The 71,102-nt window shown below is 41.4% G+C and overlaps 9 protein-coding genes across 11 annotated transcripts in view; all 9 read left to right on the top strand.

Annotated features, from left to right (window-relative positions):
- The first annotated feature begins 3,253 nt into the window (after positions 1-3,253).
- Positions 3,254-11,846, top strand: LOC130385751 (hepatitis A virus cellular receptor 1 homolog). 2 transcript variants are annotated; one of them, XM_056594429.1, is made up of 7 exons: positions 3,254-3,304; positions 4,292-4,478; positions 5,781-5,932; positions 6,486-6,590; positions 7,224-7,318; positions 10,403-10,505; positions 11,067-11,846. In XM_056594429.1, the coding sequence occupies exons 1-7, from the start codon at positions 3,265-3,267 to the stop codon at positions 11,138-11,140; spliced, it is 756 nt and encodes a 251-aa protein (XP_056450404.1). In that variant the 5' UTR covers positions 3,254-3,264; the 3' UTR covers positions 11,141-11,846. The 2 variants fall into 2 exon arrangements, with proteins under 2 accessions (XP_056450404.1, XP_056450403.1); XM_056594428.1 differs by lacking the exons at positions 10,403-10,505; positions 11,067-11,846 and adding exons at positions 7,604-7,706; positions 8,078-8,530.
- An 8,324-nt stretch (positions 11,847-20,170) lies between these two features.
- On the top strand, positions 20,171-24,779 carry LOC130385753 (hepatitis A virus cellular receptor 1 homolog). The gene is made up of 6 exons (XM_056594432.1): positions 20,171-20,326; positions 21,362-21,706; positions 22,607-22,681; positions 23,511-23,596; positions 24,066-24,168; positions 24,446-24,779. The coding sequence occupies exons 1-6, from the start codon at positions 20,275-20,277 to the stop codon at positions 24,517-24,519; spliced, it is 735 nt and encodes a 244-aa protein (XP_056450407.1). The 5' UTR covers positions 20,171-20,274; the 3' UTR covers positions 24,520-24,779.
- Positions 24,780-30,458: 5,679 nt separating this feature from the next.
- On the top strand, positions 30,459-35,381 carry LOC130385752 (hepatitis A virus cellular receptor 1 homolog). 2 transcript variants are annotated; one of them, XM_056594431.1, is made up of 8 exons: positions 30,459-30,574; positions 30,949-31,046; positions 32,175-32,519; positions 32,764-32,838; positions 32,992-33,050; positions 33,217-33,301; positions 33,617-33,653; positions 34,818-35,381. In XM_056594431.1, the coding sequence occupies exons 2-8, from the start codon at positions 30,995-30,997 to the stop codon at positions 34,903-34,905; spliced, it is 741 nt and encodes a 246-aa protein (XP_056450406.1). In that variant the 5' UTR covers positions 30,459-30,574; positions 30,949-30,994; the 3' UTR covers positions 34,906-35,381. The 2 variants fall into 2 exon arrangements, with proteins under 2 accessions (XP_056450406.1, XP_056450405.1); XM_056594430.1 differs by having other exon boundaries at positions 30,462-30,574; positions 32,989-33,050; positions 34,818-35,377.
- A 1,061-nt stretch (positions 35,382-36,442) lies between these two features.
- On the top strand, positions 36,443-38,609 carry LOC130385750 (odorant receptor 131-2-like). The gene has a single exon (XM_056594426.1). It carries the CDS (start codon positions 37,072-37,074, stop codon positions 38,083-38,085), a length of 1,014 nt encoding a protein of 337 aa, XP_056450401.1. The 5' UTR covers positions 36,443-37,071; the 3' UTR covers positions 38,086-38,609.
- Positions 38,610-44,941: 6,332 nt separating this feature from the next.
- On the top strand, positions 44,942-45,934 carry LOC130386098 (odorant receptor 131-2-like). Its single transcript, XM_056594876.1, has one exon. The coding sequence runs from the start codon at positions 44,942-44,944 to the stop codon at positions 45,932-45,934; it is 993 nt and encodes a 330-aa protein (XP_056450851.1).
- Positions 45,935-52,751: 6,817 nt separating this feature from the next.
- On the top strand, positions 52,752-54,691 carry LOC130386099 (odorant receptor 131-2-like). The gene is made up of 2 exons (XM_056594877.1): positions 52,752-52,854; positions 53,514-54,691. The coding sequence occupies exons 1-2, from the start codon at positions 52,752-52,754 to the stop codon at positions 54,521-54,523; spliced, it is 1,113 nt and encodes a 370-aa protein (XP_056450852.1). The 3' UTR covers positions 54,524-54,691.
- A 7,690-nt stretch (positions 54,692-62,381) lies between these two features.
- Positions 62,382-63,266, top strand: LOC130386100 (odorant receptor 131-2-like). Its single transcript, XM_056594878.1, has one exon. The coding sequence runs from the start codon at positions 62,382-62,384 to the stop codon at positions 63,264-63,266; it is 885 nt and encodes a 294-aa protein (XP_056450853.1).
- Positions 63,267-67,358: 4,092 nt separating this feature from the next.
- LOC130386101 (odorant receptor 131-2-like) lies at positions 67,359-68,309 on the top strand. The gene has a single exon (XM_056594880.1). It carries the CDS (start codon positions 67,359-67,361, stop codon positions 68,307-68,309), a length of 951 nt encoding a protein of 316 aa, XP_056450855.1.
- Positions 68,310-70,243: 1,934 nt separating this feature from the next.
- LOC130386102 (odorant receptor 131-2-like) overlaps positions 70,244-71,102 on the top strand; it is a 969-nt gene continuing 110 nt past the window's right edge. Inside the window, exon 1 of the mRNA XM_056594881.1 lies at positions 70,244-71,102. This exon is cut by the window's right edge and continues 110 nt beyond it. Within this exon, the coding sequence (XP_056450856.1) occupies positions 70,244-71,102 (859 nt within the window).

The raw sequence follows: 71,102 nt of genomic DNA on the forward strand, positions 1-71,102 counted from the left end.
TTGTTCTGCTTGCACAAGCAATTGTTAAGCATGTATAAGCTTTCCATTTACTACTTTATGGAACAGTGGACAGATATGCCTTGATGCAGGTTATGAAATAGATACAAGGGATATGAAACCAAAAAGGACCATTATCTCAAAGTATTATTATTTAAAGTTCCAGAGAGTGAAAGTAAAAACAAACAAATAAAAAGCAGTGCACTGAGGGACATCGAGTAGCAATAAAGAATGATTCACTGCGACCAGATATAATTCAAACCTCATGGAGCGCAAAACAAGCCGTACAGCCACTAATGAGGACAACCGGCGAATCCAAACCTATACCATATATAGTATATCTATACACACCCCAGCGTGCATGAACCTCAACCGCAGAAATACAGGGTTCAAACTGAGCTCAGAAGCGCCATCAAGAATTATTATCATGAACATGTGAGACAGAGAGAGAGAGACAGAGAGAGAGAGACACATAGAGAGAGAGACAGAGAGAGACACAGAGAGAGAGACACAGAGATAGACAGAGAGAGGAAGCAAAAAAATTAGATCGAACTGAAGCAGGATAGTGTGTTTTTTGTGTTTTGTGTGTGCGTGGGTCGGAGAAAGAGGCAGAGAGAGATAGAGAGGGGGCGAGGGAGCGCGCGGGTGCGAGAGATGTAATCAATATAGATAAATAGCCTTGACCATTTTCGCATAACATTCAGTTGCCCTGTAGCTTTCTCCTATTCCTCTCTTCATCAAGTATGCCCATTTTACTGGCACTTATTCATACATCCTTCCTCCTCTATGACCCCTGGAACCGATGTCGACACATAGCTCACTAATATGTGTAGACATAGCCTAGCTCTGGGTAACATAGCCTAGCTCTGAGTTAATGCGCCAGAACAAACATACTGTTCGTTTTTTTTACCAATGAATGTGCCTTACAGACTCTTCCTAAATAGAAGGTAAACATAGGCAATATGGCGGCATATGACTATCCCAGTTCAGCAGGAAGCATAGGCCACTTCCTAACCAGGTACCCAGATTAAGCAAACTACCCAAGGTAAACTAGGTACCCACCACACGGGAAGCTATAACCACCGAGGTTATAAGCAGGCCTCCTCGCGTCTGCGACGGAGCCAGATTACCTTGACACTAGTTCCGAGGTCGTCGACCGAGCGAATCGTGAGTCACACGCCATCGGTTTAACGATGACAGAGCAGAAGCCTATCGCCGTGGAGATGCTGTCAGCGTTTTTTCCCCCCCGACCTCTAAGGGACAGGGAAGTGAAACACCTTTATTTGTGGACCTCCAAAAAAAAGAGCGAGTGCGGGAGTTTATGGGGAGAGGGGGAGGACGGGGGAGGGAGTGGGGGAGGAAGGGAGAGGAAAAGGTACGAAAGTTGCATTGATGTTGCGCTTTACCATCCACCGATCGACCTAAACCAAGTATGACATTGCGTTGACAAGAAGTAGTGCAGTAAAGTGGATAGCTGTCAAAAGCACCGATTCCCTTTGATCAATGCTTTGCAGGCTCAGATAACTGCCTACACACACACACACACACACACACACACACACACACACACACACACACACACACACACACACACACACACACACACACACACACACACACACACACACACACACACACACACACAAACACAAACACAAACACACGCACACTGTATAATGTCTGTCGGATAGATATTCTTGCTCAGGGGCAAAATAAACGAAAACAAGGAGGTTTCATTATGGCAACCATCATAGTCATCATCATTCTGCATGGTCAGAGTCACGGGGCTGTAGATGGGGTCCGTTCAACACTTGGCAAGTAATGGCCAGTGGTTTCGTCCATCCATCCTCTATTTATTCCCCCATCCCTCATTCATTCACCCATCCATTCCTCCATCCATTCATTCGATCATTCAGTGACAAACGTCAGACAAAATACTTACAGTCAGTAGAAAACAATCAGTCCCTATCTAAATTAGCGAGAAGGAACGGGTTCGGAGAGAGAGAGAGAGAGAGAGAGAGAGAGAGAGAGAGAGAGAGAGAGAGAGAGAGAGAGAGAGAGAGAGAGAGAGAGAGAGAGAGAGAGAGAGAGAGAGAGAGACAGAGAGAGAGAGAGAGTGAGAGATGCTCAATCTTGCGGTTGCTTTAGGAATTGGGGTTGTGTTTCCCTCTAGTGTACGAGGACTCACATTGACGAGTCTGTGCCACGAAATAAAGCCTGAGCTAGTAAGACAACAATTCGACATAAAAAATGTGTTAATCAAACATTTGATTTCAAGAAAATCCTTTAAAATGAATGCCCCTAATTCTGGAAACATCCTCATCTATTCATCATATATCAACGACTGGATGCAAGGGTGAAAAACTTTAGCGACAAAAAGATGTGTCCGAATTGTAAACAGCTCTTCATAATTTTTTGCATGAGCTGCTGGTCTGTGTAACGTTACGTTTTCTAACAATGCAGATATTTTATAGTCCAATCCGCACCGACTAGAGGAACATGGGCACTGAAATTGTAATGACCAGTCTTTATAAATATTAAATGAATAGCTTCTGGGTTTTTCCCCCAAACCACTGCAAATGTTGCGACACCGATGGCTTTGGGTTTACCAATCATACAGGTTAGCCATGTTTTCTTCTGACTAATGTACTTATTGTCAGTCACTTTGGAAAGAAGCGTCTGCTGAATGCCCCGAATGTAAATGTGAAATGTAGAATTTTTGTAGCTTGGATGCAAAGATCCAGGATGATATTTTTATTTTATGAGTGTGATGAAGTGAAAAACAAAAAAAAAATACCATATGCAGGATTTATTCTGCTTGGATGCATGAAATAACAGAGTACCAGGGAAAATGTTATATTATTAGTGTGATGAAGAAAATAACAAAAAGATCTGCCATATGCAGAATTGATTATACTTGGATGAATACAAATAAATGATGGGGTCAATTAAGAGAAACTCGTAAGTAAACTCAAAGTATTCCGATATAAAAGAGTTCTGATCAGTTTAAAATAATGCAGGACGACCAGAACAATATAACCTTTAGAATTTAGAAGAATGCCGCCTGTCTTAAAGGATTTAAAATAACTACACCATGAAAACAAGGAGGATGTATCCAACACTTGAGGTGATCTTGCGTGTCAGCAGAAATTCGTCACTTTTCTATAAATATCACAAAAAAAGTCAGTTTCGCAAGCTGACCACCCGTTGTGTCTGACTCAGACGGTCTGTCTGTCTGTCCTTAGTCTCTCTAAATCAGAACTAACCATGCATTCAGCCGTGAGCCCCATCCTCTGTATCCTGACCGGTGAGTGTGCAGTTTAGTTAAGATTCATCCTAACACTAATGCTTAAACAAAAACCTTTCAGAGTGGAAACTTTTTTGTTTTTAAACAGAGGTGGAGTGAGACAGTATTGGAAGCAAGGATAACTTTGTTGAACATGTAATGAGCCCAGAGCCTGAAATGTGAATGGTAATTTCTGAGCATTGAAGGAAGCTGGCCCTGACAGAATGTGTTCTGGAACGGTGGATGGATAAAACCGTTGTTTCTTTGTCTCATACCCAATGAAATATGACATTCTTATTGAGGCACTGTGTCAGAGAAACGTAATATACTTTTACTATTTGGATCAATCAATGTCTTGCTTTTCAGTCGGCCAGGGAGGACTATTAATTAATTGATGATTTAAAACCTGTTACCAGGCACAGGCTGCGGTATAGGTGGTAGGGTCGAATACTAGGTGTGCCAAAGTATTATTCATTAATATAGTTAGGAATAAATAAAATTCAATCTCTGATCTATTTGATTTTAAAAAATGTTGACAAATACTATTAATATGTTATCATTTTGAAATATTCCAAAAAAGCCCACAACATTACACACAACGTAGCCTACTAAATATACCCTCTTTTCAGGGTGGTCAAATCACCCCAAAGAAATATGCAAAAATAAAGAAAATGTCAACGACATCAATCTATGCAGTTTCCGTGTGAAAGTATGAATTGTGTATGGGGGTGGGACTGGCTGTGACATTGACGTATAGGAGCCTGTTGGCATTTGTTTTCTTTTACATAAATAAACATGTCCACCATACATTTATGAGATTTTATTTTTAAAGTTTCAAATTGGTGCATGCAAATTCACCAGAATGCAGGAAATCAGGTGTTTGACACTCAAACTTCCTGAGCGAGGACCCCCAGAATAGCTTTACGTGTCTGTCCGGGGCTCTGTAACATCGGTCCCAAGATCTTCAGCTGTAATATTAAAATTGCACTTTTTTCTTTTTCGCCCCAGCCTCTTTCGCCGTTGCCACGGAGACGGTGGTGGGCGTGGCAGGCCGACGGGTGACCCTGCCCTGCTCGGCTGAGGCGGAGAGCAAGGGCGGGGTGTGCTGGGGCCGAGGGAAGCCCTCGCTGTTCGCCTGTCACAACGCCCTGCTCATCACCAACGGAGTCCAGGTCACACACAGAGCCTCCTACAGGTAGAGGGGGAGGAGGGGGAGGAGGGAGAGGGGGAGGAGGGAGAGGGGTGGAGGGAGAGGGGGAGGAGGGAGAGGAGGGAGAGGGGTGGAGGGAGAGGGGGAGAGGGGTGGAGGGAGAGGGGGAGAGGGGTGGAGGGAGAGGGGTGGAGGGAGAGGGGTGGAGGGAGAGGGGGAGGAGGGAGAGGGGGATAAGGGAGAGGGGGAGGAGGAGGAGGGAGAGGGGGAGGAGGGAGAGGGGTGGAGGGGGAGGGGGAGGAGGGAGAGGGGGATGAGGGAGAGGGGGAGGAGGGAGAGGGGTGAAGGGGGAGGAGGGAGAGGGGGAGGAGGGAGAGGGGTGGGTGGGTGGGTGGAGGGATGATAGAGGGGGTAGATGGAGGGATGGGTGGTGGCGTAGATTGAGGGATGGGTGGAGGGGTTAGATGGACGGGTGGATGGATGGATAGAGGGAAAGGTGGAGGGATGATAAGGATCCATGGGTGGATGGGTGGACAAGGGCACGGATGGACGGATGAGCGTATAGATGGGTGGATGAATGGGAAGGTGGATGATGGGTTGATGGAAAGAACGATGGATGGGCGGACAGACGGATGGATGCATAGGTGGCGTGATGGGGGGATGAACTGATGACAGATGTGTGTGTAACGGGTGTGATTGGGTCTAAAGGACTGAAAGACAGGACAAACACATTGGTCTCTTTCAAAGGTATATTTGTGATTTGTACAGCAGGATCACATGTCACGTCAACTGGTTCTGCTATAAACACATCAAATATATACAAATAATACAATTATAACATTGCATTTACATTTCGGTGCAACGTACCTGAAAGACAGGACAAACACATTGGTTTCTTTACAAGGTTTATTTGTGATTTGTACAGCAGGATCTGCACGAGTAAAACAAAACACTTGTGTTGCTAGCGAACATCCAACATAGCTAACCAGTAACATGTGGTAAAACTAAAAATGTGAATAAACTCCCTACCAAGTGACAAACTATAAAAACAATAATAACATATCAATTACACAATATACAATCATCTAATATGTCGAGGTTCATAAAATAAACATACGTTCTCGATCTTAAAACTTATAAATCTTCGGGAGCTATTTACAATGCGAACTTACCACATTAAACGTCAACTGGTTCTGATTAGCAACGGCCGGCGCCCATACACCTAATGCAGATCTGCATTACCCAATCACACCAGCAGATGGCTCTAAAACACCAACAACTGCTCTATCATTTGCGAAACTCATGATAATAATATGGTGTTCTCCTGATCCGACTCCACTCCTTCAGGTACAGCCTGCCCTCGGAGGCCTCAGCGGGGGACGTCTCCATGGCCATCCTCCACAGCAGACAGGCAGACTCTGGTTTCTACCACTGCAGGGTGCAGGTTCCCGGCCTGTTTAACGACCACATATACAAAGTTCACCTCATCATTGTAGAAGGTAAAATACATGACGGCTTTGCAAGACGTAAAACCCTATTGTACAATCGAACAAAGAAGCCATGTAGTGTATTGTATGAATTCTATCAGATTATATCCTTACATATTAATGGACTGCATGTGTATTCCTATTATGTGCCATGATGTATTTTTTAATGTTGTATTATCTCACATATTATGGCAATGTTAAAACACAAAGATAAAACAATGTGTGTGTGCGTGTGTGTGAGAGAGCGAGGAAGAGAGAGAGAGAGAGAGAGAGAGAGAGAGAGAGAGAGAGAGAGAGAGAGAGAGAGAGAGAGAGAGAGAGAGAGAGAGAGAGAGAGAGAGAGGGAGAGAGGGAGAGAGGGAGAGAGGGAGAGATAATAATAATAATAAATTAAATTTATATAGCGCTTAGATAGAGAGCGTGAGCACTAGCGAGAAAGCGCATGTGTGTGTATCTGTGTGTGTGTGTTTGTGTTTGCGTCTGTGTGTGGGTGTGTGTTTAAGAAGATGGATATTGTTATGGTTAAATGTAATTCATGACTGGTGTGTTTACTGGTTTCCTGCAGCCCCTGAGCAAGCCGCTAGGCCGGCCCGACCAGCCCTCACTGAGAGCTTCACAGACACCACGAAGGCAGACCCGGCGGAGGCGGGACCAACAGAAGCACATCCTGGTCAGTCTTGTTTCCACCAGTCAACAGCAATGGATTATGAACCAGTCTTGTAGGATTCTGATATTTTGCTTAATGTTCTATAAAAAGGCTCTATAAATGTGTTCTTTACAACTTTTTACCACCAGCTGTGATACCGCAATGCTATAATTATTAAAAAATAATTATAGTTATCCTCGAGATACATCACATTTAGATCATTCTACCGGGCTGCAATTAAGTAAGGACAGTTAGTCCCACTCCCACTGGGGCTGTCCATGTATGGTACTTTTTGAGATGGCTAGCTAACCTAATTCACCCATGGTGGTAAACAAGTGAACCATTTAATCTGATGTAGCGACATTTTATTGAATGACGATGGAATTTTAAGCATTTGCTCGATACAAATATTGATGAGCTTGAAATATTAATAAATGCCCTCTTTCATACCCTTTAGTATTTCAATGACCACATTCAATATTGTTATAGGTCTCTTGTTCAATTGTACACGTTTTGTGTGTATGTGTAGTCCAACAAATAAGTTCAGTGATAAATAAATGCCTGAATCATCATCACCAAAAATAAACATTAAAAAAATGTATGGCACTTTATGCATTCGAAGAAATAGCTACTTTTTTGTGTGTTGCCACTTGCCAGGCGACACAATTACTGATGCAACGGAGGAGTCAGGAAGTGGTGAGGCTTGGGACAGCATGGTGGAGCCTGTGGTCGCTCTTGTCAAGAGATCTCAGGTACAGACGGCTTCAGGGTCACTGGGTGGAAAACAATGTCAATGCTAGGATTAAAGATCTGAATGCTTTTTATTCGCATTTTATTTACTCCTTCCCTCTCTTTTTAAGACACATGTGTCCAAAGTAGATCAATTAGTCATGGGGAATTGTTAGAACCAAATTCTGACCTAGAACTCCAAGATCCACACTGCATTACGCATTGGGTATTGCTTCTGTTATTGATCATCAATCAATGGGAAACGATTGTGTAGTAATTAGTTTAGTTTTGTTCTTTGTGTCCTGCAGCCGTCAGACCTCCAGCAGAGCAGCCTATGGGGCTTCATAGGAAACACACTCAGACTGTCCTTCATCATCTTCATACCTGCACTACTGCTTACTGTTGGCTACAGTCAGTACACACAACAAATACACCAACACACCCTCAGTCACCTGTACACGTGTGCGCACAGACACACACACTCACAAACACACAACTACCTATAAACACAGACGCACAAATACAGACACTCACATGCTGAAGCCCTTTCGAGCCCACCCACAAATACACACAGTTCACACAAATAGACATAGATACACGCACTGACACAAATACACAGTGCTCACCTGCACAAATAAACACACATTCACATACACACATGAAGAATAATTGTGACACATACTAACACACACAACACAGTCATAGTACAGACAAAAATTGCATGCACACACAAACTGTCTAAAGAACAATGACTGAAATGTCTGATGCTTTTTGTCCCTCAGGATTGATGAGGTCACAGCAGAGACCGTGGAGTGGACGACGGACACCATCTGACCTAGAAGACAACTCATTGTAGAGTGTGTGTGTGTGTGTGTGTGTGTGTGTGTGGTGTGTGTGTGTGTGTGTGTGTTTGTGTGTTACTAAGGGTGTATGAAAGTAAGTGTATGTTTTTCTGCATACATGTGAAATTTGAGTTCAAACTAATTGAAACACAAGAACAAACTAGACTCATTGAAAGGAACGTTTATAACGACAGAAAGGGAAGCGGGTAGTTTCAATTTAGTACAATTGTTGGGCAAACAGACAGCCGTCATTGCTTTTAAGTGTCTTCAGAACACCAGTCCTTCCCCCTTCAAAAAGACGACGTGACAAGGGTGACCAACCCCGCTTTCCACTGACTAAAACTTAGAGACACCAATTCACCCCCTCTCTCTCTCTCTGTCTCTCTCTGTCTGCCTCTGTCTCTCTCTGAATCTCTCTCCCTCTCTCTCTCTCTCTCTCTCTCTCTCTCTCTCTCTCTCTCTCTCTCTCTCTCTCTCTCTCTCTCTCTCTCTGTCTCTCTCTGTCTGCCTCTGTCTCTCAGTGTGGTTGACACAGTTCAGATAGGGGCCATCAATAAAGCGACTCGGTTTCAAATATCTGAGGATACCAACACAACAAGGGGCCGTATTGTTGTAATGAAAATTGGTGGATGATTCTGGATTGAGAAATGTTCAAATAAAAGACCTTTCCTCAATGTTACTTGGATTTCTCGATTATGTTGTTCTTGCATTCTTTCATCACATATGTAACATCTAATTAACTGACCTCATCATGAGATATAACAACGCATGTCTTCATTAGGGACATCATTGGCTTAATGAAGTGCAACTGGACAGTCTCTGGGTCAATCCTCAATGAGTTCCCCCTTGGCACTTCCCCTTGAGCATGGCACCTTCCTACTGATTGGTGCCTTGCATACGTGTTCAGACAAGCATCTCTTTTTGCATGTAAGCCAAAGGTTTTAGTATGTGGTTTAAGACAGGAAATTACCGGACATGTGGTTCTTGCTGCTAATGTATGGTTACTTGTTGTCTGTGTTTGTTTGCTTCCCCCTCAATGACTCAGCCTGTGACATTGTGAGGTATTTGAGTGCGACTGGGAGGTTGTTTTAGCATTAGAGCGTAACATAATGACGGCCGTGCCCTGGATCAGGATTCCTGCTCCTGCTGTGTCTGTTAACAGGTAATGACATCACACATGTCAAGTACTACATGTTATTAGACTTCCTATGAAGAGTCGTATGATTCTGGGACTTTTTGAAGATCCTTTTTTGTAATGTTATGCACCAATGAGGGCTGAGGTTACATGTAACCGTTTGTCACACTCCCACTGGGGATGTCCCTGTATGGTACTTTTTGAGACGACTAGCTAATCAAATTCATCTGTGGTGGTAAACGAGCAAACCATTTGATCTGATGGAGAGACATTTTATTGAATAAAGAGGGAATTGTAAGCATTTGCTAGATTTGCCTATCAAAATATTGATGAGCTTGAAATATTAATAAATGTATAATGTTGAACAAATATAGAATGGTTTCACCCTTCAATGACCACATTCAATAATGTTATAGGTCTCTTGTTAAAGTTTACACATTTTGTGTGCATGTGTTGTCTAACAAACAAGTTAACTTACAAATAAATGCCTGAATCATTATCCTCCAAAAAAAAAAGATATAACTTTATACCACTTTATACATTTAAAGAAATGTCTACTTTTTTTTTGTGTTGCCAGGCGACACTATTACAGAGGCAACCGAGGAGTCAGGAAGTGGTGAGGCGTGGGATAGCAAACAAGTTAACTCATAAATAAATACCTGAATCATCATAACCAAAAATCTAAATAAAAAATTTGTGGCACTTTATGCATTAAAATAAATGCCGACTTTGTTTTTGTGTTGATAGGCGAGACAATTACTGATGACACCGAGGAGTCAGGAAGTGGTGAGGCTTGGGACAGCATGGGGGAGCCTGTGGTCGCTCTCGTCAAGAGATCTCAGGTACAGACGGCTTCAGGGTCACTGGGTGGAAAACAATGTCAATGCTAGGATTAAAGATCTGAATGCTTTTTATTCGATTTTTATTTATTCCTTCCCTATCTTTGTAAGACGACACATGTGTCCAAGTTAGATCAATTAGTCATGGGGAATTGTTAAAACCAAATTCTGACCTAGAACTCCAAGATCCACACTGCATTACGCATTGGGTATGGCTTCTGTTATTGATCATCAATCAATGGGAAATGATTGTGTAGTAATTAGTTTAGTTTTGTTCTTTGTGTCCTGCAGCAGTCAGACCTTCAGCGGGGCAGCCTATGGGGCTTCATAGGAAGCACATTCAGACTGTCCTTCATCATCTTCATACCTGCACTACTGCTTACTGTTGGCTACAGTCAGTAAACACACACACACACACACACACACACACACACACACACACACACACACACACACACACACACACACACACACACACACACACACACACACACTCATACACAGACACACTAACAAACACACTAACACACCCTCAGTCACAAGTACACGTGTGCGCACAAACACACACACCCACAAACACACATTCATGCACTCACATGCACAACTAGCTATAAAATCAGACGCACAAATACAGACACTCACATGCTGAAGCACTTTCGAGCCCACCCACACATACACACAGTTCACACAAATACACATAGACACACGCACCGACACAAATACACAATGATTACTTGCACAAATACACAGACATACAACACGCACAACACAGTCATAGTACGGACAAAAATTGCACACACACACACACACACACACACACACACACACACACACACACACACACACACACACACACACACACACACACACACACACACACACACACACACACACACACACACACACACAAACTGTCTACAGAACAATGAAATGTCTGATGCTTTTTGTCCCTTAGGATTGATGAGGTCACAGCAGAGGCAGTGGAATGGACGACGGATACCATCTGACCTAGAAGACAACTCATTGTAGAGAGTGTGTGTGTGTTTGTGTGTGTGTGTGTGTTTGTGTGTGTGTGTGTACGTGTGTTTGTGTGGGTGGTGTGTGTGTGTTTAAACTGAGTGTTCAGGAAGGTGAGCTTGTGGACTAAGATCTGTCAGCAGACAGTTACTGTGATAGCATCAATTAGCAAAAATGGCTACTTCTATTGTAATAGATACCAAGTGCCCGCTTCAAAATAAAAAAATACTACAATGACAATGGGAGACAGTTTATTGATCACACGTCAAATCACATTTGGGCATTCAGTGTTGTTTGTTGTTAGTCCCGATAATATATATCTAACCCAATTTTTTATTGTGCATTGGCTAAGAGTCTAAGCCCACCCCAAAGAGGCAATTGGATGACGTCACCTCCACAGAACCGACCATATTGAAGTACACACAAGGTATGCCTCCAAAAAACCTTTACACATTATACCCAATATACAATATTCAAATATGATGCTCGAATAATGTACGGAAAAGACACCGAGATGCAGAATAGCGGGAATGCTCACCGACCAAAAAGATCACATTGAATGGAGAATAGAGATTTCTAGATATAAACATGACAATGAAAATTAGACACACACTTTGTTGATTGATTGATGAGTCATGTATGTAGGAAACATACATTTGCTTCCCCATACATGTCTATTTTGCCATTTTACAATAATATATACAATAATAGCCTTTACTGAGCAATCCCGTATCTGTTTTTGTGTTCAAACTAATTATACCCACAGCCTATAAGATGGTTATAATTAATATAAACTATATAAAAAAGAATAATAATCTCATTCTGTAAACTCAAACCCAGGGCTTTGCTCTTGCATGTATAGTTATCCCAGACCCTTTGGAATTATCCCTGCTATATTTTAAAGGTTTTTATCCAATACCTGGTTACACATCCATTCAATATTCTGCACATTTTGGAATCTTGCTCAAGATTATTTGGATTTTAATAAAAGATTTAGTGTTCTGAACTGCAGTTCCAAACCCTGATCCAAGATGTCGCCATTTCTCAATAAATTGAACTTCAAGAAGTAATTGCCCCATCTTGCTGTGTCTCTTGATGCATGGGTAAAAGGTTACTTTATTGTGTCTTTAATAGATTATACAGTTGCTGAAGCACGGAAGGAAACAGGAAGTGATGATGAGGCAGTGGACCACACTGAGGGCCCTGTGGTGAGTGTGAAGACGTGTCAGGTACAGAGACCATGAGGTTCACAGGTTTATGATGAAAAACAATTCAGTCCTCAGTGACATACGGTTCTTCAGGTCTTGACGAAGATCCGCATGTGATCGAAGCGTTGAGATCTTTTTTATTGGTGGAAATGAACGCTTTATGAGCAGTAAACAGTGTGCAGCCTCCACCCCCTCATAAGTATTGTAACCTCACTTGTCCGGCCCCTGCATACAAAGGGCTTTGTGTGCCGCTCCTTACCTCTCTATGATAGACATACGCATCCAAGTCAGATGGATTAGACACACACACACACACGCACGCACGCACGCACGCACGCACACACACACACACACACACACACACACACACACACACACACACACACACACACACACACACACACACACACACACACACACACACACACACACACACACACACACACACACACACACACACACCCTCAGTCACATCTACACAGATTATTTTGGACGAATGCACGAGCGCACACATGCACGCACACACAAACTTGCACGTGCGCACACACACACACTCACAAACACACATTCATGCACTCTCATGCACAACTACCTAGAACCAAAGACGCTTATGCTCACATGCACAAATACAGACATACTCTCACATGCTGAAACACTTTCGAGCCCACCCACCAACCCGGTATCACGCCAAGGCGTAAAATAGATACGTTTGTCCACATCGCAAGGCGTGTTCAGGGTCACGCTTTGCCTGACCAAAGCGTCACCCTGAACACGCGTCCTTCTCCATTCGAAATGAATGGGGGAATAGCACCAACAGGGGGCGATACGTTCTCCTAGCATTTGGTGAAATTGTTACGTAGCCATATTAATCGTTATTATCTGAATGGGAAATGCAATATTTTAGGACAGATACACCATTAAACGTGTTTCTAATGACATTTCTAGCGAGAAATGTACATTTTCCTCGCATAATCTTCTGTCGGTGAATGTGTATGATCTTTATTAATCTTTATTATCTGAATGGGAAATGCAATATTTTAGGATCGATTCACCGTTAAACGTGTTTCTAATAACATTTCTAGCGAGAAATATACTTTTTACTTGCATAATCTTCAGTCAGTGATTGTGTCTGATCTTTAATTGTATAGTTATTAGGAAGATTTAATCGGCTCGCTCGCATGTTTCAACGACGTCAGGTTGCTAGGGACGCTGCTTTCGCTAAACTAGCAGCTCACGTGTTTCCTGCGTTTGTGTTATTAAACCGTTACTTTATTTAACTTTTAATGATATTGTAATAACCACAGGTGACGGATTGAGCGAAGTAAGCTTGATAGCAGGTTTATTGGATTCCACAATCGGACAGGCAGGCACAGCTCCACCGGAAAACTACAACAACCAAAACTCCCGCCCGGAAGGAAACCCCCGGAACCTCCTCTCAGAAGGCCCGCCCCTTCCTCGCAAACCCTGTGACGTGAAACACGTTTATCTGAGAGCCAACCCAGTCGCCAAAAGCATACGTTGACAGTGTACGTTTTCGTGAACACTGTGTTACGTCGCATTTCAGATAAATTGCATGTTAGCACACATACACACACACACAATGCATTTCGCTGCTAAAACAACAACTTGGGCTGCTTCTAGGACATTTTGGGTGGATTTTGAACGGTATGTGGGCAGGACGTTTTTTGCAGGCAGGACCTGGCAACCCTGCGCTGTTGCCCGAGGTGCAGAAATGCTCCGGAACAGATCTGGATCCACCATGGCCAAAATAATTGTCATGAATAGCATGAATAGATTCATGCATTATCATTCAAGTTGAACATGTGTTTTTACAGTATAGAGTGGTGTAGGGATGACGTTGGCCAACCCGGAAGTGAGCGTCGACCTGGGTTACCCTTGACAAAAAGCCAACGGGTTTTTCCATTGGATTTTGGATTATTGCAGAAAAATTAGCATCTTTGAAGCACCTCCACAAAAAATGAAAATAAATATATAAATAAAAATAACTGTGCTCCAAAGAACGAAATGTAAACCAATGCATTCTGAATGGGAGTTTTTCTCCGATTTTTCCATGCTACACAGAACGAAATCTAAACCCATGCAAATAAAGACTTCATGGTCATAATCATTTAAATATCATTATGCTCCTCAGTGTGTAGGGTGGTATTCTATTATTTTCAACGGGGCTGCATCCAGTCACTTGACCGTCATGGTTGCTATGGTGGTTGCTATCGACCAGCCCCTCTAATCCTTACATGGCTCTAAAAACCACGCGGCAAAGGAGCTGCCGTACATTGTGTTGTTTTTGTCGTAAACTAGGGTCCGATGGTTAAAAAATAGATAGATATTCCAAGGTATCCTTAAAAGGCAGCATGGATGTTTTTATTTTCTGCAGTTTAGACTTCTTCTATAACCTATTTTTGAAAGCAAAACACCAAGCTCAATGATTTAACGAGGCAGGGTTATTTGAAAGAATTTATTCAATATATATTTGTGAGAGGTCATTCCTTCTCCTGAGTTTGCTTCCTATTTATGTCTAGTGTACAACCCTACTGTCCACAAGCATCACCCCCCCCCCCTCCCCATATGGATTTGGAGAATTTTTGCCACGTCCCAGTGGTGGAGGTATCATATATATGAAAGAGGGCATTCAATTATACTACAATGATCAATTAGGAGGCCGAAGCCCTAAAGGAAGTGATGCAATAGGTGACTGGGTCGACAACATTTAAGTAAACTGTACTTTGAGGTCTCTTATATATCAAAGGGGGTCTCAAAGGACGCATACGCTTCAACCTGTGGCTCTATATTATATAGATATAGATTGTTTAGATTCTCTGCCCGAGCCCGACGCGGGCCGGGTCGGGCCGATATTTCCCACCATCATACTCGGGCCGGGCCTTTGATCTAGCGTTTTTATTTTTATTTTACCATTGGTTTATTGGCCTAATCTGAGGAGAAATCTATGCCATAAACAGAAATATTATAGGCCTTTATTACACGGGTCTTCTCAATGCCGTGGAACGCTCCGTTCACTTGCATGGGTAGTAGTCCGGTGACTTGTCTACCCCAGCATCTACCGTTGCTAAGCGACGTCACCGTCTTTGCGGACAAATTATTTCTATGCTTATCAACACTACAAATGGCCAAAAGACTTGCATCCCCCCCCCCCACCCTTAAATAAATACTATGGCAGAATTATTATTATTCTCATTCAACTTGAACATGTGTTTTTACAGTAGAGTGGTGGAGGGATGACGTATGTTGGCCAACCCGGAAGTGAGCGTCGCCCTGGATTCCCTCGACAAAAAGCCAACGGGTTTTGCCATTGGATTTTGGATTATTATAAATTGAAACAATTTATTAAATAAATATTTGTGAGATGTCATTACTCATTTGTGAGATGAGTTTGCTTCCTATTTATGTCGAGTATACACCCCTACTGTCCACAAGCATCCCCCCATATGGATTTGGAGAATTGTTGCCACGTCCCAGTGGTGGAGGTATCATAAATATGAAAGAGGGCATTCAATTATACTATAATGATCAATTAGGAGGCCGAAGCCCTAAAGGGAGTGATGCAATAGGTGACTGAGGGTCAACATTTGAGAACCCCTTTTATCAAAGGGGGTCTCATACGCTTCAACAGCGGCTGCAGCAGAAGTGTTGAGACGAAAGATGAGACATTTATAGAATATTCCCATTCACATGATTCTTCGCACGACCTGCAGGTTGGAGAGACTGAAATAACACCCAAAATTAGTAATAATGTAAAAGCAGCCAAGTCCCACAAATTGCTTGAACTATTTATTTCATTCCATTGTTACGTTGATATGCATTATTGAAAAGTTTCAAGCATATGGATTTAATGCAATATCCACAAACAGTTCAAAATGGTACCATGAAATGTCTTGTTTATTGTATGAACCAGTTCATTTCTCTTTTGTGAAAGTCACCAAAAGTCGAAAAAAGTTAAACGCAAAGTCACAGGCCAACAGTGGAGCTGTGTTGGGAACCAGCAGCCGAGAGCTTCCATGGAAACTTTCTACCCATGTTAAATAGATTTAGTTGGCAGTTCCTTTTCTTCCCATTCTTTTTTTAAACTTGTGGAAGCACTTTGCAGTACTGGGAGACACCATTTCTAACGCCAATGGAGCTAGATTCTAAAAATATCAAAAGATGCCCAAAGCAAATACCTTTAACCCATATGTGTTTTATCAAATTAAACATTTTTAGAGTGTCATTGACCACAAATTGAGCAGAAATATTTTGCATACAAATCTTTAAATAGTTTAACCACATTAAGAAAAATACATTCGTTAATTTTTTTTATTAGTGAAGCCACAAGTTTTGCACATTATCCAAACAGAATACCTGAAATGTTGATATTTCAGCCCTTTCGGCTTAAAAGAGAAAAGGACAACCTAACAAGAGTGAAAAGTTTGGGTTAGGTGACCTATAGTTCAAAGATGTCCCAGGTCAGGTAGACCAAATAAAAGTGTATTCCCAATTGCTCCAGGACATTCGTGTAATTTACTTGTGAGCTCTCCCTCAAGCCTAGAGAGACATCAGTGTTGAACCACCAACTGAAAGAGGGTATTTGCCATTTGTATGAGTGACAACATTTCATGGCTATTAATTTAGTTCATTATATTTAGCCGATTTGAATAGACTTTTCTAGCAGGTGAGGCTGTCAAATAACCAAATATGGAGCAACTGCAGAAATTTAATTTGCCGCATGACCAAATTATACAAAAAGTATAGGAACTGTTCTAGCAGATACGTTTTAGAAGTCTCTTTTGATAGGCAGGGAACAATTGTCTTTGTCACCCTGTAGTCATGCCATCAAATCTGTTGGGCAAAGTACCGCTACTGATTAATCCAGTAGACTCACCAGTCAATCCCCCTAGTTAGAAAATGGAAGAAACCCAGTTAGTCATGTTAATTATTCTGTTGTTACAAATGAAGACTTATACTTTCCACATATTGCGATCCAAGTTACTGGCTGCAGTCTTGGATTTTATAGTTCTATATGAATAGATTCAATTTACTAAACTATTAATCATGCTTCAGAAGAATTAACCTTTCTTGGATGGCAGATCTACCACAAGCCTCCATTACCACAACCTCCAGATGGCTTACGACCTACGGCAACTCCTCGACTACTGCAAGCCAACAAATTGGCTCTTGCACACCAGACACGCATTTTGCTTTATTTTAGGTTTTCAAGCATCTTAAAATACCCAAATCATCGCTCCAATACACAAGTCAGCTAATGGCCTACAAGGAAATGCTGAAGCTAGTGTTAGTGATGGCGATAGAAATGGACAAGCTTGCGTGTACAAATATGCAACTAGAATTGCAAGGTTCACAGCCCAGTTGCACAAGTGGTCACAACCGTTGGATTGTAAGCAAAGGTAAAAAAAGAAAAAAATGTCCCACAAACTAGTCAACATGGTCAATTGAAAGCCTGTACTAAACGACCCTGGAATAGTCAAATGCAGCTTTACTGCGGATGAATTAAGCCAAATTGCATAAACATCCAATGGTAAACAGAATACAAATGCAATCAAGGTTGCACTCACACTAGGCCATCTGGCCGTCGCAACTGTGGCCTGGCCACGGTAGGCTCTTGTACATACGCCATCACGTCGCTAGCATCCAAACAATTCTACCAAACCTTAACCAACTAGTGAAAAATGGAACAAAACTTTAGCACACACCCACTGTGACTAATCACCTTGTCCAGGGGTGTTCCAACGTGGTTTACCAGAGGGCCTTGTGGACTTAAAGTAAGCCACACATTTGACAGAGACAGCACGGAATGACGTTAAACTAAGCTAATCTACAGGTTACTAGTGCTAGTGCAATTACATGAGCATTTTGCACAATATTTGTACTCCAATGCTACGTAAAGCAGGCTTCGTCAGAAACCTGTAGCCTGCTACATTGAAGGGCAACTGTAACAAATCCTGACCAAGACCGAAAGATGGCTCTGGAAGCCACTACGGCCCACGCAGCAGATTACTACGTGGACCGTGGTGGCTTCCAGATCAACCCTTCGGTGGACCATTCATACACATGTATTTCGAGGATGTTTTGAAGACACTGGAGTCCAATGGCACTAGATTTGAAGTCTAAGTTGGTATGGGGGGGCCCAAAGGGGGCCCCCCCATAGATCTTGTCAGTCATCTAACACCTGTTAAGAAAAACACACACACACATCACAAGATACAAATCAGCAAAGCTAGGTTAACAAACAGCGGCGACATGCATGTCAAGGTGCAAAGAGCAGGGATACTGATGGCTTGTGACTGAGGAGACAGCCCAAAAACGTCAACAATTAATAAAGGAAAATAACTTTTACTCACTGCGGTGGTCTGTTTCGAAGTGCCATGTTGGTAGCAATATTTGTCTGGGCTGTTCAGTCAAATGCCCACAAAAACAAACACGCATACTTTCAGTTTGTATAAAGTGACAATAGTGATCTGCAATCTAGATCGAAAACTTTCAACCCTCACTAAACTCAACCTCGATTGACACAGGCCGATGCGAAAAGTAAACCAAACCCATTGGGTTCACCTTAAATAAGGGGTGCGTGACAGGTGATCTCAATTAAGAGCTAATCAGAAAGTTGCAGCACAGTCTCACTCCCTACTCGTCAAATGTGTGATGCATGGCCAAGGATCCCTGGCGTCAATTTCAGGGTTGCCAGGTCCTGCCTGCAAAAAACGTCCTGCCCACATACCGTTCAAAATCCACTCAAAATGTCCTAGAAGCAGCCCAAGTTCTTGTTTTAGCAGCGAAATGCATTGTGTGTGTGTGTGTGTGTGTGTGTGTGTGTGTGTGTGTGTGTGTGTGTGTGTGTGTGTGTGTGTGTATGTGTGTGTGTGTGTGTGTGTGTGTGTGTGTGTGCGTGCGTAGACGTGGACACATTCACATACACACACAAAGAATAATTGTGACACCTTCTAACACAAATACACAGACATACAACACAGACAACATATACAGAGAAAAAAAATTCACGCACACACACACACACACACACACACACACACACACACACACACACACACACACACACACACACACACACACACACACACACACACACAAACACAAACACAAACACAAACATTATCAAAAGAACAATAACATGAAATGTCTGATTGGAATGATGATTGGAATGATGAGGTCACAGCAGAGACCATAGATGGGACGACGGATACCATCTGACCTAGAAGACAACTCATTGTAGAGTGTGTGTGTGTGTGTATGTGTGTGTGTGTGTGTGTGTGTGTGTGTGTGTGTGTGTGTGTGTGTGTGTGTGTGTGTGTGTGTGTGTGTGTGTGTGTGTGTGTGTGTGTGTGTGTGTCTGTGTGTGTGTGTGTGTGTGTATGGTGTGTGTGTGTTTAATTGTGTTGTTTGTGTGTTACTAAGGGTGTATGAAAGTAAGTGTGTGTTTTTCTGCATGCATGTGAAATTTGAATTCCAACTAATTGAAACACAGGAAAAAACTAGACTCATGGAAAGGACCCTAACCCTAACCCCAATGATAGAAAGGGAAGCGGGTAGTTTGAATTTAGTACAATTGTTGGGCAAACAGACAGTCGTCATTGCTTTTAAGTGTCTTAAGTGCACCAGGTCGAAAAGACGAAGTGACAAGGATGACCAACCTCACTTTCCGCTGACACAAACACAGAGACAACAATACATAATAATCCCCCTCTCCTCTCTCTCTCTCTCTCTCTCTCTCTCTCTCTCTCTCTCTCTCTCTCTCTCTCTCTCTCTCTCTCGCTCTCTCTCTTTCCCTGTCTACCTCTTTTTCTCTGTTCAAGTAGACACACATACACAAACACACAAACTGTCTTTCATCATCTTCATACCTGCAATACTGCTTACTATTGGCTACGGTCAGTACTAGAGCCCAACATAATGACGGCCGTGTCTGGATCAGGACTCCTGCTCTTGCTGTGTCTGTTATCAGGTAATGACTTCACACATTTCAAATACTACATGCGATAGACTTCCTATAAAGAGTCACTATGACTCAACTAAAATATATCCTTTAGTAGTATTAAACAGATATCCTATTGAGATTGAGTCTTTTTACCTGGGGAAAGGGTTGGGTTAGGTACAATATTAAATTGAACAGTATTGTTCAAATCTAGGCGTTGGTTTGTTTGAAGGTTATTGTTCCAATTCTTATTGAAAAGAGATGTAGGCCTAGTTTAAGCACAGCCGTCAAAATATGGGGTTCAAAACTGTGTGGTTCACAGACATTTCCAAACTTAAGTCTCTCAAGACAGATGAGGGTCCTGCACAATTGTAAAACTTTGAAAATAATAGCTCCAGCCACCACATCTGGACTTTAGGTAGTGTGTTTGAGTCGTCCGATCCAGAAATCCTGAACCGGATTCAAGGTATTTCGACCAATCATGACACAGTGTTTAGGAATGCGTTAAATGCATTACAATCACCTTCCTTTATGACTATGTTTACGGGGAGATATATTTTCATGAACACGGATGTGTCGTGATTGGTCAAAATACTGTGGATTCGGTTCTGCATATCTGGAACGGTTAACCTCTAAAGTCTGAACGTTAGCTTCCTTTTCTTATCATGCAAACAACTCATCAATGCTTCCTACGTGAGAGCATTTGCTAGTCGAGGTATTGCTAGTGAAGATTCATCTAGAAAAATAAACCTGGCTCCATTCCAAAAGTCCTTTCCTAATGCTCGATGGTAATGCTCGAGCTTGGAGCCTGAACAATAGCCCGAAACAATATGGAATTGGGCCCGATTATACATGTGACATTCACTTGGTTTGCATTTACAACACAACGTGCATCAAAAAATAAGTTTTCATCATAATGTGAAAACGCTCAGCAATAAAGCTATAACAGGACTATCCTCAAACCAATAGCAATAATGAGGGGTTATGCATTGGAAAGAGGGATAGAATAAAGGTCATATTTTGACTTAATTTAGTGCTATAACTTCCTCTATCACTCTATTACAGCTGCTGAATGTGACCTGGATGTGCTCGGCACTGTGGGTGATGATGTGACTCTGCCGTGTAAATATGATGCCAGAGCAAATGGTCTAAGTTGTATATGCTGGGGACGAGGTGTAGTGCCATCCTCAGGCTGTGGCAATCAGCTGCTCGCCACTGACGGTCTAAGAGTGAAAAAAGACTCACTGGTGTCCAGCAGGTACCAGCTCCTGGGTGACCTGAGAAAGGGGGATGTTTCACTGACGATATTAAACGTCAGTGAGATGGACTCCGGACGATACGGATGCAGAGTGGGAAGAGAGGGATGGTTCAACGACGATAAATATCACTTTTCACTGAGAGTTCAGAAAGGTGAGTTTATTTTATGTAGACTATGGCTACTGTTATATATACAAAATGCCAGTTTTTAAACATAAACATGATAATTAAAATAAGACACACACTTTATTGAATGAAGGATGACTCTAACCCTTGTTCATGTGTGTGGGAGACATACATTTTCTCCCAAAATGTAGCTTTTTTGCCATTTCAATTTAAAGGGGCCTATTTTACCGCCAGGTGTGATGTTTATAACCCATTAAAAGTAGAAAATAAAATATTCGATAATAATCTTTACTGATCAAACCCGTTTCTGTTCTTTGTATTCAAACTAATTATGCCCACAGCCTATAAAACGGTTATAATTACTATAAACTATATAAAAAGTAATAATCTCATTCTTTACACTCAATCCCAGGGCTTTGCTCTTGCATGTGTACTTATCCCAGACCCTGTGGAATTATTCCTGCAGTCTTTTACAGTTTTTTATCCAATACCTGGTCACACATCCATTCAATATTCTGCACATTTTGGAATCTTGGTCAAGATTATTTGTATAGATGTCGAAGGAGATTAATATTTTTTTTATTACAATTACATTGTTGGGTCTGTAATTATATTTTCAAAGTATTTTTTTGAAACAAGGCCAATAACGTAAATACCAGCCAATAACGTAAGTAATTTATTACATTCTTTTCAAAGAGTTATTACGTTGTTTGCTCAACAACTTTATTACAGCATTTGCAAGTTATAACGTCATTGGCTTTATTACATTTCAATGATTACGTTATTGGCAGATTTACGTTATTGGCTCTTATTACATTATTGCTTGTTACAGACAGTTTATTGATCACTTTTTTGGCATGCAGGTGTGTTTTATGTTAGTCCCGATAACATGTTTCTAACCAAATATTTTATTGTGCATTGGTTAAGATACTAAGCCCACCCCAAAGTGGACATTGGATGATGTTACCTCCACAGAACAGACCATATTGAAGTACACACAAGGTATGCCTCCAAAAAACCTCTACACATTATACCAAATATACAAAATTCAAATATGATGATCGAATAATGTACGGAAAAGACACCGAGATGCAGAATAGCGGGAATGTTCACCTACCAAAAAGATCACATTGAATAGAGAATTCGGAAAGGTGACCTTTTTATTGTGTAGAGTAGACTATTGCTACTGTTATATGTAAGAAATACCAGTTTTTAGATATAAACATGAGGTTGAAAATTAGACACACACTATGTTGATTGATTGATGAGGCATGTATGTGGAAAACATACATCTGCTCCACATACGTGTCTATTTTGCCATTTTAATATAAAGGGGCCTATTTTACTGCCAGGTGTGATTTTTATAATCACTACAAGTAGACAATAATATATACAATGATAATTACAACCGAGCAAACAAGTTTCTGGTTTTTGTATTCCAACTAATTATACCCATAAGACGGTTATAATTACTGTAAACAATTTTCAAAAAGAGATTCTCTTTCTTTAAACTCAAACCCAGGGCTTTGCTGTTGCATGAGTAGTGATCCCAGAGCCTGTGGAATTATTCCTGCAGTCTTTTAAAGGTTTTTATCCAATACCTGGTTACACATCCATTCAATATTCTGCACCATTTGGAATCTTGCTTAAGATTATTTGCATAGATGTCGAAGGAAATTAATAAAAAATGTAATGTTCTGAACTGTAGTTCCAAACCCTGATCCAAGATGTTACCATTTCTCGATCAATTCCAGTTCATGTAGTAATCTTGCCGTGCCACTTGATGCATGGGTTAAAGGGTGCTTTATTGTTTATTTACTACTTTATACAGTTACTGAAGCACGGAAGGAAACAGGAAGTGATGAGGCAATGGACTACACTGAGGGCCCTGTGGTGACAAGTGTGAAGACGTATCAGGTACAGAGACCATGATGTTCACAGGTTTATGATGAGAAACATTTCAGTCAACGCCTCACTGACATTCGGTTCTTCAGGTCTTGACGAAGATTCGAATGTTATCGAAGCGTTGACATCATTTTTATTAAGGGAAATTAACCCTTTATGAGCAGTAAACAGTGTGCAGCCTCTACTCCCTCATAAGTATTGTAACCTCACTTGTCCGGCCCCTGCATACAAAGGGCTTTGTGTGCCGCTCCTTACCTCTCTATGATAGACATACGCATCCAAGTCAGATGGATTAGTCATGAGGTAATGTTTACATCCAAATCAGACCTATAACTCTTAGATCCCATCTGTATTACACATTGGGCAATGCTTCTGGTGTTGAACGTTTGTCAAACAGACAATGAAAAAGTGAGGCCTTGATGTAATCAATGGGAGCCGATTGTGTAGTAATTAGTTTTGTTTTGTTCTTTGTGTCCTGCAGCAGTCAGACCTCCAGCAGAGCAGCCTATGGGGCTTCACAGGAAACACACTCAGACTGTCCTTCATCATCTTCATACCTGCACTACTGCTTACTGTTGGCTACAGTCAGTACACACACACACACACACACACACACACACACACACACACACACACACACACACACACACACACACACACACACTCACACACTCACACACACGCACACACGCACACACGCACACACGCACACGCACACAACACACACACACACACACACAATAATAAAGCCATATACAATACAGCCACATACAGAGTACTTAGAGACAATAATTGCAGGCACACACACAAACATTGTCAAAAGAAGAATTACTGAAATGGCTGATGCTTTTTGTCCCTCAGGATTGATGAGGTCACAGCAGAGAGCGTGGAATGGACGACAGATTAAATCTGACCAAGAAGACAACTCATTGTAGTGTGTGTGTGTGTGTGTGTGTGTGTGTGTGTGTGTGTGTGTGTGTGTGTGTGTGTGTGTGTGTGTGTGTGTGTGTGTGTGTGTGTGTGTGTGTATTTGTGTGTGTGTGTGTGTGTGTGTGTGTGTGTGTGTGTGTGTGTGTGTGTGTGTGTGTGTGTGTGTGTGTGTGTGTGTGTGTGTGTGTGTGTGTGTGTGTGTGTGTGTGTGTGTGTGCATGTGCTGTTACAAAGGGTGTTTAAAAGTAAAAGGGTGTTTAAAAGTTTTTCTACACGTATTTAAAATTTTAGTTCAAGCTAATTGAAACACAGGATCAAACTTGACTCATTGAAAGGACAGTTTATAACGACAGAAAGGGAAGCGGGTAGTTTCAATATGGTACAATTGTTGGGAAAACAGACACCAGTCATTGCTTTTAACTATCTTAAGGGCACCAGTTCGAAAAGACGAAGTGAAAAGGATGTTTTCTGAATTGAGAAATGTTCAACTAAAAGTCCCTTTTCCTCAATGTCAGTTTGATTACTTGATTGTTGTGTTGGCTTAGCATTCTTTCATCACATATGTATTATGTAATTAACTGATCTCATCATGGGTTATAACAACGCATGTCTTTATTAGGACATCATCAGCTTTATGAAGTGCAACTGGACAGTCTCTGGGTCAATCCTCAATGAGTCCACCTCTGGAACTCCCCCTGGAGCAAGACACCTTCCTACTGATGGATGCCTTGCATGTGCAGTCATCCATCTCTTTTTGCATATTAGCCAATGGTTTCAGTATGTTGTTTTAGACAGGACATTCACTGGTTGCTGCTAGTGTATGGTTACTTATTGTGTGTTTTTGTGTACCCCCCATATATGACTCATCCTGTGACATTGTGAGATATGTGAGTGCGAATGGGATGTTGTTTTAGCATTAGAGCGTAACATAATGATGGCCGTGCCTGGATCAGGAAAACTGCTCAATGCTGTGTCTGTTACCAGGTGATGACTTCACACATTTCAAGTACAACATGTTATTAGACTTCCTATGGAGGGTCACTATTATTAAGGGCATTCAGAACCTTTCTAGTTATGTTACACAGCAATCAAGCTGAGATGGAATTATATGCATTTGTTTTTTTAATGCAGGTTTAGGATAAATATTATTTAAAATAACCTAGCCCGTGTTTTCTCCAAACAATATTTGTCCCACTTCTCATTGAATTGAAGAACAAGCCAACTTACTTAAGCCGGTCATCATAACATTTGGTGCAATACTGTGTTGGTCACAACGACAACACGCTTGAGATAGTCTCTCCAGAAAACTTACTTTAGTAAGCCACATTTTGGACTGAAAATCTCTCATGTGGAGCGGTCGCATCAGACTCAAATGTCTGTGTGATCAAATTTTTGTATACAAAAATTAAACTTCCCTTAGTAACTCCCTCTAACCGTTGGGTCAGGTCATAGCTCATAATTAGGTGTCTCCTCTGTTGTTCTTCTGTTACTCTACAGTTGCTGAATGTGACCTGGTCGTGTTCAGCACTGTGGGAAATAATGTGACTCTGCCGTGTAAATATGATCTCCCAACAAACGGTCTAAGTTCAACATGCTGGAGACAAGCTGTTCTACCAGCCTCGAGGTGTAGCAATATGCTGATCTCCAGCGACTTTGCAGTGAGAAAAGACCCTCTATTGATCCGCAGGTAGCAGGTCCAATGACGATATTAAACCTCACTGAGATGGACTCTGGACGATATGGTTGCAGAGTGGAAACAGGGGGAAAGTTCGATCACCATATCACTTTCAATTGAGAGTTCAGAAAATATTTTTTTCTTTTGACTGCTGCTACTGATATGTGTACAAAATGCCAGTTTTTAAACATGAAACAATAATAATAAGATCAATAAAAATAAGACACACTTTATTGATTGATTGAAGACTCATGTAGTTCATGTATGGGGAAAAAGTATATTTTGCTAGTTCATTTTAAAGGGGCCTATATTACCGCCAGGTGTGACGGTTATAACCTATTAGAAATAGAGAATAATATATACAATATCCTTTCTGAGCAAACCGGTTTGTTTTTTTAATTTAAACTAATAATCCCCACAGCCTGTAAGACATTTATAATTAATATAAACTATAAAAAATGAGTTATTCCCATTCTTCAAACTCAATCCCAGGGCTTTGCTCTTGCATGTATAGTTATCCCAGACCCTTTGGAATCATCCCTGCTATATTTTACAGATTTGTATCCAATACCTGTTTACACATCCATTCAATATTCTGCACATTTTGGAATCTTGCTTAAGATTATTTGGATTTTATTAAAAAATGTAGTGTTCTGAACTGCAGTTCCTAACCCTGATCCAAGATGTCGCCATTTCTCGATAAATTGTACTTCAAGAAGTAATTGCGCCATCTTGCTGTGCCCCTTGATGCATGGGTAAAAGGTTGCTTTATTGTGTCTTTAATAGATTATACAGTTACTTAAGCATTGAAGGAAACAGGAAGTGATGATGAGGCAGTGGACCACACTGAGGGCCCTGTGGTGACAAGTGTGAAGATGTGTCAGGCACAGAGACCATGAGGTTCACAGGTTTATGATGAAAAACAATTCAGTCAACGCCTCAGTGACATTCGGTTCTTCAGGTCTTGACGAAGATCCGCATGTGATCGAAGCGTTGACATCGTTTTTTTTATTGGTGGAAATGAACGCTTTATGAGCAGTAAACAGTGTGCAGCCTCCACTCCCCCATAAGTATTGTAACCTCACTTGTCCGGCCCCTGCATACAAAGGGCTTTGTGTGCGGCTCCTTACCTCTCTATGATAGACACACGCATCCAAGTCAGATGGATTAGTCATGAGGTAATGTTTACATCCAAATCAGACCTATAACTCTTAGATCCCATCTGTATTACACATTGGGCAATGCTTCTGGTGTCAAACATATGTCAACCAAAAAATGAAAAGGTAATGCATTGATATGTAATCAATGGGAGACGAGTGTGTAGTAATTAGTTTAGTTTTGTTCTTTGTGTCCTGCAGCAGTCAGACCTCCAGCAGAGCAGCCTATGGGGCTTCACAGGAAACACACTCAGACTGTCCTTCATCATCTTCAGTACACACAAACACACACACACACACACACACACACACACACACACACACACACACACACACACACACACACACACACACACACACACACACACACACACACACACACACACACTAACATACCAACTCAGACACCCTCAGTCACATGCTCACACAGTCACAAGCACAAATACATCCACGCACACATGCACCTACAGGCAAACCGTGCACACACCCACTCAGATGAACAAATGCCTGGAAACACAGACGCCCATGCCCACATGCACAAATTCACATTCACACTGTCACAACATGTACAACCACTTCTGCACCCATGACACATACACAGAGTGCTCACAAATACACATAGACACACTCACACATACGCACAGTGCTGACTTGCACAAATACAAGTAGACACACATACACAAACACATACACACACACACATACACACACACAGTAATACAGCCATATACAATGCAGCCACATACAGAGTACATATAGACAAAAAATGCAGGCACGCACATACACACACACACACACACACACACACACACATTGTCACAAGAACAATTGCTGACATGTCTGATGCTTTTTGTACCTCCGGATTGATGAGGTCACACCAGAGACTGTGTATTCGGACGACGGATTACATCTGACCAAGAAGACAACTCATTGTAGTGTGTGTGTGTGTGTGTGTGTGTGTGTGTGTGTGTGTGTGTGTGTGTGTGTGTGTGTGTGTGTGTGTGTGTGTGTGTGTGTGTGTGTGTGTGTGTGTGTGTGTGTGTGTGTATGTTTGTGTGTATGCTTGAACGCGGCCTTTGTCTGTTAATGAGGCTGTGTTACAGTGTGAGTGTTTTTCGGCATGCTTGATCAACAATTTCAGTTTACACAGTAAAACAAGTTTGTTACATTTTTCGTGGTATCTTTGTCTTTTACCTTTTAGTTAAAACTAATTTTAACACAATAACAAAACAAAAAAATTGTCACGATGGAAAGGAAAGCAGTTAGTTTTAGTGACGATTTGGGAACATGTTTATCAGGTCTATCAGGAACCCATCATTGCTTGTCACTATCATGAGGACGGCAGTCTTTTTCCTTCAAAAGAGGAAGTGACAACGATGACCAACCTCACTTTCCACTTACTCTGTAAAACATAGAGATGCCAAATTTGCCAATACACAACCATTCCCTCTCTCTCCCCCTCTGTGTCTCTCTGTAGGGTTGACGAAGGTTCACGTACGGCCATCAGGACAGCTAACATATTGAAAATATATGTAATTTTGAACTGAGAAATGTTCAGCAAAATCACTTAATTTCACTGTTACTTTGATTAATGATTAATTTGAGAATGTTGGACTTGCATTCTTTCATCCCATGTGTAATGACGCGGCCTTAACTAACATGTTTTGGATAATACCGCAACCAACGGTCATAGTGAAGGCATCATCAGCTTGCAACTGGGAAGCCTATGGTTTCATCTCTAATTAAGTCTTCCTCCTGCCCTCAACCTTTAGGAAGGGCCTGGCACCTTTCTCCTGCCTGATTCAGTCATGGAGTCTAGAGAAACGGCTCTGCTGACGCTGAAAGCCTCCACATGCTTCTGCATGGTTTGCCCAAATCCGTGCACACACACCATGCAACATTGTTGCAAAAGGTTTACAATGTATGCTTCTGCGCAATTAACAAAATGTGTTATTACATCAAAAGGGGGTGATCTATCAACCAACAATGTGCACGTCTCTTGATAATGGATTGCAATATAAACAGTCAACCCCTTTTTTCAAACAATATCAGGTGAGCATTCATATTTTTCTATGCTAAACGCTAAAGCTTTGTGAAAGTAATTACATGATTTCAATGTTTAATACAATCAAGCCAGCTGTAACCTGCTGGGATGTTGCTGAGTCACGTTGACGTTACAGATTCCAGCTTGTGTTGCTTACGTGCTGCAGTCACCAAAGCAAAAAACTTGGTACCAGCAATTACACACTTCCTGCATCCCAGTTTTTTTCCTTTTTTAATGTAAAATAGCGAAAAAATATATCTGAAAAAAATTATTTAAATGCCAAAGGTTCTGGCTTGCTCAATAATTTCGAGACAGTTGGTGTTGAGTCTCGTGTCTATTTGCCAGGCTGTAACGCAAACCAGGGACCGATTGGCCACACCGAGGTCCATACACTCCATTCCAGGCGGAGTCAGTCGGTCAACAATATGATGATATGATCTACGGTGCATTGCCCCTGGCCATACAGATATGCAGAGGGCACTGGAATCTGACTGTGGGCCATAAGCAGGCATGCCTGATCATAAATGATGGGCCATCAATACAACATAGCATGATTCCTTATTCGAGCAGCATACTTTGGCTCTGTTTTGGGCTGGTTTAAAACACAATGTTGTAAACCATTATTTTACTACAGTACTACATTTACTATGATAAGAGGGGGCAAAATGAAACTATTTCACTTTTTATTTCATTTCAGAAACAACAATAATCTAATATTTCGTACCCTAACAACAAATGTCCCTGCTTTTCATTTCAGAAATCTGGGCACCATACTCCTGCAACATGATTGGTCTAAACTAACATTGAGCGGAAAAAAAGCAGAACGCCTCAATCCGCCAGATTTGATCTCGTCTGCCGTCAGACTTGAGATATTAATCTAGGGTTAGGATTTATGATACAACCACCCGAGATTCTACAGGCCCTAACACTGTCCCTCCATTCACCTCATGAATTGTTTGTGTGTGAAGCGAGTTTGAAGCGAAGTGATACATAAATAGAGGAACAAACTGAACAGGAAGTTCTAAGCACCACACACTAACACACTGAGACGAAATCCGAATGAGGTTTTAAGACAGGAAATACCAGGACTTAAGGCAGTGTTCTTATTGCGAAAGGGGTCGATATGTGTCACTGTCACAAGAACAGATAGCGGGGACATTAGGGTCGGACGGCTACATGTAAAAGTAAGTAAAATGGTGTGCTTAGTTTAGCCTCGTAAAAGTTTTTTATATTGCGTAGACAACAGGAATCAACAATATTCATGAATAATTTAGAAAATATATTATTTTATTTTCAATCAAATGTTTTGTAATCTGGAAAATTAAGTAAAACGGTATGCTTGTGTGTGTGTGTGTGTGTGTGTGTGTGTGTGTGTGTGTGTGTGTGTGTGTGTGTGTGTGTGTGTGTGTGTGTGTGTGTGTGTGTGTGTGTGTGTGTGTGTGTGTGTGTGTGTGTGTGTGTGTGTGTGTGTGTGTGTGTGTGTGTGTGTGTGTGTGTGTGTGAGTGTGTGTGTGTTACCCTCTAATGACTCATCCTATGACATAACTAATGTTGTGAGGGATGTGAGTGCATGGGAGGTTGTATTAGCATTAGAGCCCAACATAATGACGGCCGTGTCTGGATCAGGATACCTGCTCTTGCTGTGTCTGTTATCAGGTAATGACTTCACACATTTCAAATACTACATGTGATAGACTTCCTATAAAGAGTCACTATGGCTCAACTAAAATATATCCTTTAGTAGTATTAAACAGATATCCAATTGAGATTGAGTCTTTTTACCTGGGGAAAGGGTCGGGTTAGGTACAATATTAAATTGAACATAGTATTGTTCAAATCTAGGCGTTGTTTTGTTTGAAGGTTATTTGTTCCAATTCTTATTGACAAGAGAAGTAGTTTTAGCACAGCCGTCAAAATATGGGGTTCAATACTGTGTGGTTCACACACAATTCAACACTTAAGATAGTCTCTCAAGACAGATGAGGGTCCTGCACAATTGTACAACTTTGAAAATAAAAGCTCCATCCTCCACATCTGGACTTTAGGTAGTGTGTTTGAGTCGTCCGATCCAGAAATCCTGAACCGGATTCAAGGTATTTCGACCAATCATGACACAGTGTTAAGGAATGCGATGCATTACCATCACCTTCCTTTATGAATATGTTTACGGGAGATATATTTTCATGAACACGGACGTGTCGTGATTGGTCAAAATACCGTGGATTCAGTTCTGCATATCTGGATCCGTTAACTCCTAAAGTCGGAACGTTTGCTTCCTTTTCTTATCATGCAAACAACTCATCAATGCTTCCTAGGTGAGAGCATTTGCTAGTCGAGGTATTGCTAGCCAAGATTCATGTAGGAAAAAAAACCTGGCACCATTCCAAAAGTTCTTTCCTAATGCTCGATGGTAATGCTCGAGCTTGGAGCCCGAGCAATAGCTGTTGAGCCCAAAGAAAGAAGCAATATGGAATTGGGCCCGATTATACATGTGACATTCACTTAGTTTGCATTGACAGCACAACGCGCATCAAAAAAGATGTTTTAATCATTATGTGAAATCTCTCAGCAATGAAGTGTTAGTAGGTAACCAAACTGTAACAGGACTATCTTCAAACCAATAGCAATAATGAGGGGTTATGCATTGGAAAATTGAATAGAATAGGCCTAAAGGTAATATTAAGACTAGACTTCATTAAGTGCTATAACTTTTTCTATCACTTGGATAAGGTCGTAGGTCACATAATGATGTATCTCCTCTGTTGTTCTTCTGCTACTTTACAGCTGCTGAATGTGACCAGGTTGTGTTCGCCACTGTGGGATATAATGTGACTCTGCCGTGTAAATATGATGTCCAAGCAAATGGTCTAAGTTCAACATGCTGGGGACAAGGTGCTATACCAGCCTCGAAATGTAGCAATCAGCTGATCGCCAGTGACGGTGCAACAGTCAGAAAAGACTCACAGGTGTCCAGCAGGTACCAGCTCCTGGGTGACCTGAGACAGGGTGATGTTTCCATGACGATATTAAACGTCAGTGAGATGGACTCTGGACTATACGGATGCAGAGCGGAAATAGCGGGATGGTGGAACGACCTTAAACATCACTTTCAATTGAGAGTTCAGAAAGGTGAGATTATGGAATAAGATCTGTTAACAGACAGCATACAGTTACTGTACTAGCATAAATTACCAAAACAAAAGGCTACTGTAATAGATACAAAGTGCCCGCTTCAAAATTAAAATACAGTGACAATGGGACACAGTTTGTTCATCAGACTTCAAATCACTTTTTTGCATTAGGTGTTGTTCGTTGTTACTCCTGATACTTGGCCTATATATCTAACCCAATCTTTAATTGTGTATTGGCAAAGATACTAAGCCAACCCCAAAGAGGACATTGGATAATGCCACTTCCACAGAACAGACCACATTGAAGTACACACAAGGTACCCCTCCAAAAAACCTTTACACATTATACCTAAGATACCAAATTCAAATATGATGATCAAATAACATAGGGAAAAGATGACATACAAGGTTAACATATGAATCTATATCAAACGTTTTCGAATAACACCGTACATGTACTCTTTTAGCAGCTCACATCAATTCCACACGGTACTGGGACCCTTCTGAAACGGTTCTAAGCCCTGTACAGGTGATAAGGAACGCTAAACCCTGACCATGAAGCCCATTTAATTCAGCAAATGGAGGAAGCAACACAATGGGTTAGCAGCAAGTCAATACATTTATCTGTCATGAAATCGATGTTTAACCGAACAAACGTGTGGTTCTTGCTGTGTCATTGTCATTTGCCATCACAGGGAAGTAGTGGCCAATTTTCTGTGCCGATTGCATGTGTTCTGATCATCGCTTCCATTGCAGTGGCGGGTGTTGCTGTCTACTTTAGTAAGTTACAGGTTTGCTAAATATGATTTTTGTGGCCATTGTAAAAACTGTTATGTTACTATGCACAATATATAAAAGTATCGATGCATACATATAATATATATTTCAATGTGGCAATTGCTAACCTGCTTTGTATTTGTTATTGCATGTATTTATATCTGTGTTATTACTCAAAAGTGTATGAACAAGTGACTTATTCGTTTGGCGACGTGAACATTTAACGCATTACCCGACATTTTCCGTATTTTTTGTGTAGTGCTGAACCTATAATATTTTTGTTTCTCTTTTGATTCTCATTCTCATACGTCTCATCAGTAAAGAGATCGGGAAAATTCAGCAAATCTTCCCAGATGTAAGTAACGGATTGTTTAAAATGAACACATTATTATTCATATTAATGAATTTTGGGTTGATTTAAAGTTGAATAATTCCAATTCATGTTAGTATCTAGTTATTTATAAGTGAATGCAGTAGCAAGCATTGTTATATTAGTGGGTTAGGGTTATCTTATCAGCACATTAGTTACATGAACACCATTAGTAAACATAAACTCCATTAGTCAACTAGACATGTGCATTTTCTGAAGAATATGTGTGTGGTTGCATGCCAACTCATCGTGTATGCAATATTCTATATTCAATGTTCCACCATGCCAATACCAGTGAGGCTATTGAGTGAGCATGGTAAGTGTCAAGTTCCTGGGCCGCATTATAGGTTTGAGCACGACTTATAGCGCCCCCTGTGGTCACAGTGGTACCAAACATTTTGGAGACCTCTAAACTAATTATTTCTAGACCATTAACAATCCATTAATTAACTGTAAAGTAATTGTTAGTAAATGCTTATTATTGCATTTACTTATGGTAAATAATGGGTGATGCATGTAAAGGGTTATCAAAAACTTGAACAGAAGGAAGAAACATTGCTTGATTGCTTTCTTCATATTAGTGCCGCCTACATTTTCACGCTGTGGTTTCGGGTTAGGTGCTAAATGTCATTCGTATGCGAACCCCTGACTCATGCTCACACTGAAAATAAATTTCAGCGCATATACCACATGCTGTACACCTCACAAAATGTTGAGTGAAATGAGTGGCCAACGGTTTTTGAGCATTGATTTTCTGCTTGGGTGCTTTCTGCAGTAAAATATATTTGAGCATTTACAGATCTGCCTGGCATTTGTACATTCTGAGGAACTATGTATGTTGACTTCACAAGTATTGGTCAATGTGGTTTTTGGGTTAGACGACATTTACAAGACGCTGCACGGCAAACGATGGAAAGGTTGTGCTTAAATGTCATACTTCTGAACAATTAGGGCAGATATCTCTATGACTACGAGTGATTCATACATATGTCGCACTTCGCATTACCACGTTATTGTACGAAATCCACAGTCCAAGCTTTACTTTTGTACTTCAAGCAAACAGCACGCAAAAAAGACCAAATGAAAACTAAACTGTGAACTCTTTCTAACACACTGTTCCCCCCTCTCGTCTGCCTCCACTGCTTTTAGAAACTCGCTGTCTGTTCCTGAACCTAACAACAGAGAGGAGAACATCTACCAGATGGATGAAGTCAACCCCTATCAGACCTTTCAATGACATTTTGTGTGATTTGATACATAATCCGTAGGTTATTAATATAGTCATTGCTATGCTGTCCAATCTGATTGAACCTGTATCCGTGTGATTCTTTTGTACAGTCTGCTCAGCTGTGTCTGAAATATAATCAAAATCGCTCGTAACCTTGTTTATATAATATCCAAATAATAATGTGTGTATTTTTTTATCATCATGCCCTACAACTTTGAGTTGGTGTGCCTTTAACTTCTGGTACTTTGGTGCCTCACCCCGAATAAAGTTGAGAATCACTGCTGGGAGGGGGGACACTGACACAAAACAGTCAAGGCGGATGTCAGTCCTCAGTCTAAGGACTGTGCTAGATATGTCTACCCAGAGATCACACATTTTGAAACGTTGCACCTAAATGTGTTATGCAACCAGACAAGATGTATAAAACCGTCTTTGTATCTTAACACAAAAGTTAAATTTAGCAAGATCAAAAATTGTTTCAACATTTTAAGATATTTTAGATATTTAGATACATAGATATGTTTTATATGTATTTATATTTAACCTTTTTTTTTCAAACTGAGACGCAAACATGTGTTCTAATAATGAAAGCAAGTTTATTTTCAAGGGCCAGGAAAATGCTCAAAAAGTGATTTTTGTTGTGACTGTTTTTTATTAATATCACTCTTGCCAGCTGACTCATATAGTATACTTACAACAACAACGTTCCCTATTTTCACACCGTCACACCATCAAGTGAATTGATCCAATATGAAGATGAACATAGGAGATGCAGTATCAAAGGCAATGATAAATACAATTCAAAAGGAATAATTAACTTTAAAACAACATTTATATTTCATATTAATATATAACTAGTCAAAATTAGTATATGCAAAAAATTAAAAGGTAAAAAGTCTGAGATTAACAGGTAAAACCGTGTGTAGCACTGTGTCCTCACAGCCGGACAGATTTTTGTTGTTGAACTGACTCTCAGCTACTTCTCAACTATGACCCATCCTGACCCAATTCGGACTAAACTAGAAAGAATACAATCTGGTTTCAGCATCACATACAATCTGTATTTGTATGTAATGCATTTCATAATGTTGATTGTGCATATACAAATTAAAAGTTGGCGGATTGTATTAAAATATCAGCATTTATTATCACAACACATAAAGTCATGATCTCTTTGGACGGGAAAAGGGATGCCAAAGAAGATGGCGAGCCATTTGCTAGCAGACGTTGCCATGATATTGTGAACATTGAGTTTTGCATTCATATATTACACTATATCATGGATTCAGCCACTCTTTCATATTGGACTCTGCATATTATTGGTTTTATTCTTCTGCATGTAAACGTACAATACCTTATTGTATGTCACAGTAACTATGGACACACTCCACCATGCAGTGAATTTAATGGCTTTAACTCAATATAAATCAGAGTTAACTTTTGATGTTTATATAATAAAGGTCCTTGTTTCAAATTTGTTTCAATTAAAAGTTGCACTAATATGCATGGCACCATTTCACACATGGATGTGTATGACATCCATGTGTGAATGTCAACAATTACATGTGTCTGTAATTGTTTCACATATAATTGGACATAATAGTTCAAGTATGTACCTGTATTTTAATGTGTTTATTTCATAGATTTGCATGCATAGTTTGAAATAAGGTAGGTTGGTAGACAGACAGATAGGCCATCCAATCAGACCGGCTTGTAACAGGCCTGCCACTACCACTGCCTTTTTTGTATAAGCATTAGAATTATTGATTGCTGTCACAGTGTAAACATAATTACAGCAATATGACAAGAAATGCTTCGAAAATAAATGTCCTACCCTAGCTTTAATATTTTGGTTCTTAAGTTGTTTTTCAAATATATGAGTGACAGTAAAGTCATGACGTTGGTCTCGGATGTTATTAGGTAGGACTTGAAACCATGACTTCACTGGTGATGATGACACCACCCGATATTACTAAAGAGACCTGATATATAGGAAGACGGAGCAGGCAGAAGGTCGGACCATCCCTTAGCCTCCGAGAATATTCACCACTATACGGCCCACTCTGTACTCAGAACCATTGTCTGTATGTATTCGGAAGTGATTTCTTTATTTTTTTTCATTGAACGTTTACATTGGGTAACATAGGGTCGCTATGAAGATTGTCTTGGAACTAAATGGTTGTCGTTTTATTCGTCCTTTGTAACATTGTCTTTAGGGACCTTACTGTTTTATCCGCGATGCAGAGTGAAGGATTTTTGAGGGTTAATGTGAGTGGTAGCGTGGAGTATCAGGCTTCACAGGAGATGATTGTGTTCTGTACTTTATCTGTGGTGCTAAGCTGCTCTTTTATCTACGTGAACTGTGTTCTGTTGTACACCTTGAGGAGCAAGCCTGTTTTTTGTGAGACGTCCCGTTACATTCTGTTGTTTAACCTTCTCTTCGCAGATACTGCCTATCTTGTGACAAGTTTGTTACTTTACATACTGGCTGCTTGCAGGTTGAGGCTGAAATTGTATGTTTGTGGTTTGCTTACAAGCATCGGTGTTTTAGAAGACATCATCTCTCCTCTTACTCTAGCAGTGATGTCCCTTGAGAGATATGTGGCTGTGTGCTTTCCTATGAGACATACAGACCTTGCCACCGTCAGAAACACAGGAGCAGCCATCGCTGCTGTGTGGACCATCTCTGGGGGCAATGTTTTAATGCGAGTGTTAATACTTATTGGTTGGAAAAATGATTTAGATCTGAATGTGGAAATGAAAGACTTCTGCTCGAAAGAGGCAATGTTCCTGGCACCGATTTCCAGTCAAGTTGATAAAGCATTTTCCATTTTTGTGTTTGCATTTGGGGGACTTGTAACTATTCTTTCCTATGTTGGTGTGACATTGGTAGCCAGGTCAGCCTCGACAGAAAAAGCTACTGCCAGCAAGGCCGGAAAAACAGTTTTACTTCACATGATTCAGTTGGTGCTGATTCTTATCGCTACTATCTACTCTAGCATCCTCCTTAGCTTTGCAAGAACAGTGGATAGAACAACTCTGATCCGTCTCTACAACAGTTTTTATGTTTGTTTGAATATATTTCCCAGGTGCCTCAGTGCTCTGATCTATGGGCTCAGAGACAAAACAATCAGACCTGTCCTCTTGAAAAGACTCTGTGGTCAACTTAAATGCTTGGCCCCTACATAACTGTGGATGTCCAAACATGGATTTAGTCAATGTCTTGTTCCTTGAAATCTAAACTTTTTTTTGAAAGTCATAATTTATTTGAAAAGTTGTCAAATAATAATTTCGCTAAAGAGTGATATGGTTGAAAGTCTTTATCATGGAAGTCATGCAAACACCTAGGGTTATCCCAAAGCATATAAGAATGTCATTGGTTTAAAAACTTGCAGTAAATTGTTGTTTTGTGACACGAAAAGATTGATAAAATAAAAATGTGTTCTGAAAGTGCAAAATGTTGTAACTGTAATACATATAATAATAAGTGCTGTTAAAATTAGCGTGCTATTAACACTATAACGCAATCTTATTTTAATTTGATAACCCTAACCCTACAATTGAAGAAAGTGACAGGCTGCTTACAATTCCCAAATCTGTGGTGCTACTTATTTGAATTGAACTACACTTGTATTACCTGTTGGTTTACAATTCTACTAAGTAACTGCCTGCTTGCAATTCCCTAATCTGTAATCTGAGTGACTGAGTCAATATATCACCCTCAGGATCATTTGGTCTAGTTTTTCTTTATCAAGTACATTTGGTATGATGATTATTTTTATGATGGTATGATGATTTTTTTACCACTACACTAATGTAAATAGAGACATATACACAATTATTCTGTGCATCTCTTTTAACGTAATTATACGTTTTTCTGGATGGCCACTTTTTCAAGTACACTGTTTTACTTTGTATATAGTTCTGTTGTAATGTATATTTGTAATCATCTTCAATTAAATTTGTTTATAAAGCAGAGATATTTATTTATTTAATCTGCGGTAGGTAGTCGCAGCTTTCGTGTTTGGACGATAGTCATTATATTACGAACTTAAACCACCCCCTTTTGTAGGCTAACATATTATTAGTATTTATTATTATATTATATTATGTGATAACAGATTATTCATTAACTGGTAGGTGAATCCATCGATGTAGAATAATATTTGATGGGCTGTAAAAAATGGGCACCGTTATCTAAGAAACGTAATCATCTAGACAGAATTGTCTAGATGAGCAGTAAGCTTATGAGAACTGAGAAGCTTGTTGTGATCAGCAGTATCCATGGATCGTCTTTAAATATTATAAAGACAGAGCAAAGAGACTGTTTACAAGAAGGGCCAGGGCCAAATCTATTTCCTGTGGAGGCTCTGGTCATTCAATGTTATTTATTATTCTACTATAAACAAAGTTTAGCTGTTTCAGTTATTCTACAGTTAGATATAAAGCTAGGTATATATTTTTAAAAATATTGTAATATTATTTTCTGACTTTTTATTGTCTCCTTGTGCCACTGCTGGCAACCCCCTCCAGGATTTATTAATGTTTATTATATCTTCAAATTACCATGTGTAGGATTGAAGAAGTTTAGGGATAAAAAAACACAACACGGGAAAAATAGTGTTCTCTACACTCAAAATGCAACTGTGTGACGTAGACTAGCATAGCTCAGCTTGCTGTTTTTTTAGGAGTGTTGATAGTATACGTTTATTTTGAATAAAGGCCTCGTTCACGCTGCGGGCCCTATTTTAACGGTCTCAAACACAAGTGAGAAGCGCTAAACGGAAGTAGCTTTGTGGGCAGGGCTCAGCCGCTGTTGCTATTATACCGGCGGATAAATTACTCTTGTGCCCGACGCAAATCTAAAAAGGGTTGCCCTGAAGTAGCCTGATTACCAATGTGTGGTTTGGGCGTAACGTGCAATAAACCACTGAGAGTGCCATCTCCCATCCCCTTTAGGAGCCATGAGTGCATTTGAACCTGAAGAGTTGATATTTTTACAGCACATTAACAGTCTCCGATGAGACAGATGCATGACCACCGAATTTCAAACTTCAAATGGCTCAGTTTATGGCCAAATTATATGCCCTAATTCACACATGGAATAGCGTTTTCTTCTACAACTTCCGAAATATTGAGTCGTCATGCAAATTGCCTAATATGCATGTGTCCCCCCGTTAATGTACATTGCCATGGACTGTATTATGTGTTACGTGTTTAGTTTGCGTGTGGTTAAACAGATGGATGCACACACGTGCGCCTGCATTCATTCATTCTTTTTAACACTCACTTGCGGTAAAACAATGTTTTCTCACGATCAAAAACTCATCAATCCTAAAAGTTATGGGCTTGTACACGATGTCTGTGTAAAGAAAATATGTGTTTGCTGTACGGTGTTTGCAGATGCATTGATTTAAATAAATCGTATTACCGCTTTATCAGCTGTTCTTTCCCAAATTTACCCTAAACGAGATTTTGTTTTGGAAGGCTGGGATATAGCCTACTTTGCTCAAGTTTATCATTGTTATTATTATTATTTTAACACATGGCATAGCCTACTACAGTTTTCATTCATGCAGCCCCTATGGGCAATTTTTTTGCAGTTGCGACCTGCCATGGCACGTCAAAATAGCAACACCAACTGCGCTATCCGCTAGTGCACTTGTCGGTCAGTTGCGCAGCTGCTTTATCGATCTGGATGATAGCACCATGCATGTATCATTTGCGCCAGAACACACCTCTGCTTTTCGCCGACACACCTCTCAGGGCGCAAGTTTAGTAGCGCAGGTTTGCTGTGGGGGAATATCGGCTTTGTGCCGGGTGCAAACTAGCAAAGATACATGCATTGGTGTAGAAAGTCAATTGCACTGAATGCAAGATAGGGCCCTGCAAGTTAATGTGGCCCAAATCCGATGTGTGCACAAGACATCACATTTGATCTTTTCAAGATGAGCATTTAGGTTTGCAGTGTGATGAAACACAAGAGAGAGGTACTGGCTGGCCAATTAATTAGTAATGGGATGTGATTTTATTGATAACATTATTTAAATAACTATTGATAAGCATTGACTACAGATATGTCTGCCTACCTCCAAGCATCGGTCAAGACACACACCCAAGCTCGATCCCACCGCTCAACTACCTCAGCTGGACGTCTGGTACCGCCACCGCTAAGAGCTAGCAAAGGTCGATCAGCAAAGTCACAACTTTTCTGTTTTGGGACCCCAGTGGTGGAACGAGCTCCCTGCCGATGTCAGGATCACAGAGTCGCTCACGACACCAGCTTCCCCAAAAGACGCAAAACACACCTGTTCAGAGTTCACCTCGACTCTGCATAGCTACCCAGCCCCTTCCGGCCACCATTGTATGTTGTATGTCCTGGCACTTAATGTACGCACTTATTGTACGCACCTAATCTACATTGCACTTATTCATAGAACTTAATTGTGTAGCATCTGCAGTAGCTGCTATGACTGCTGTACAAGGGGAATTGGTTAGCCTAGCGATTTTTAGTACTTGCACTTGGTTCTATGAACATCATTACTGTACCGACAGTGATAGATTGTTTCACTTCTTATGACAAACGTACTTATTACAAGTCGCTTTGGATAAAAGCGTCTGCTAAATACCCTGAATGTAATTGTAAATGTAAATATGTGCTGCATGGTTACTTTAAGCTACGAGTTAGTTTACATTTTTTGCAACTTTAGTCTGTTAAAACTGAACTTACACTACTATAAACAAAGTTCAAGTTGTTGAGTACTACTGTAGTTACTTCTGTTGGTTGATAACTGGTCCATTTCCCTATCCACAGGAACCACATATAATTGTCAACATCATCATCAACATGTAGGCCTAATTACTAAGTCAAAACATGAGTGAACTCCTTGGTAAGCATTTTAATATTTAATGTGTCCAAATGAGCTGGCAGGGGACTGGTTTAAAGAACACACCATTAGCTCAGAGGATAAAGAACTTCCTCCATTCTGATGGATCCCTAATGGATTGTAACTCGCCAGGGTATTAGCAATCCCAAGAGCATCAGCTACACTTTAGGTTTAAACAACCCTTTGTTTTATTCGTTTTTTCTTTACAGACCACCATCTCACAACGGCACAAAGGTATACATTTGTGAGTAATAAAAATCAATCACAAATGTAATGTATCAGTTGTAGCCTATGTTCTGAAGATTAATATATTGAACATATGAGTATTTGAGAGGAACAGTCCACCTTACTCATTCAATGCTCTACTTTAAGTCAGAAATAGAGTTACTGGCTCTTCATTGCCATTTTGTTTTAATCTTCTTAGTATGTCTATGAACTTTAACCCTTTGTCAGTGTTACTCTACGGTTACTCATTATGTCCAGCCAGACCCCTTGCAGCTGGTCTGACACTTCTTGTGTGTCTGTCCATCTCGCCCATGAAATTTGCAGGCCCTGCAGCAAAACAATAGCCTGGCACCACCCACCTACCTACTTCCGCTCAATTTTCATTTCACTTCAGTACTAGGTCTGGGTCTGCTCCATCTCATTGCTTGAGTCGGCCCTCTTGTGGCGTAACCACTCTCTGCCTCTCGTTGTCTTCAAGACTCCAGGGCGTATGAGGGCTTCATCGGGCAGGAGGTGTTGTAGCAGCTTGACAGAGTCTGAGTTGCTTGATTTTCCCATCGAGGCGAAGGCCCCACAATGGAGAGCTGCTCGCTTGTTTTGACCGCTTGGCCGTCCTCCTGCTGTGGGGTTACTTGTCACTGCAGATCATTGACTGTCCGTGTACCCCGTGTTATGAGGGTACCCATGATTTGGTCGGACTCAGGGTTTGGGCGCATCACCGCCTGGAGCACCTACTGCCAGTCACACTGTCTCGTGACTGCTGGTTATGGCTGAACGATTTGGGGAAATAATGATTAATTATTTCGACCAATATTGCGATGCGATTTATCATGTTTTTTATATATTTTTTTGCTTATGTTCTGTATGATTCACTAAACAAGCAATAAATCATTCTATAGTATGACCAACACAAAATTGGAAACAGTCAAAATATAAACTGCTCTTTCTATGTGTTGAGATGAATTGATACATGAATTGATATGACATCCCTATTTAGCTATTGAATTGGAAAAGAAAAATAAATAAGGATCTTACTGATCTCCAGTCACTAACAGCAACAAATAAAAGAAATAAAAAAAAATGAAGCCTTTGCGATTTGCAAATTGCGTTCTACTACATCGCGTCGTCGCTTTGAATTTGATTAGCCTTACTGCTGGTGCCCCCGCCGCTTCTGAGCCTCTGTGCCTGGCTGACCGCCCTGACCTGTCGTCTATGATTGTGCCATAGATCTCCTACCTGGATCCCCTCTTGCCCAGCTACACGCTCTACCATTTTTTCTTCATTATATAGAAGATGACATATCGATTCTTCTCCCCGTCTCCCGCTTAGCACGTGCAACAGTTCATCTGTCTCACCTCGTGCCCATGCGTCAAACACACGCCAAAACCTTCTGCGGGAAACTTTCTGGCGGCCCACAATGAATGCGGACACTCGCTCATGCCTTGCTGCCTGTTTCGAACCTGCGCACAGATCAAGACATCCACCAGATCCCGTTGCGACCTTCTCCACCCCTTGCCAAGACCAAATCAGCTTTCATCTGACATCTCTCTGAGGTTGTCCAGTCGAGGCCCCGAGTTCATCTCTCAGCTGTGGTGATCGTTCTGCCACAGTTAAATAAAGATGTTCTGATATCAATTCCTGCATCAGTTCATCTCAACACATAGGCCTGGCCTAAAGGAAAGAGCAGTTTACATATTGACTGCTTCCAGTTTTGTGTTTGGCATAATATAGAAAGAGCTTGTTTAGTGAATAATTCATAACAAAGAACTTTAAAAAAAAAAATCGCATAATAAATCGCAATCGTAATATTGCTCGAAATAATTGCAATTATGTTATTTCCCCAAATCGTTCAGCCCAACTTTGGAGACACCTTCAGTCTTTCAACTGATTACCATTCACAAAAATAACAGTTGAAATGAACAGACCATTGAATTTTATATTTCTAGGTTGAATTATTCCCTTAATTGTTTTGCCTTTTGTGATTGTTGAAGAGAATTTGTGTAAAAGAGTACTAAATTTGCAAAGAATAACATTGACATCTTCATGTATTAAAAAACCTTGTTAAAAAATATCTTGGATTTTACAATAAATAACCGCCACTCTCAAAGATCCCTTCTGTTATGAGAGATCCCTCATAAAACTACATTTAAAAATGGCTTGTAACTGTGTGCGACAGCTACGTTAATTTCCTTTCCCTTGGTGTTACGCCCCACCTCTCATTGGTCCTACTGCGGCTAACAACAAACCACCCTTGACCCCAAATATCAAAGGACACCTTTTACAAAAACCCAACCACTGGGATTTATTTACATAAACATATGAAAAGGACACGACATTAAGATATACAACAAAGTCCAAAACATAAAGACACGACAAATCCCAGAGAGGTGGCCCGACCAGCCAGCAGTCCCATGACCAAAAGCATCCCCATGGGCAAGGCCAGTGGGGTGTAGAGGGGCATAAAACTTGGATTATTGTTTGCTGTCATAAAATAATAATAAATGTCTACCCTAGCTTTAATATTTCTGTGCCCAAAAATGTGATTAACAGTGGCTTGTGAAGGTGGGATCACATGTTGATGTTAGCGTGACATCATCCCCAGTGTAGGCATTGTCGCCATGCCTACACTGGTGATGATGTTGAATGATGACATCACCTGCTGCTAAGAGAAAAGAGACCTGATATATAGGAAAACTTAAACAGCAAATGGTCAAACCATCCCTGGCCCGCCGAGAATATCCAGCACTATACGGTCCACTCTGTACCATTGTATTGCATGAATGTGGAAATAATATTTTTATTAGTACTATGGAACCATGTCTGTCTTTTATGTGCTTAACATAGAGTGATTATTGGATTGTCTGGGGACCATGTGGTCATTTTAGTAGTCCTTTGTAACATTGTCCTTAATGACCTTACATTTTTTAGCTGCAATGCAGAGTGCAGGACATTTGAGAGTTAATGTTACTGGTAGCGTGGAGTATCAAGCCTCACAGGAGATGGTTGTGTTCTGTACTTTATCTGTGGGGCTATGCTGCTCTTTTATCTACGTGAACTGTGTTCTGTTGTACACCTTGAGGAGCAAGCCAGTTTTTTGTGAGACGTCCCGTTACATTCTGTTGTTTAACCTTCTCTTCGCAGATACTGCCTATCTTGTGACAAGTTTGTTATTCTACATACTAGCTGTTTGCAGGCTGAGGCTAAAATTGTATGTTTGTGGTTTGCTTACAAGCATCAGTGTTTTAGAAGACATCATCTCTCCACTTACTCTGATAGTGATGTCCATTGAGAGATATGTGGCTGTGTGCTTTCCTATGAGACATACAGACCTTGCCACCATCAGAAACACAGGAGCAGCCATCTCTGTTGTGTGGACCATCTCTGGTGGCAATGTTCTAATGCGAGGGTTAATTCTTGTTGATTGGAAAAGTAATTTTGATCCAAAAGCGGAAATGGAAGACTTCTGCTCGAAAGAGGCAATGTTCCTGGCACCAATGTCCAGTGTAGTTGATAAAGCATTTTGCGCTTTTGTGTTTGCATTTGGGGGACTTGTAACTATTCTTTCCTATGTTGGTGTGACGTTGGTAGCCAGGTCAGCCTCGACAGATAAAGCATCTGCCAGCAAGGCTGGAAAAACAGTTATACTTCATATGATTCAGTTGGTTGTGATTCTAATCGCTACCATCTACTCTAGCATTCTCGTAAGCTTTGCAAGAATAGTGGACAGAACCACTTTGATTCGTCTCTACAACAGTTTTTTTGTGTGTTTGAATCTATTTCCCAGGTGTCTTAGTGCTCTTATCTATGGGCTCAGAGACAAGTCCATCAGACCTCTCCTCTTGAAAAGGCTCTGTGGTAATATCAAATGCTTGGCCCCCAAATCTGTGGATGAGCAAACAAGGATTAAGGATTGTCCTGTCCCATGAAATGTACAAAGAAAACTAAATGATAGATATGTGAAAAGATTAATATTTTTTGAAAGTCATTAATGTTTTGAAAAAAATATTTTTCTCTGGAGATAATTATTTTTTAGCTAGCTGCACTTGTTTTGGATTCAGGTCAGTTTACAGGTGACCTCTTCGCACTCACAAGCTATTATACCCCTCTGACTCTTAAAACATTAATTAAGGAAATAAGTAAACACATTCGCTAAAGTGACAGATGGTCAAAAGATGGTGTCATGGACGTTATGCAAACACATAGGGATTTCCCTAAGCATTGCAGAATGTCTTTGATTTAAAACTTGAGCTAAAGTGTTATGTTGTGGGACAGAAATATTGATTTGAAATGAGAATGTGATTTGAAAGTGCTAAATGTTTTTACTTTAATATAAATGTATAACTGTTAAACTATAGCTATAATATAGTTGGTGGTTTAATGTTATGTTAATTAATATAAATCATTTTATTATGTTTTTAGCTCTACTTTAATGTGAATACAGCCATACAAAAGGTTTCTGTGTATCTCTTTCAATGTAAATATCTGTTTATGTTTATTGCTATATTTTCATGTGGATGTTTTCTATTGGTTTATAGTTATATTGTTATTTAAATTTGTAGTTATCTTCAATAAATTGTGATACATCAGAGCAGAGTTATTAACTGAACACACTTTAAAGCTGCACTAGGTAGTCTTTGGGTTCTTAAGTTAGGATTGTCATTCCCTCATGAACTGAAAACAATGTAAATTGTAATAGGCTAATAGGTCATAAGTATCTATGTATAACTGGTTGTTGAATCAATGGATGTATGGAACCTGGTAGGAGTAGGCCTAAGTATTGTGGCGACCCGGCCCCAAGAATGTCTCTCTCTCACGCCGAAATCAAAACACGCCAATACCCCTTCAAAGCCCGGGAGGGCGTTTATTCATTAAATGATGGGGGAAAAACCTGCAGGGTCGGTGGCCAACATGGGAAAACCAAAAATCATACGCGTGACTCCGTGAGCCACGGTGGAGGCAGGGGAATTGTCTCTCCAGCCGGGCCGGTCTCGTCCCTGGAGTGGGGGGTCAATCCCGTCGGTGATGCCGTCCCGGTGATGCGTGCCGTGTCGGCGCGCGTCGTCCTGGCGTGCGGGTCCTCTCGTGGCCGCTGGGGAAAGTCTCTTAAATCCAAGAGTCCTCCTGTCCGTAGCGGGTCCTGGAGGTATTCGGCCCCGCATGGACTCCCGGACTCCCTCCCTGGGAGAACAAAAAATGGCCTTTTAAAGGGTACCTGATCTTCTGCCGCAGGTGTTCTCCATTGCGTTGATTGAGGTTACGCAAGGGCTGCTCTCTGGCTCCGGCTGGTGGATAACGGCGGTACACGCCATCCACCACCTCTCCCTTTGGCCGCCTGGCGTGGGGGTTTGGGGCCGGGTTGCCACAGTATCCTTTGTAGCATGACAATACTACCTCCCATTAAGGGTTAGTTTGACCAAATCTATAACCCCCCGAACAGTAACAATTGCTCATAAACTCAAAACATACCGATAAACATATTAGTTAATATTCATAATGCAAAATTTGAGCTGAAACTGGGGGGTCACTTAGCCTGGTCCTACCAGACCATCGTACTTCATTTCATTTGTACAGAAGGTCTGGAACTGCCCAATTGACAAACATTCACTCACTTGGAGGTGGGTGTCTGTTGAAGTTTTAAAATGATTGGATCTGCCCAAAAGGTATATATTTTTATGTACTTTTAATGTACTTTTTATGTAATTTTAACCTCCCCTGGAACCTGTAACAGGATTGTTGATATAATGTGCAGGTTTAACATACAGAGACACTTGTGTAGCCGGTGTAGCCTCGGGTACTTTTCAAGCTTGTTTACATTACCGTCTGTGTATCCCTAAACCTTCCCCCGCCTCCTTACATGTTCCTACGTAAGTCACTACATCTCCCCCTTTTAGTGAAGTACCAGCATTTATTTTGTTTTCTTTTAATATTATTAATTAACAATAAACATACTCTCCAGTATAACATAGATCTTCATCACTATAAACCTTTATTTTCAACACTATAAACCTCTGAGACAAACCCACTTGTGTGGCATTACAAGATCACAGAACATATAATTATAATTATCATTCTGTTAGCTCCTGATACCCGGAGTTCCTCATTGAAATGCGCTACGCAGCGCGTTTTATTTTTTTACTGCTCGTGGCGCCCCCCATGTGATTTGCCGCCCCCCACAAATATGGCACCCTGGGCGGCTGCCTAGTTCGCCCGTACCTAAAACCGCCACTGCCTGTAAGCCATGAGTGCCTTGTGTGGATCCTCTCCCTTTGCCAGGAGAGATTTCCCCGTCCGCACAGCTCTTTCAGCTTCCCCGTTGCTCCGCGGATAGCGGGGACTGCTGGTCACGTGGCTGAAGTCGTACTCCCTGGCGAAGTCTGCAAACTCAGTTGCAGAGAACTGGGGGCCGTTGTCGATGACGACAATCTCCGGGACTCCATGGCGTGCGAATATGGGCTTCAACTTCTCTTCTAAAGTAGTGGAGGTAGTGGAGGTGAGGTCAGCTACTTCAATGTAGCAATAGAAGTATTCAATTACCACAAGGTACATTGCGCTCTTCCACTGAACAATATCTGCTGCAACGCGCTGTCATGGTCTAGCAGGTAATGGCGTCATCAGCAGTGGTTCTGGTGCGTTCTGCACTTCCTTTGCACACATCACAGTTTTCCACTTTCTGTTTTATGTGTTTGGTCAGATCCGGCCACCATACAGACTGCTGTGCCCTGGCAATACATTTTGTCATTCCTTGGTGACCATCATGAATCTTGTTGAGCATCTCCTCTTGCATAGTAACGGTGATGACAAGACTTTTGCCCTTCATTAGTAGACTGCCAGTACTGCTGGAGTCTTTCCTCTGATGCAGGTAAGTTTCCCACTATGTTGTTGATGTACAACCTGACATCTGTCTCCAGGTGCATTTCCACCTCTGCAGGCGGGGTTTGGATAGCAGCTCTGGAAAGTGCGTCTGCTGTGACAATATTTTTCCCCGGCGTGTGTTCAATCCTGTACGTGAAGTGGAGTAGTCGCAGTCTGAATCTCAGAACGCGCGGGGGAGCAAATCGTTAAGGGCTCTGCAGCTCATTAGGGAGATGAGGGGTTTGTGGTATGTCTGTATGAGAAATCGAATGCCCGTTGCTGTACGCTCCCCCAGGCCAAGTCATTGTCTGCTCTGTGCAGGTCTCTTATCGGCTGTGTGAGCTCAGCGATACGGGGCGAAAACTTCCCACATAGTTAACTGTGCCCAAAATCTTCTGACATCAGCAACATCTTTAGGTGTGGGCATTTCTGTGATTGCCTTGATTTTACTTGGGTCTGCTTCCATGCTCAGTGCGCTGACAACGTGATGCAGGACTGTGAACCGATCCACAGCAAACTAGCATTTGTCGTTGTTGAGTGTCAACCCCTCCTTCTGGAGTTGCCCCAACACTTGGTGCAGCCTGTGGTCGTCTTGTTCACGAGATGTCCCAAAGACGAGAATGTCATCTCCATGATAGACAATCCCTTCTAGTCCCGCCAGCACCTGTGTCAGCCGCCTTTGGAAGTGCTCCGGTGCTGATGAGATCCTAAAAGGCAATCTTTTGAAACAGTACCTTCCAAAAGGTGTAATAAATGTGGTTAGTGGAACTGAGTCTGGGTGCAGGGGCACCTGCCAGAATCCTGCAGTTGCATCGAGTTCTGTAAACACTGGTGCTCCTGAAACCTTCCCCATGCAATCACTCCCATTTCTTGCCCTTTCTGGGTCGGCTCAGTGTGGAAAAAATGTCATCCGCTTACTCACCCATGGTGTAAACAAGTGAATTAACTTGATATTCTCCGGGGTTTTCATTCAGTCCTGCCGCGATCCGGAACCGTTCAAACCAGCGATTCCAGTTGGGCCAATTACCGAAGAAGTCCGAGAAGTCAAAGTTATTGACTTTATTGAGAACAGGGACTCCATTTTTGCTTTTGCAGGCTCGCACAACGCTGTCCCTCTCCATCTTGCTGGCTCTCTGCACCCGAAGTTTCTAACTGATAGCTTAGCCTAGCTTATCCCTGAATGGGATTTACGCTGCACAGAAGTCCGTCAATATTTTCCAAAAAACATATTTTGGGAAACTCCGACGCTGCTTGTGACGGAGTTTAGCACTTCTGACACAATGTAACAGGATTGTTTATGTGCTGTGCAGGTTTAACATACAGGGACACTCATGTAGCCGGTGTAGCCTCGGGTACTTTATTCTAAGCTTGTTAATATTACCGTGTGTGTCTCCCTAAACCTTCCCCCGCCTCCTTACATACAGCAGTGTCTTAATTACACAATGCGTCCATGCTGCGGTGTCAGCCTGCGGAAGCAACGGACTGTACAACATGCGCCAGAGGAGGGCAGCGACATAATAAACTGAGATATGGCTGAAAGCGCAGCACACGAGGAAGAGGAGCAGTTGGTTAAAAATTCCGGTTCAAGTTCCATTGTATGGACATGTATGGTATGGTTTTAAAAGGTCAGACAAAGAGCAGAAAACTGTGTTCTGCCAAGTGTGCAAGAAGACAGTGGTTGCAAAGGGTGGTAATACCAGTAACCTTTTTCTTCACTTAAAACGAATCACACGTTGGAATATGAAGAAAGCCAAATTATGCATCCTCCGCAAACGTCAGGTGCATCGTCAAGTTGCAGCGGGAAGAAAAAAAGCTGTATCCCTATCGCAGACATCATTCACACAGGCATTTTCCCCAGCTAGTCCTTCCGAAAAAAAAGCAAAACTATACGGCAAGGTCCGCGGGCAAGTGGAGAAGGAAATCAATCCTATTCAACACTATGCAATGACCACTGACTTGTGTTGAAATCGTACAATGGAGCCTTACTTTAGTTGAACCATCCACTTCATCAACGACGACTGGAAGTTGTGCAGCAATTGTTTACAGACTTCATATTTCCTCGATGACCACACTGGAGAATTAATAGCCCAAGGCTTGAGGGAATCTCTGGAATCATAGGGACTTAAAGTAGAGTCCCAAGTATGCGTAACCACCGACAATGGCGAAAACGTTGTGAAGGCAGTTAGTCCAGTCATTTTAAGCCAAAATGGGGGTCAACCTAGAACAAATTGCAACAGAAGCAAACAACTGATTTTGTATCCTCAATATGTCCTGAGTAAAGAAAAAAATGCCCAGAAGAATCCCATTAGGGGAAAGTTTCAATAAACACCATAATATAGCTTATTCATAAGCCTATTCATTATTTTCTCACGTGTATAGGTTAAAAATATATAAATGAGTAGACTACTTGCATCAAAACAAACAAAAATGTATTAACGTTTTTGGAAAACTCTCCTGCTGTTTCTTGAATCAACTTTAAAGGTCCCATGACATGCCAGCAGGTGTGAGTGTGATGTGTATCAGTCAAACATCGAGGTGGACACGCCCACTTGTGATGTCATAAGGGGCAGATTTTCAAAACGGCTTGCTAATCACACTCACAACTGGTGGCATGTCATGGGACCTTTAATTTAATACTATGCTGCTAGATTTTATTGTTTTAAGGGTACACGCAATGAGGCCACGTGAACATACACGACACATGTGCACTGATGACAATTCTTAAAATACTGTTACTGAAGAAGAGTCACTTACTTTGTTTCAACAAATTTACCATTTTGGTAGTTTCATTTTGTTCTTAGGTTCCTCAAGGGGCGGTAACCCACGGACACCGTGGTGTCCCCCGGTGGTCAGGGAAGCCGTCCGACTGAAGAAGGAGGCCTTCCGGGATCAATTATCCTGAGGCAGTTGCAGGGTACCGACAGGCTTGAAGGGCTGCTGTGTCGGAAGCTAAGCAGCGGGTGTGGGAGAAGTTCGGAGGGGCCATGGAGAAGGACATTGGGTCGGCATCAAAGTATTTCTGGAAGACCATCCGGCACCTCAGGAGGGAGAAACAGGGAACCATCAAATCTGTTGACCTCAACTGAGGAGGTAGTCGAACACTTTGAGGAACTCCTGATTCCGACTAACCCTAGCCCTCTATGATGGAGGCAGAGCTCAGGAGGAACTGGGGGAGGTGCTGCTGGAGTATTTATTTAGCGCTTTTTCTGCAACCAGTGGCCACCAAAAGCGCTTTACAATATTGCCTCACAATCACCCATTCATACACAGATTCACACACCGACGGCGGAGTCAGCCATGCAAAGGCGACAGCCAGCTAGTCGGGAGCAGTTAGGCTTAGGTGCCTTGCTCAGGGACACCTCGACACTCGGAGCCGGGGATTGAACTAGCAACCCTGCGGTTACCAGCCAACCCGCCAGTGGCGGTTCTACGCGTTACGCCCTGGGCAAGACTTCCTCCGGGGGGGGGGGGTATTTTTTTACTGCTCGTGGCGCGCCCCATGTGATTTGGCGCCCCCCACAAATATGGCGCCCCGGGCAGCTGCCTGGTTCGCCCGTGCCTGAAACCGCCACTGCAACCCGATCTACCTCCTGAGCTACTGCCACCCTGTATGGGGTGAGGGGGGCACTCCTCAGAGCCGTCCAATCTCTGTAATACCAAAGCGAGAGCTGTGTCCGCGTTCTTGGCAGCCAGTCAGTTTCGTATTCATGGAATGGTTATCGAGGCGTGGCCGCGGTGGCAGTTCGGTGGTCTGGGGATCTCATCACGGCTTCTTGCAGATGATGTGGTCCTGATGGCATCATCGGCCTGTGACCTTCAGCACTCACTGAATCGGGTGGCAGCCGAGTGTGAGCGGCTGGGATGAGGATGAGCACCGCTAAATCTGAGGCCATGACTCTTAGCAGGAATCCAGTGGATTGCCTGCTCCGGGTAGGAAATGAGTCCTGTGCCCAAGTGAAGGAGTTCAAATATCTCGTCTTGTTCACGAGTGAGGGTACGTGTGAGTGATGGAGCGTGGGATTGGCCGGAGAAACGGAGCAGCGGAGGCGGTATTGCGTTCGCTTTATGGATGATGACCGAAAGAACGAGATTGACGAGATTGATTATATTATAGATATAAAAATAAGTAACTGCCACTCTCGATTTTGTCCAACCAGAAATCCCATCTGTTTATGCTGAGATCCCTCCAACACATTTGACAAGGGCTTGTAACAGGCCTGCGGCTGCCACCGGCAATTTTGTTGAAAGATACTTTCAACAAGCATAACAAAAAATGCTTCTAAAATAAATGTTCTACCCTAGCTCGTGAAGAAGTCACACAAGTGCACATGACATCATCCCCAGCGTAGGCATTGTCACCATGCCTACAGTGGTGTTGATGTCAAATGATCGCATCACCTACCGGTCAATGGAAAAGGGACCCGATATATTGGGAGACTTGGCAACACTCAGAGCATCCCTGGGTTTACGAGAATAATCACCACTATACTATCCACTCTGTACTCAGAACAATTGTTTGTATGTATGCGGAAGGGATCTTTTTTCTTCCTTTTACGTACAGAACAGAGTGGTTATAGGATTGTTTTGGGACCATTTGGTTGTCGTCTTATTGGTCCTTTGTAACATTGTCCTTAATGACCTTACGGTTTTTAGCTGTGATGCAGAGTGCAGGACATTTGAGGGTCAATGTTAGTGGTACCGTGGAGTATCAAACTTCACAGCAGATGATTGTGTTCTGCACTTTGTCTGTTGGGATATGCTGTACTTTTCTCTACATAAACTGTGTTCTGTTGTACATCTTGAGGAGCAAGCCAGTTTTTTGTGAGACTTCCCGTCACATTCTGTTGTTTAACCTTCTCTTCACAGATACTGCCTATCTTGTGAATAGTTTGTCGCTCTACTTACTTGCTGCTTTCAGGTTGAGGCTGAAATTTGATGTTTGTGGTTTGCTCATAAGCTTTGGTGTTTTCGTAGACATTGTCTCACCTCTTACTCTGTCAGTGATGTCCCTTGAGCGATATGTGGCTGTGTGCTTTCCTATGAGACATGCAAGCCTTGTCACCGTCAGAAACACAGGAGCAGCCATCGCTGCTGTGTGGACCATATCTGGTGGCAATGTTCTAATGCAAGGGCTAATACTAGTTGGTTGGAAAGATTATTTTGATTTAAATGTGGAAATGAAAGACTTCTGCTCGAAAGAGGCACTGTTTGTGGCACCGATGTCCAGTGCAATGGATAAAGCATTTTGTGCTGTTGTGTTTGCATTCGGGGGAATAGTAGCTATTCTTTCCTATGTTGGTGTGACGTTGGTAGCCAGGTCAGCCTCGACAGACAAAGCCTCTGCTGGCAAGGCTGGAAAAACTGTTTTACTTCATATGATTCAGTTGGTGCTGATCCTCATCGCTACCATCTACTCTAGTATTCTCCAAAGCCTTGCTAGAATAGTGGACAGAACCACTTTGATTCGTCTCTACAACAGTTTTTTTGTGGTTTTGAATCTATTATCCAGGTGTTTCTCTGCTCTTATCTATGGGCTCAGAGACCAAACCATCAGACCTCTCCTCTTGAAAGGGCTCTGTGGTCATCATGAATGCTTGGCCCCCACAAATCTGTTGATGTCAAAACAACCATGTAATCTCAATCACCTTGTCTTCACTTCTTAACCCGTTTTCTTATGTAACCAAATAGTTAGATGTAGTCAGGTTCATTCTAATTTTCATTAGATCAGCTGATGATGGCCAGATCATGTTACCAAGTCCAAAATCAAATACTTTAAAGAGAACCGCTATTTATCGTGAAATCAATCATCATTGGAATAATTACCCACTGAATATTCGTAAATTGAATAGCAAAGTATCTTTTAAGCACCATTTGAGAATGCACTATTTAAATATTTTGAGTTGGGATCACTGGACATACACTGTATGAATGCTATAGTGATTGTATGACCCATGAATGTATAACTTTTTCTGAGTAATATCTGATGATGTTTATAATGATTTACTGCTTTTCGATTATCATTGTTAACTGAATTACGATTTGTGTCCTGTGTATTGCTATGTTTTTTGTCTTTCTGTGTGGACCCCAGGAAGACTAGCTCATCCCACTTTGGTGACAGCTAATCAGCTTATCAGGTCAGCTGATGATGGCCAGATCATGTTACCGAGTCCAAAATCAAATGCTGTTAAGAGAACAGTTATTTATCATGCCATCAATCATTCGAATAATTGCCCACCGAAAATACGTACAATTATTAGAAAAATAACTTTCAGGTACCATTTGAGAATGCACTATTTAAATTTGTGAGTAGGGATCACTGGACATGAACTGTAAAAATGCAATAATGACTAATACCAATTAATGTCATAACTTTTTCTGAATAATTTCTGATGATGTTTATAATGATTTACTGCTTTTGGATAATCATTGTTTACTGTTTCACGATTTGTATCTTGTGTATTGTTATGTTTGGTGTCTCATTGTGTCGACCCCAGGACGACTAGCTCATCCACTTTGGTGAAAGCTAATGGGGATTCTTTTAAACAATAAACATTAAATAATAAACCATGAAATCGACAAAAAGAAATAAAAACCTTGTCTAGATACATGAAAGGGTTGATCTATATTTGTAAAAGGTCTATTTTTCTCTAGAGACAACAGATTTTTAACTAGGGGCACTTGTTTTGGATTCAGGTCAGATCACATGTGACCCCTTTGCCCTTACCAGCGAAAGGGCCACTCTGACTCTTGGTGAACATAAATTAAGAAAATAACAAATGACATTCGCTAAAGGTTATATATTGTCAAAATTAAAAAGTTATGCAAGTACCTAGTGCTATCCCAAAGCATTGCAGCATGTCAATGGTTTAAAGTAATTTAGTGTGATTGGAAATGAAAAATAAAAACTGCTTTATGCTTCTTAAACAATAGCTACAGTATAGTTGTTTAATGTTACCTGTTAGGTTATATCAATTTATTTAAAAGTGTTTCAAGCTCATCTTTGATAAAAAAGATGCACACAGTTATTTTGTGTATCTCTTTTAATGTAAATACACGTTTTTTTGAATGTTGTATTTTCATTATCATCATATTGATGAAAATGTAATGTATGTCATATTGTAATGTATATCCTTAATTATCATCAATAAAAATTGTGATAATAGGAGGGAGAGTGATTAATTTAACTAATTTTGAAGCTGCACCAGGTAGTCTGCATGCATCCTACAGGTGTGTATTGTCATTCCTTTATGAGCTGAAAGATGTATGATAGGAACTCGATGGGGTTAAAACAAATGGGCACCTGTTTATATCTAAGAAACTTGATCCCCCAGCCAGAGTTGTGCAGTAGTAACATTTTCACATACTACAATGACCACATGACCTGTAGTACACCAAACCTAGCAACCCAGGTCCTAATAAAGGCCAATGCAACGTTGGCGGTTGTTGGCCAGTTTATGCTTCCCTGCCACGAAGGCTGGTGGTAATCAAATTGTAGGCCTTGTGTCATTGCTAATGGATACACCCTGGATCTGAAACCTTGGACTTGGCATTAGCCTGCAGATAGCAGCCCCTGGGACCAGCCGGACATCATATGTGCTTCGGCTGGGGATGGGTCCCGGCCTCAATGTGGTGTTGGGGTGATGTGGGAGTGTGTGTGGTTGGATGATAGTTGGCTTGGGTTATCTCAGTCATAGTTGAGAAGGAATTGGGGTAAAAGATTGTTGGCTTTGACTCCCTGAAGTACATGAACCGCGACATGGAGAAAGGGATTGTTGCCCGCGGTTGCCTCCCGCCGGAGCCCCGGAGCCCGCTGCCCGCTTCCGAGGCACCAGCGCCTCGGAAGCGGGCAGCGGGGCTCCGGCGGGAGACAATGGGAGTGTGTGTGGATGGATGATAGTTGGCGGGAGACATTTGTGGTCCTCAATCGCGGGCAACAATCCCTTTCTCCTCCATGTCGCGGTTCAGCATTCTTAAGATTGTTGTGGAAGTGCAAGAACCAGAGACGTCGGAGAACCCGAAGCAGTCGTTTGAGATTCATAATATCGTCTTGAACCGCACACAGATTGTGGCCGTGATAATATATATTATATGATATAGATATCCATGTATAATATGATATCACTTAGGTATATAGCTCCAGGACTCCCGCTGGAGCACCCGGAGTGTTCTAGAATATTTACAGAACACGGATTTTGATTATAATGCATGCCTCTTCTGTATTTCTTTCTTGAGATTTTGTGCCCTCTGCAGGTCAAAAGGCCATAAATAGGAAAGAGACCGGGAAGGAGGCGTGGCCGACTGAGAGCGCACATCTTTTTGACCATGTCTCAGCTTGCTTGTTTGTTGCGCATGCTGCTCTTTATAAATGCTTGAGTTAATATATCCAGTCTGCCTTATTATTTATTGAACAAGATAAAGGTAATTAAAACCCATCTATGTTTGGAACACTGGATTTTTTGTGGATCTTCATTTTTTGGTTTATAGCAAGCAATACAAGGGTCAAGGATTCCCTTAGTCGTCACTGAGTGACAAGGAAAAACTCAGGACCAATCAGTCATATCAGTAGTCTAAAAGCTAGCTTTGGACCTTGGAAAACCTAATGGATCATTTGGATTGGAAACCCAAAGTCGCACCAGGCACGGGTCGCAAAGGAACAAAGCAACGTTGAAACCAAACAAACTCCGAGGCAGCTGGTAGGCCTCTTCTAATTTGAAACAATTAAGAAGGACTTCTATAGTGCTCTAGGAGCCGAAGTTTGGAGGATTTCGTTAGAAAACTATTTAATTTGAAGTTTAGCGGACTTTAAGTTGTTAGAAGACATTTTGAAGGTGCAGTAGACTGATGCACGCAGTTATGCCCAGCGCGAGTAATTCTAGTAGGTAGAAATATTATTTGTTGGAAAGATTTGATTTTTTAAGAAGATTGTAGTTCATGGAATTGATATGGCTGATGGCGCAGAAAATGCCGAAGACCCCGTTGTGCAAACCAATAGGCTACTGAAGATATGGAAAATGTTCCTGAAAACGCGGGTGTTTTGCGCAATGCCAGAAAGACTAAGCTTGGCTGGGTTACGGGCCGAATGGACTTCATTGAAGGCATGATGAGTGATAAATCAAACGTTAAAAAGGTTATTGAAATTTTAATAAGTTTGGATTGAATGAGTTAGAAGCTATTCCTAAGGAATGATTGTTGAATGAGTTAGAAGCGATTCATAAGGAATATCAAAATTGAAGTAAGAGGATCGCGAATTTGATAATAACTCATGGTTTAAACCCAAGAGAGAAAGCCAAAGGATATTTATGGAGGGCATGGATGATTGGCTACTGGCATGCGAGAAGAATGGCGAGGAAGGTGAAATAGGCCCAGAGGACAGCATTTCAGTAACTCATTCTAAAAACGCGTCCGACGCAGGATCAAAGGCCTCAGTAACCTCCTCTGCTGTAGGCCGTGCGGCAGCGGAGAGGGCTGTGCTAGAAGTCAAATTGGAGGCTCTTAAACAAAAGCATGCTATAGAGGCCGAAGAAGCAGAACTGTCTAAGAGACAAGAACATTTGAGGAAACAAAAGGAAATGTTAATCCTCAGATATGAATTGAATTGGAATGAACAAGTATTTAAAGAAAACACTCAAAACAAAGGAACTTGGAAAGGAATATGAACCAACATTTTAAAATGTTCATACTAAAGGAATCCAAGATGCAAGTGTCCTCATGCTCCTCTACCAGGTCAGCTTCACGCCCTAAGAGAGCCCAATTTTGGCCATCTGGCCAGATGATGGCCAAAATTGATCTGATCTGGCCATCTGGCCAGATCAGTCAAAGTATATGTCCTATGCCCAACCTATGCATTATCATCCACAACCCCTTAACAAGACTTCTTATGAGCCTTTACAACCCCGCGTCCCCTCTAGCCAAACAAGGCCCTCACAAACCACTGAACAAACCCAGGGGCCGCCATCACGGCCTCACTCCAGACGATGCCACACAAGTGATACACCAATGGCTCCTCCTGAAGCTCCTATTGGAAACCCACAGGATACTGCTCACCTCTACGGCATTCTACGGAGGCAAAATTATATCACAGCTTCACTGATAAGGTAACAGGACAAATCATTTTTGCCACGAAAAGAGATGAAGGTATTTAGTGATGATCCAATTGAATGCATCTCGTATCTACACTAATCCTGCGGCATGTGCACAAGACCACAGGTCATGGTGGGAGGAATCATATGCTTTCTGAACTCCGCAAAAAATATTGGATAATAAATGCAAATTCAGCAGCCAGAAAGATTCTCGCCAAATGTGTTGCGTGCAGGCGACACAGAGCCAGAGTTGGAGAGCAAAAGATGTCCGCCTTACCACAGGAAAGACTACTGCCTGACTTACCCCCATTCACCAACACCGGTGTGGACTACTTTGGTCCTGTTGGAATTAAGCGAGGAAGAGCAGTAGTGAGAAGATGGGGTGTAATATTCACATGCATGACCAGCAGAGCTGTTCATATTCATCAACATGAACTCATGTGAACTCATCAAACTCATCAACAGACTGCAGATCATTCAGAACTCAGCCGCCCGGATCATCACCCGCACCAAATCATCTGACCACATCACCCCTGTCCTCATTCAACTTCACTGGCTCCCAGTACACTACCGTATCCAATACAAAACCCTACTCCTCACCTACAAAGCTCTCCACAACCTAGCCCCCAGTTATCTCTGCGACCTCCTCCAAGAATACACTCCCTCCCACTCCCTCCGCTCAACCTCTGCTGGACTACTATGTATCCCCACATCACGACTCACTACAATGGGTGCCCGGTCATTCAGCTGTGATGTTCAGCACCCAGGCTCTGGAACTCGCTCCCCCCACACATAATACAGTCAGACACCATTACAACCTTCAAGTCACAACTCAAAACTCACCTGTTCAAACTCGCACACAACGTCTAACAGATCACTGTTTTGATTGTTTTTTTTGTTTTGTTTTGTCTTGTTTTATTTATTTCTTATTGCTTATGTTTATTTATTTATTTATTTATTTTTTCCACAATGTCTTTTTTTTTAAAAAATGTATGATGACTATATGCTCTGTAAGGTGACCTTGGGTGTCTTGAAAGGCTCCTCTAAATTAAATGCATTATTATTATTATTATTATATTGAAGTAGCCAACTCCTTGGACACAAGTTCCTGTATCAATGCTCTCAGACGCTTCATCTCTGGGAGAGGACAAGTGAAGCGCCTGCGTTCAGACAATGGCAGTGCGAAGAGAGAACTGCAAAAGGCATTCTCTGCAGTAAAACAGGACCAGATACAAAAAACACTCAGAGAACAGGGCATAGAGTGGACGTTTAACCCACCAGGCGCATCACACCACGGAGGCATATGGGAAAGGATGATCAGATCAATAAGACAAGTCCTCTGTTCTGTCTTGAAAGAGCAAACCGTACAATACAAGCATCAAGGATCAAGGTCACCGAGTGACTTAGTCTGAGGTATGGGCATATTTTGGGTGTTATAAGAATGCCGAGGTACAGTTGATTGAAGACCTGTTATCCTGTCTGCAGAACTTGCAAGAAAAAAAGATTCTGCTAAAGGCAGCAATACGTTGAATCTTATGACTCATCTCTGTGACCATCACCCACAACTGTATAGCCAATGCAAGGTAAGTTACCGTTGACGTTTTAGAGGAAATGCATGGGTATTCTTTTTATTTTTATTTTAATGTCATCAATACTTGAACATTTGGATTTGATTACAAACAATTGTACTAGTTATTTTTGTCATTTGTTTATAGTGGTTATTTAACTTTTGGCTATTTAACTTTTGGCTAGTTTACTTGTACAGTGTTTATGTGTACAGTTTTACATTTTAATAAAAGAAAATAAGTATATAATAAGCCAAATAAGCTGTTTAAATGCTTAACCATTTTTCCTTTGATGTTAAAAGTTGCACTTTTGATAAAATAATACATAAATAAATATAATAAAGACTGTTACACATTTTTGAACTATTTCAGTTTGCGTAGGCCTATTATTTGCGATAATACCGGAAAACGGGATAATTTTGGTAACAATGAAGGTAAAATGTTCATACCGTTACATATCTAGTAAGTATCCTTTGTAGCATTGACAATACTACCTCGCGTTAAGGGCCGGGAGGAACCCTTAAGCCCTGAACACTTTTGGTGGAGTGTCGTGTGACCAAATCTATAAGCCAGACAGCCGGACAGTAAAAATTTCTCAAAACCTCAAAACATACAGATAAACATATTAGCTAATTTTCATAATGCTACAATTTGAGATAAAACAGGAGGTTCACTATCACTTTAATAGAATGGCCATATTCTAGTTCAGAAATAACATGTCACACACTATATTTCCATATGTTTAAATGTAATTGAAACCCTAGTTTCAGCTCAAATTCGAATACTACAAAATAAAAAGAATAGTTTGGGGCTGTGAGTTCTAGGAATGAGGGGGGGGGGGGGGGTTGTGTTATATAATGAGCCTGTATATGGAATGCGCCACACCCCAGTGGCATTATACCATAAATGTCCAGGAAGCATAACCCTCTCTCGGACACCAAACATAAAAATCCACCGCTACTCAGACGGAGCTCCACGCACCACTGGTGTCCCTTTGTCGTGACGTCGAAGAGAAACCCACTGAAAGACACTTTGACTTCAACAAAGAAAGCAACCTGCATTCTGCATTTCTGGCACAATCAATTCCAAAGCCTTTAATAACGATGGCGTGATGTTCATTTTTAACGTTTCAAGCGCAAGTGCAAAACAGACGGTTAACCTGTCGAACAAAATACTCAATAATTATAAAATAGATTTAAAAATAAATAACTGCCACTCTCCATTTATATAACCAGAAATCCAATCTGTTTATAGTGAGATCCCTTACATCAACACATTGGACAAGGGCTTTTAACAGGCCTGCGACTGCCACAGGCAATTTTGTCAGGGCATTTGATTTATTGACTGCTGTCATAATGTAAACACACCTTCAACAAGCATAACAAAAAATGCTTATAAAATAAATGTTCTACCCTTGCTTTAATATCTCCGTTTTTTTCAAACATACGAGTAGTTCGTGAAGAAGTCACACATGTGCACATGACATCATCCCCAGTGTAGGCATTTTCACCATGCCTACAGTGGTGATGATGTCATATGATCGCATCACCTGCCGGTCAATGGAAAAGAGACCTGATATATTGGGAGACTTGGCAGGAAAACACTCAGAGCATCCCTGGGCTTACGAGAATAATCACTATACTATCCACTCTGTACTCAGAACAATTGTTTGTATGTATGCGGAAGGGATTTTTTTTCTTCCATTTACGCACAGAACAGAGTGGTTATAGGATTGTTTTGGGACCATTTGCTTGTCGTCTTATTGGTCCTTTGTAACATTGTCCTTAATGACCTTCCGGTTTTTAGCTGTGATGCAGAGTACAGGACATTTGAGGGTCAATGTTAGTGGTAGCGTGGAGTATCAAACTTCACAGCAGATGATTGTGTTCTGCACTTTGTCTGTTGGGATATGCTGTACTTTTCTCTACATAAACTGTGTTCTGTTGTACATCTTGAGGAGCAAGCCAGTTTTTTGTGAGACTTCCCGTCACATTCTGTTGTTTAACCTTCTCTTCACAGATACTGCCTTTCTTGTGACAAGTTTGTTGCTCTACTTACTTGCTGCTTTTAGGTTGAGGCTGAAATTTGATGTTTGTGGTTTGCTTGTAAGCTTTGGTGTTTTCGTAGACATTGTCTCACCTCTTACTCTGGCAGTGATGTCCCTTGAGAGATATGTGGCTGTGTGCTTTCCTATGAGACATGCAAGCCTTGTCACCATCAGAAACACAGGAGCAGCCATCGCTGCTGTGTGGACCATATCTGGTGGCAATGTTCTAATACAAGGGTTAATACTAGTTAGTTGGAAAAAATATTTTGATTTAAACATGGAAATGAAAGACTTCTGCTCGAAAGAGGCACTGTTTGTGGCACCGATGTCCAGTGCAATGGATAAAGCATTTTGTGCTGTTGTGTTTGTATTCGGGGGAATGGTAGCTATTCTTTCCTATGTTGGTGTGACGTTGGTAGCCAGGTCAGCTTCGACAGACAAAGCCTCTGCTGGCAAGGCTGGAAAAACTGTTTTACTTCATATGATTCAATTAGTGCTGATACTCATCGCTACCATCTACTCTAGTATTCTCCTAAGCCTTGCTAGAATAGTGGACAGAACCACTTTGATTCGTCTCTACAACAGTTTTTTTGTGTTTTTGAATCTATTATCCAGGTGTTTCACGGCTCTTATCTATGGGCTCAGAGACCAAACCATCAGACCTCTCCTCTTGAAAGGGCTCTGTGGTCACCTTGAATGCTTGGCCCCCACATAACTGTTGATGTCAAAACAACCATGTCATCTCAATCACCTTGTCTTCTCTTCTCAACCCGTTTTCTTATATAACCAATTTGTTAGATGCAGTCAGGTTCATACTTATTTTATTAGATCAGCTGATGATGGCCAGATCATGTTACCAAGTCCAAAATCAATTACTTTAAAGAGAACAGTTATTTATCGTGACATCAATCATTGGAATAATTGCCAACTGAATATACGTAAGTTGAATAGCAAAGTATCTTTCAAGCACCACACGAGAATGCACTATTTAAATATTTTGAGTAGGCATCACTGGACATGCACTGTATGAATGCAATAATGATTGTAATACCCATGAATGTATAACTTTTTCGGAATAATATCTGATCATGTTTATAATGATTTACTGCTTTTCGATTATCATTGTTAACTGAATTATGATTTGTGTCTTGTGTATTGTTATGTTTTTTGTCTTTCTGAGTGGACCCCAGGAAGACTAGCTCGTCCCACTTTGGTGACAGCTAATGGGGATCCTTTTAAACAAAAAATAATAAACCATGAAACCTACAAAAATAAATAAAAACCTTGTCTAGATACATGAAAAGTTTTATCTTTATTTGAAAAAGGTCTATTAGGCTCTTGTTTTGGATTCAGGTCAGATCACAGGTGACCCCTCTTGCCCTCACCAGCTAAAGTGCCCCTCTGACTCTTGGTAAACATAAATAAAGAAAATACATTTACATTTAGGGTATTTAGCAGACGCTTTTATCCAAAGCGACTTACAATAAGTACATTTGTCATAAGAAGTGTAACAATATATCGTGTCGGTACAGTAAAGATGTTCATAGAACCAAGTGCAAGTACTAACAATCGCTAGGCTAACCCATTCCCCGTGTACAGCAGTGATAGCAACTACTGCAGATGCTACACAATTCATAAAAACAACGTGGATTAAGTGCGTACAATAAGTACGTACATTAAGTGCCAGGACGTACAACATATAATGGTGGCCGGAAGGGACTGGATAGCTATGCAAAGTCGAGGTGAACTCTGAACAGGTGAGTTTTGAGTCTTCTTCGGAAGCTGGTGAGCGATTCTGCGATCCTGACATCGGCAGGGAGCTCGTTCCACCACTGAGGTCCCAAAACAGAGAAGAGTTGTGACTTCGTTGATCGACCTTTGCTTGCTCTTAGCGATGCCAGTGGAGGTCCCGGAAGAGGGGGGTCACATGGGAGAACTTAGGTAGGTTGGACACGAGGCGCGCTGCCGCATTCCGGATACGCTGCAAATGTTTAATCGCAGAGGCAGGGAGTCCAGCCAGGAGCGAGTTGCAGTTGTCGAGGCGGGAGATGACCAGCACTTGAACTAGGAACTGAGCTGCTATCCTTGTGAGGAAGGGCCGGATCCTGCGGATGTTGTAAAATGCAAATCTGCAGGATCGTGACACCGCGGTGATGTTTGCGGTGCAGCATAACTGATTGTCCAGTACCACACCGAGGTTTCTGGCAGTTGGGGAAGGAGATACAGTGATGTTCTCAACGGTGACTAGTAAGTCCATGTGTGGGCAATCTTTCCCTGGCATGAGGAGGAGCTCAGTCTTTTCGAGGTTTAGGCTCAGGTGATGGGCAGTCATCCAAGTGCTGACGTCTGCCAGACACCCAGATATGCGTATTGCAATCAGGGTTTCGTCAGAGGAGGGGAAAGAGAGAAATAGCTGAGTGTCGTCTGCGTAGCAGTGAAAGGAAAAGCTGTGTAATTTAATTACAGAGCCCAGAGATCTGGTATAGAGGGAGAACAGAAGAAGCCCCAGTACAGATCCTTGAGGGACACCAGTGTCAAGCATGCAAGGTTTGGAAAAGGAGCCATTCCATGTTACCTGATAGGTGCGAATCGTCAGGTAGGATGTGAACCAGGAAAGGGCAGATTCAGCAATGCCAAGTTCGGCAAGAGTGGCAAATGCTGCGGACAGGTCGAGGAGAATGAGAACTGATTAGAGGGATGAGAATCTGGCAGCACGGAGGGACTCAGTCACCGCGAGGAGAGCCGTCTCAGTGATGTGTGCCTTCTTGAAGCCTGACTGGTGAGGGTCAAGCAGGTGGTTAGATGAGAGATAGGAGGAAAGTTGGTTTGCGATGGCGCGTTCCAGTGTTTTAGGGAGGAATGAAAGAAGAGATACCGGTCTGTATGTCGGTGGTGTCAAGGGTCGGTTTTTTGAGGAGAGGCTTTATTCTGGCAGTCTTGAAAGATGCTGGAACAATGCCTGAAGTGAGGGAGGAGTTGATAAGCGCTGTGAGAAATGGCAGGAAGTCGCTCGAGACGTCCTGGAGGAGTGAGGAAGGGATAGTGTCTAGGGGGCAGGTGGTGGCATGGTTAAATGTTATTATTCTGTTGACCTCTTCGGAGGTGAGAGGGATAAATAGTGTAAAAACAGAGATGGAGATGGGAGGAGGGAGGATGGTGGCAAGGATAAGAGAAGCTAATGTCCTTCGCTTTCTGGGTAAAGTAGGTAACAAAGTCATCAGCAGAGAAGTAGGAAGGAGGTGGGGGGGGAAGGAGGGTTGAGGAGGGAAGAGAACATGAAAAACAGTTTCCTGGGGTTTGAGGCAGAGGAGTTGATTTTGGTACGGTAGAAGGCAGATTTGGCTGTTGACACAGTGGAGGAGAAATCTGAGAGAAGGCGAATATATTGAGATAGATCATTAGGACAGTCTGATCTCTTCCATTTCCTCTCAGCTGCCCGTAACTCTGCTCTATAAGTCCGCAGAGATTCGAAAAGCCAAGAAGGGGTTGGTTAGGAACACGCAGGTCTGGAGTGGAAGGGACAGAGGGAGTCCAAAGAGGAGGAGAAGGATGAGAGCAGAGTGTCAGAGGATTCCTCGGTGGATAGTTGAGAGTAATAACTAATGACATTCGCTAGTTATATATGGTAAAAAGTGATTAGTTATGCAGATACCTAGTGACATCCCAAAGCATTGCAGAATGTCAATGGTTTAAAATTTATTTTGTGAAAGAAAAAGATTGATTGGAAATGAAAATGTGATTACAAAGTGCTAAATGTTTTAACTGGAATATAAATGGTTTATGCTTGTTAAAATGGAAGGAATGAGAGGAAACTACTAAAATACACTTTGACGTCAACAAAGAAAGCCACCTGAATTCTACATTTCTGACACAATCATTGCCAAAAGCCTTTAATAATGCTGGCTTAATGTTCATTTTTAACTTTTCTCGGGCAAGGGGAAAACAAACAGTTGACCTGTACAACAAAATACTTTTGAATGTTTTATTTTAAGGGTGACGGGTAAATTACTCTAAAAACTGAGGAATCATCCATCTCTAGTTTCCTTGTCCTTACTTCAATGCAACGTTATTATCTCCTTTCAATATGTAAAATAATGCTATATTCGCAAACAATAATATTGTGTCATATCTGCATTGTATTTAAAAAACACTATTTTAAAAACATAGCCCTCGTATAATTATATTAGATTTAAATATAAATAAGTACCACTCTCCATTTTGTCAAACCAGAAATCCCATCTGTTTATACTGAGATCCCTCACATCAACACATTTGACAAGGGCTTGTAACAGGCCTGCGACTGCCACAGGCAATTTCGTCAGTGCATTTGATTAATTGAGTGCTGTCATAATGTAAAGATACTCAAAACAAGCATTACAAAAATGCTTCTAAAATAAATGTTCTACCCTTGCTTGAACATCTCAGTTTTTTTTTTTCAAACATGTGAGTGGTTTGTGAAGGAGTCACATGTTCATATGACATCATTCCCAGTGTAGGCATTGTCACTATGCCTACACTTGTGATGATGTCAAATGATCGCATCACCTGCCGGTCAATAGAAAAGAGACCTGATATATTGGAAGAAATGGCAGGCAAACGGTCAGACCATCCCTGGGTTTCTGAGAATATTCACCACGATACTATCCACTCTGTACTCAGAACAATTTTATGGATGCATGCGGAAGGGATTTTTTTTCTTCCTTTTACGTACTGAACATAGAGTGGCTACAGGATTGTTTGGGGACCATTTGGTTGTCGTCTTATTGGTCCTTTGTTGTCCTTAATGACCTTACTGTTTTTAGCTGTGATGCAGAGTGCCGGACATTTGAGGGTCAACGTTAGTGGTGGCGTGGAGTATCAATCTACACAACAGATGATTGTGTTTTGCACTTTATCTGTGGGGATATGCTGTACTTTTCTCTACATAAACTGTGTTCTGTTGTACATCTTGAGGAGCAAGCCAGTTTTTTGTGAGACGTCCCGTCACATTCTGTTGTTTAACCTTATCTTCGCAGATACTGCCTATCTTGTGAATAGTTTGTTGCTCTACTTACTTGCTGCTTTCAGGTTGAGGTTGAGAATGTATGTTTGTGGTTTGCTTACAAGCATCAGTGTTTTAGAAGACATCATCTCTCCACTTACTCTGATAGTGATGTCCATTGAGAGATATGTGGCTGTGTGCTTTCCTATGAGACATACAGACCTTGCCACCGTCAGAAACACAGGAGCAGCCATCGCTGTTGTGTGGACCATCTCTGGTGGCAATGTTCTAATGCGAGGGTTAATTCTTGTTGGTTGGAAAAGTAATTTTGATCCAAAAGCGGAAATGACAGACTTCTGCTCGAAAGAGGCAATGTTCCTGGCACCGATGTCCAGTGTAGTTGATAAAGCATTTTGCGCTTTTGTGTTTGCATTTGGGGGAGTTTTAACAATTCTTTCCTATGTTGGTGTGACGTTGGTAGCCAGGTCATCTTCGACCGACAAAGCATCTGCCAGCAAGGCTGGAAAAACAGTTGTACTTCATATGATTCAGTTGGTTGTGATTCTAATCGCTACCATCTACTCTAGCATTCTCGTGAGCTTTGCAAGAATAGTGGACAGAACCACTTTGATTCGTCTCTACAACAGTTTTTTTGTGTGTTTGAATCTATTTCCAAGGTGTCTCAGTGCTCTCATCTATGGGTTCAGAGACAAATCCATCAGACCTCTCCTCTTGAAAGGGCTTTGTGGTCATTTTCAATGCTTGGCCCCCACATAACTGTTGATGTCAAAACAACCATGTAATCAAATCACTTTGTCTTTTTTTCTGAACCCGTTTTCTTATGTTACCACATTGTTAGATGTAGTCAGGTTCATTCTCATTTTACTAGGTCAGCCAATGATGACCAGATCATGTTACCAAATCCAAAATCAAATGCTTTAAAGAGAACTGTTATTTATAATGCCATTAATCATTGGAATAATTGCCCACTGAATATACCTAAATTGAGTAGCAAAGTATCTTTCAAGCACCATTTGAGATTGCACTCTTCAAATGTGTGAGTAGGGATCAATGGACATACACTGAATGAATTCAATAATGATTATAGTTCCCATGAATGTAATAACTTTTTCTGAATAATTTCTGATGATGTCTATAATGATTTACTGCTTTTAGATTATCATTGTTAACTGAATTACGGTTTGTGTCTTGTGTATTGTTATGTTTTGTGTCTTTCTGCGTGGAACCCAGGAAGACTAGCTTGTCCCGCTTGGGTGACAGCTAATGGGGATCCTTTTAAACAATAAACATTAAACAATAAACCATGAAATCTACAAAAATAAATAAAAATCTTGTCTAGATACATGAAAAGATTAATCTTTATTTGAAAAAGGTCTATTTGGCTCTAGAGATGACAGATTATTAACTAGCGGCACTAGTTTTGGTTTCAGGTCAGATCACAGGTGACCCCTTTGCCCTCACCAGCTAAAGTGCCCCTCTGACTCTTGGTAAACATCAATTGAGAAAATAACTAATGACATTCGCTAAAGTTATGTATGGTAAAAAGTGATTAGTTATGCAAATACCTAGTGACATCCCAAAGCATTGCAGAATGTCAATGGTTTAAAAGTTATTTTGTGAGAGAAAAAGATTGATTGGAAATGAAAATGTGATTACAAAGTGCTAAATGTTTTAACTGGAATATAAATGATTTATGCTTGTTAAAATGGAAGGAATGAGAGGAAACTACTAAAATACACTTTGACGTCAAGATAGAAAGCCACCTGCATTCTACATTTCTGACACAATCATTGCCAAAAGCCTTCAATAATGCTGGCTTAATGTTCATTTTTAACTTTCCTAGTGCAAGTGCAAAACAAACAGTTGACCTGCACAACAAAATACTTTTTAATGTTTCATTTTAAGGGTGACGGGGAAATGACTCAGAAAACTGTGGAATCATCCAACTCTAGTTTCCTTGTCCTTACTTCAATGCAGGAATTTTACAAGGTTATTATCTCCTTTCAATATGTCAAATAATGCGATATTCGCAAACAATAATATTGTGTCATATCTGCGATGTATTTAAAAAACATTATTTTAAAAACATAGCCCTAGTATAATTATATTAGACTAAAAAATAAATAACTACCACTCTCCATTTATTCCAACCAGAAATCCCATCTGTTTATACTGAGATCCCTCACATCAACACATTTGACAAGGGCTTGTGACAGGCCTGCGACTGCCACAGGCAATTTCGTCAGTGCATTAAATTTATTGAGTGCTGTCATAATGTAAGGATACTTTTAACAAGCATTACAAAATGCTTCTAAAATAAATGTTCTACCCTTGCTTTAACATCTCAGTTGTTTTTCAAACATGTGAGTGGCTTGTGAAGGAGTCACATGTTCACATGACGTCATCCCCAGTGTAGGCATTGTCACCATGCCTACACTTGTGATGATGTCAAATGATCGCATCACCTGCCGGTCAAAAAAAGAGACCTGATATATTGGAAGAATTGGCAGGAAAATGGTCAGAGCATCCCTGGGTTTCCGAGAATATTCACCACTATACTATCCACTCTGTACTCAGAACAATTGTATGCATGTATATTTCTTCCTTTTACGTACTTAACAGAGTGTCTATAGGATTGTTTGGGGACCACTTTGTTGTCGTCTTATTGGTCCTTTTCAACATTGTCCTTAATGACCTTCCGGATTTTAGCTGTGATGCAGAGTGCAGGACATCTGAGGGTCAATGTTAGTGGTACCGTGGAGTATCAAACTTCACAGCAGATGATTGTGTTCTGCACTTTATCTGTGGGGATATGCTGCACTTTTCTCTACATAAACTTTGTTCTGTTGTACATCTTGAGGAGCAAGCCAGTTTTTTGTGAGACGTCCCGTCACATTCTGTTGTTTAACCTTCTCTTCACAGATACTGCCTTTCTTGTGACAAGTTTGTTGCTCTACTTACTTGCTGCTTTCAGGTTGAGGCTGAAATTGTATGTTTGTGGTTTGCTTATAAGCCTTGGTGTTTTAGAAGACATCGTCTCTCCTCTTACTCTGGCAGTGATGTCCCTTGAGAGATATGTGGCTGTGTGCTTTCCTATGAGACATGCAGACCTTGTCACCGTCAGAAACACAGGAGCAGCCATCGCTGTTGTGTGGACCATCTCTGGTGGCAATGTTCTAATAAAAGGGTTAATACTTGTTGGTTGGGTAAATGATTTGGATGCAGACACTAAAGACTTCTGCTCGAAAGAGATAATGTTCCTGGCCCCGCAGTCGATTGTATTTGATCAAACATTTCACGCTTTTGTGTTTGCAATCGGGGGAATGGTAGCTATTCTTTCCTATGTTGGTGTGACGTTGGTAGCCAGGTCAGCCTCGAGAGACAAAGCCTCTGCTGGCAAGGCTCGAAAAACTGTTTTACTTCATATGATTCAGTTGGTGCTGATTCTAATCTCTACCATCTACTCTAGTATGCTCCTAAGCCTTGCAAGAATAGTGGACAGAACCACTTTGGTTCGTCTCTACAACAGTTTTTTTGTATTTTTTAATC

Source organism: Gadus chalcogrammus, chromosome 7 (genome assembly GCF_026213295.1).
Source record: "Gadus chalcogrammus isolate NIFS_2021 chromosome 7, NIFS_Gcha_1.0, whole genome shotgun sequence".
Taxonomy (NCBI): Eukaryota; Metazoa; Chordata; class Actinopteri; order Gadiformes; family Gadidae; genus Gadus; species Gadus chalcogrammus.

Bases quoted from the DNA above. Each gene is read 5' to 3' on its own strand.
- LOC130385752 (XM_056594430.1), top strand. From the start codon at position 30,995: ATGACGGCCGTGTCTGGATCAGGATACCTGCTCTTGCTGTGTCTGTTA. The intron at 31,047-32,174 runs GTAATGACTTCA...GCTACTTTACAG, and splicing joins CTTGCTGTGTCTGTTATCAG to CTGCTGAATGTGACCAGGTT. The intron at 32,839-32,988 runs GTACCCCTCCAA...GTACTCTTTTAG, and splicing joins CACATTGAAGTACACACAAG to CAGCTCACATCAATTCCACA.
- LOC130386098 (XM_056594876.1), top strand. From the start codon at position 44,942: ATGCAGAGTGCAGGACATTTGAGAGTTAATGTTACTGGTAGCGTGGAG.
- LOC130386100 (XM_056594878.1), top strand. From the start codon at position 62,382: ATGATTGTGTTCTGCACTTTGTCTGTTGGGATATGCTGTACTTTTCTC.
- LOC130385750 (XM_056594426.1), top strand. From the start codon at position 37,072: ATGGTTGTCGTTTTATTCGTCCTTTGTAACATTGTCTTTAGGGACCTT.
- LOC130385751 (XM_056594429.1), top strand. From the start codon at position 3,265: ATGCATTCAGCCGTGAGCCCCATCCTCTGTATCCTGACCG. The intron at 6,591-7,223 runs GTCAGTCTTGTT...GCCACTTGCCAG, and splicing joins ACCAACAGAAGCACATCCTG to GCGACACAATTACTGATGCA. The intron at 10,506-11,066 runs GTCAGTAAACAC...TTTGTCCCTTAG, and splicing joins ACTGCTTACTGTTGGCTACA to GATTGATGAGGTCACAGCAG.
- LOC130385753 (XM_056594432.1), top strand. From the start codon at position 20,275: ATGACGGCCGTGTCTGGATCAGGACTCCTGCTCTTGCTGTGTCTGTTA. The intron at 21,707-22,606 runs GTGAGTTTATTT...GCATTGGTTAAG, and splicing joins TTCACTGAGAGTTCAGAAAG to ATACTAAGCCCACCCCAAAG. The intron at 24,169-24,445 runs GTCAGTACACAC...TTTGTCCCTCAG, and splicing joins ACTGCTTACTGTTGGCTACA to GATTGATGAGGTCACAGCAG.
- LOC130386101 (XM_056594880.1), top strand. From the start codon at position 67,359: ATGCAGAGTGCCGGACATTTGAGGGTCAACGTTAGTGGTGGCGTGGAG.
- LOC130386099 (XM_056594877.1), top strand. From the start codon at position 52,752: ATGACTCTTAGCAGGAATCCAGTGGATTGCCTGCTCCGGGTAGGAAAT. The intron at 52,855-53,513 runs GTACGTGTGAGT...TACGGTTTTTAG, and splicing joins CGTCTTGTTCACGAGTGAGG to CTGTGATGCAGAGTGCAGGA.